The 69397-nt window shown below is 55.6% G+C and overlaps 2 protein-coding genes across 3 annotated transcripts in view; both read right to left on the minus strand.

The window, feature by feature from the left end:
* Positions 1-5466: 5466 nt before the first annotated feature.
* SLC29A3 (solute carrier family 29 member 3) lies at positions 5467-50498 on the minus strand. The gene is made up of 6 exons (XM_081824090.1): positions 50271-50498; positions 47502-47803; positions 27493-27575; positions 20375-20601; positions 16350-16512; positions 5467-12916 (listed from the first exon to the last, which is right to left on the minus strand). The coding sequence occupies exons 1-6, from the start codon at positions 50383-50385 to the stop codon at positions 12262-12264; spliced, it is 1545 nt and encodes a 514-aa protein (XP_081680216.1). The 5' UTR covers positions 50386-50498; the 3' UTR covers positions 5467-12261.
* Positions 50499-60255: 9757 nt separating this feature from the next.
* Positions 60256-69397, minus strand: part of UNC5B (unc-5 netrin receptor B) — a 79664-nt gene continuing 70522 nt past the window's right edge. For both annotated transcript variants that reach the window (XM_081824096.1, XM_006741118.2), the window contains 6 exons: positions 68976-69144; positions 68600-68833; positions 66507-66656; positions 65708-65872; positions 64724-64905; positions 60256-63899 (listed from right to left, as the gene is read on the minus strand). In XM_081824096.1, the coding sequence (XP_081680222.1) occupies positions 63734-63899; positions 64724-64905; positions 65708-65872; positions 66507-66656; positions 68600-68833; positions 68976-69144 (1066 nt within the window). In that variant the 3' untranslated portion in view covers positions 60256-63733. The remainder of the gene's footprint in view (positions 63900-64723; positions 64906-65707; positions 65873-66506; positions 66657-68599; positions 68834-68975; positions 69145-69397) is intronic.

The following is a 69397-nucleotide window of genomic DNA, read 5'->3' on the forward strand; positions in this document are numbered from 1 at the left end:
GGGCAAGGGACCCCCAGAAGCTTCTTTGCCTTCCTGGTACTGATGATATCGATAGTGATTAATGCTCAGTGACATTATTACTGATTGCTTATTTTTTACCCTTGATAAGCGTTCTATCATAGACGCTTTCTGATCCTAAGAGATAGGTATTTATATTATGCCCATTTTGGAGAGATGAGGAAGAAACAGGTTCAGGGAGGGATTTAATTTGCCTTAAGTCACACAGCTCCAAAGGGCCAGGTTTCCAGCCCCAGGTAGTGCAACTCCAGAGCCCAAGATTTTTAACTTAAAAGCTTCTTGTGAGGATTGATGAGAGGATGTCAAGTCTTAGCCAAGTGCCAGGCATCTGCTAAGTGCTCAGGCAAGGTTAGTGGGCAGATCATCAGATTCATAGTAACGAGTAATGACAGTCGTATCAGCACTGAAGAGTGACTGTGGCCAGAGCTTTGTCAGAGACATACTGCTTTGTCCACTTGGGACAGGGACAGTCTGGAAAACGAAACTGCCCTACCCCAGTTTCAAGTCCTTAAAAATGTTGAAGCCGCTGTGTCTTCTACTTCCTACTTACATTTCTCTCCACTTCTATTTTTACCCCTTCCTCTCCTTCTTACCAGTTACTGCTAGCTTCAGGGCTGAAGCCCTTTGCCTCTGAAAGTGGCCCCGTTTGTGCCCTGAGTTTAAAGGGAACAATGAATAACTTCAGAAGTTCTCACTTTTATGGGCTAATATGAAAACAGCCACAAGAGGAGAGTTAATGGGGCCTAAAGTTAAAAGGGGGCCTTACCTAGCCCTTGACCTCCAAGTAGAACACTGTGGTTCTCACGGCACACAGATGTCTGTATTCTTCTTAAATGTCCAAGACACTCATTGTGGAATCTAGGGACTCCTGCCTGGATGTCAGTTTACCTGCCTTGAAAATGATAAACTTGGGGCGCCTGGGTGGCTCAGTTGGTTAAGCGACTGCCTTTGGCTCAGGTCATGATCCTGGAGTCCCTGGATCGAGTCCCGCATCGGGCTCCCTGCTCGGCGGGAAGTCTGCTTCGCCCTCTGACCCTATCCCCTCTCATGTGTTCTCTCTCTCTCCTTCACTCTCTCTCAAATAAATAAATAAAATCTTTAAAAAAAAAAGAGATAAACTTGAATGATATTTGCCATGTGCGAATGTCACCTGTATCTTTTTAATTTAATATTCTTTAACTCAGTTTCTTTACTTACATTTACTTTAAAAAACAAACTATAGGGACACCTGGGTGGCTCAGTCGGTTAAGCATCTACCTTCGGCTCAGGTCATGATCTCAGGGTCCTGGGATCAAGTCCCGCATCAGGCTCCTTGCTCAGCGGGGAGTCTGCTTCTCCCTCTCCTGCTCCCCCTGCTTATGTTCCCTCTCTCGCTGTGTCTCTCTCTGTCAAAATAAATAAATAAATCTTTAAAAATAAATAAATAAAAAGGAAACTATAGGGGGCTCCTGGCTGGCTCAGTCAGTACAGCATGTCACTCTTGATCTTGGGGTCATGGGTGCAAGCCCCATTTTGGGTGTAGAGTTTACTTAAAAAATAAAAACAAGCAAAAAAGCAAACTATATTATCACTATTTAATAGAAAACCAGTATCCCCTGTCATAAATAGAAAAGGCAAGAAAGCATATAAGGAAGTACAAATAAAAACAAAACAATCCCAATACTAGCAGGCAAGACCTTGAGCTGAGGGCAGATCTCATTTTGTTAAAAAGGGAGAATGGCGAGTTTTAGCGAGGCGTTGAAGACTTTCAAGCACTAAACTGAAAGTGGCTCCTGCGGGTAATCAGGTTGAAAGAATTGAAAAGGGAAGAACCCCCACAGGCTGAGATGTTGCCTCTTGACCCCGCCAACCTCCTAGCAGAGTATCAGTAGCTCACTTTTGCCCTTGAAGACACAGTGGCCAGGACACTGTGTGGAGTTTAAACGTCACTAACATCCAGTCTTCGCTCTGATTCTCTTCGGGTGTGCGGGGCAGGTGGGGAGCAGGAGATACTCCACAATGAGGCGCTGTGAGGCTGTCCCCTCATGCCCTTCCTTCTCTGCGTCTCGCCCCCTCAGGCACAGGGGAGGTGAAGCCGTTCAGCAGAATTTGGTGTGCACCCAAGTCTTCACCCACCTGCTCCACCTTCGCAGGACCGCAGGAGGCAAGGGGGAGGGGCCGCTCTTCCTGTCTAACCTTCTGGGGGTGGGAACACGTAACTCACAGAGGCAAGCAACCCCACTTCGGATCAGGGTCCCTGCGCTGCCAAAGGGTATCTGAACAGGAAGGGGACGCTGAGAAAGGGTTTTCTGTGGAGCAGAATGTGGACAGTGACACCTTCGTCAGCAGGCAAGGGAGAGTTAGGGGAACCCAGAGGGGGCCTCAACTCCTGGTGGAGAGTCGTTGGCTGCCACCTCTCACCAACTGATGTACCCCCTCTACCAGCTGAGGGCCTGCACCCTCCAGGATGGAGGTGGGGGAGCACTGGGCAGGACCACTCTTCCTATAGTTGCCCCCTATACGAAAGTCTAGGCTTCTAGGGCCTCCTCCAGCCCCAGGATGGAGCCCATGGCTTTTCTTGGTATCAGCTAGTTCCTGTGGCCTCGGGGCTGCCATAGCACCAGCAGCATGGAGCTCTGTCTTCCCCTGAAGCAGCAGAGACGTCCACTGTCTGCAAACTGCTTAGGAGGCCGGGAGGCAGCCACCGACCAGGGAGGACCCAGGGATCCCTGTCCTGTGTGTCACTAGGGGGGTGAGCAGTGGTGTGAGGAAGAGAAGAGAGCCCCTGCAATCTCAATAAACATCTCCGAGTCCCGGCTACATTTCCAAATGAGGCAAGGCTTTGAATATTTAGGAAGACAGAGGAGAGGAAATAGGAGGCACAGAGAAAGAGGAAAATAAGAGGTCTGTCTGGCTCAAAGGAAGTGGAATTTAACCTTCTAATAATAAAAAGGAACATGTGTGGCCCTGGCGCAAGAGTACAAATCGAGGCCCGTATACCACGTGTCTCCATATATGAGTTAGAAGTCAAGTAGCAAACTTAAATATGTTCTTCCTTCTGGAAGCTCAGGTCTGCATCTGGAATTCTCTGACTTCTTAGAGTTCTGCTGTGGAATGGGATGGTTCACCCCCACCCGTAGAGGGGTCTCCTGTGCACAAACTGGATGCCGAACCCGTATGTCCCAATGCAGCACTGCTTGCACGCAGCCGTCCCCTGGGTCTAGAAGCACCTCGAGCCATCTGCCCGTGGGAGGACAGAGCAGGAAAGAGCCCACCCGGCCCTGTTGGCAAGTTTAAGCACATTTAGGCAAGGGATTTGGGAGTCCTGGGTACCTGGAGCATGGTTCAGAAGGGGGAGGGAGGTGTGAGCTCCCCCCTACCAAGTCCCCTTGAACCTACAGCCTCCTGGCCCCCGTGGGATGGGTTACAGGTGGGCCTGCAGTTAGTTTGGCAGTAATAACAAGAGCTACTGTTTGATACCTTCTGCAGTTTACAAGGCACCCCGAGCTGATCAGAACTCGAGGTACGCAAGATTAGTTCCCCATTATACAGGTGAGAACACGGAGGCCGACAGGGGTTAGGGACTTGCCCAGAGTCCCCTGATTGTAATTCCTGTCCCTGAGCTCTTCCCTATTTGAAGAATTCAGGTGGCTAGTCCTTACCCAACATGGCAGAAGCCGAATGTCTTAGGCAGCACAAAGCAAGGTAAAGGGACATTTCCTGATGGCGTCACAAGAGGCCAACTGGTATGGCGTCAGCAGGCCCCGCATTTTGGCATCTGACCCCTCCTGTTCCCACGGAGTTTTGTGGGCAGAAGGTAAGCCACAGACTGCTCTCTTCTGAAAGACAACTTAGATAAAGCAAGGCGAGACTTCTGCATTCTCAGCTCACAAAATGTTATAAGACAGTGCAGCCCCTTCAGTTTCTGTTGCAAAAAGCGTCGCTGTTTGGTAATGGCTCATTTCCCTTTTTGAGTCTCAGCAAAGACTCAGCAAAATTAAAAACAGTTAACACCACCTCAGCAGCTAATGAGCCCAGAGAACAGGTAGGAAGTGTGACCCTGCCCTTGGCAGGAGGCGGCTCTGCACCCCCACGCTGCTGCTCCCCAATTACAGAACACAGGGGAGGGAGGCCACAGCTCGTTCTGACTTGTCAACTCCAAGCTGTGGGCAGGACGCCTCGCCCATCAGGCTTCCCCCTTTCTCCCTCCTCCCTCCTGAATATTTATGGCGGAGGGAGCAGGTGGGAAAGAGGCAGTGAGGAGTAAAGTCTCGGGATGCCAACCCCCGGGCAGAGAGCGTGAGTTTGGCTCTTAACGGGCACAGGCTCTGCCCTGGATCTGTGATCACTTTTAAAGAACGATGATTGGGGGCACCTGGGTGGCTCAGTCGGTTAAGCGACTGCCTTCGGCTCAGGTCATGATCCTGGAGTCCCGGGATCGAGTCCCGCATCGGGCTCCCTGCTCGGCAGGGAGTCTGCTTCTCCCTCTGACCCTCCCCCCTCTCATGCTCTCTGTCTCTCATTCTCTCTGTCTCAAATAAATAAATAAAATCTTTAAAAAAAAAAAAAAAAAAGAACGATGATTGAGTGTCAACAATGCGTTCACTTCTCTAAAGGCTTTCCAGTCCTGAGCCCTCAACTGGAACAGGAGCAGACGGAGGCCTTGCTCTCTCTCCCTGGGCCAGGTGTGAGCTCCTGAAGAGCCCTCATTGGTGGTCTCGCAGAGTGGCTCCTGAAGTGGGATTCCCGGGCCAGCAACATCAGCACCACCTGGGGACTTGTTAAAAAATGCAAATTCTCATGGCCTACCCCAGACCCCGGGAATCAGAAACTCTGGGGGTGGGTACAGCAATCTGCATGTTGTTAAGCGATTCAGGTGAGTCTACTGGGGGACGTCACCTTCAGGCCCTGGTGTCCTGGAGTCAGACAGACCTGCCTTGAATCTCAGCTCTGCCCCTTAGCAGCTGTGTGTCTGAGTCTTAGTTTTGGCACCTATAAAATGGGCATACATGACTTCCTCAGGGTGAGCTGAACAGATTAAGATTATGCATCGACATGCTTGCTTATAGGGCTCCATGGGCGGTCGCTCTTCTGTTTCTCTGGAAGTCAGATGAGACAGGGTAACCCCAGGAAGGCCTCCTTGGTCATGCTTGCAGGCCACATGGCAGGCCCTTTCAGACGTGTGACTTCTGACTCATGCCTAAAGCCACCTCCAGCACCCTGTGATTCTGTGCCTGCTTCTTAGTACTGGACCAGGACTGACAATGTTGGTAGATTGCTTGATTTCCAACTTCTCTAAAGGAAACTCTCCCACCTTTGAGGGCAGCGCACAGACCTCCTCGGGGGACTGTAGGTGCTCTGTCAACCACTTTCCCAGATAAGGAAACTGAGACAGACAGGTTAAGAAACTTGCCCCCAGTCAGGATGCAGAATCGGGCAGGCCAGCTCCAGAGTCCCACCCTTCAGCACTGCGCTGTCTACAGGGACACCATCTAAACAGGGCAGGCCACTGGCATCCAGGGGATCCGAAACCTTAGGACACGGACTCCTCTGCTAACCTGACAGATGTATGTGGCCCCTCTGCCCAGGAGCACATGAACTTCTGCACACGCTCTCAGGCTCCCTGAGCCTCTCCCTGCACCCAGGGGCCTAAGCAACACCTGCATAGGGCTCTTGGAAGGAAATAGGAAGGACAGAAGAAGTCCAGGGTCACTAGCATGCTCTGCCCTCATTACGCTCCACAGGGTGGGCCTGGGGCTGGAGCAGCAGGGGTGGGGCTGTGGGGGGGAGACTGTGGCGGTGGCAGGGAGGTTTCAAGTCCTTCTGTCTGGAGGGTGAAGTGTGTGAGAAGTGGGCTGGGAACACGGGGCTGTTTGCAGAAGAGCAGGACTGAGATGCTCCATCTCCTTGGGCCTCTGGGAACTCAGTCTGGAAGAATCTGCTGATCAGCACAGGCCGGGTGCCTGACTGTCTAGAGCCACCCAAGTGTCATCCCGCCAAGAGGCAGGGGGACTTGGTGACCTCAAGACCCCTCCCAGCTCTAGGTGTGTTTAAGTCAGGGACAGGAGGTGTGGGCATCTGAGGACTTCACACTTCAGCCTGCTCAGTGTCCGGGAAGGTGGGCGCCCCCCCCCCCCCCCGGTTCCTTGGCACCCTGGAGAAGACTCACGCGAGGCATCTGCCATGTAAGGTGTAGGCAGCGAGGCTCCCTGCCCGGGAACCACACGCTCCGCAAACCTGGCCCTTGGCTCGGCGCGCTTTACGTTCAGGTGCCTATAAAGCCTGCTGCCCTGGTAACCAAGGGCCAGTGACTGCATCAGACACCACAGAGGCACTGAGGGCAGGCCGGGTGGCTGCTACACCTCGCCCAGGACAGGTCAGTCCGGCCGCAGGAAGGCCGGATGCTCCACAGCGTGCACCGCCCACCCAGCATGTGGCCCAGGGCGCCTCCCATCAGGAAGCCTTCTAGGCAGCGGGGTGGCCCCGAGGGAAGCCAGGCTTTGGAATCTCACAGCCCCAGGCTGAATTCCAATTTGACCTCTTGCTGACTTAACCTCTCTGAGTCTCAGTTTCCTCCTCTGTAAGATGGGGCCGCCCCACCTGGCAGGGCTGTCGTACGTGGGCACAGTGGCAGGGACTCAGCCATCGGCCCCTCCTTTACTGTGATGCCAGGAGCTGGGCCTGTGCCGAGGCTCCCAGCCCCGTCAGCCCTCGCAGAGCCCCGCTACAATTGTAATCTCTGCATCGCAGCCCAGCGTGGAAGCAGAGACACCCCTCGTCCACGAGTGTTCTTCCAAGGTTAAAGTCACCAAACCTTGCCTGCGCGTAACAAGGCAGAAGTGTCATCCTGTGTCAAGAAACACCTTTCCAGCTGCCTCCATCCCAAGGTGGGCAGGTGAGGAGGGGAGGGAAGGAAAGCAGCTGTGCCTTAAAGACAGGGCCAGTGGCCACGCTGGAATCTTTATAGGATATCCTCTCACTCCCGTTCACCGAACCACCTGCCTCCCGGAGCTGGGGGGAGACCCGACTCCCAGCCCACCCTCATCTCTCTTTTCGCTTCCTTCCTCCTTCCTCCCTTCCATACTTCCCCTCCTGTCTTTTCTCTTCTCCCCCCCACCCCGACTTGTAAAACAATCACCGGGTGAGCAGCACCATCAAGCCACATTCCCGGGGAAGCTCGTCCAAGCCGACTCCGTTGGCCCCGACTGTGGGCCGCACTGGGAGATGTGGCTTTGAGAGGTGGGCAGGGGAGGGGCTGAACAGCTGGTACAGAGGACAGGCCCAGAATCTAGTGAGGGAAAGAGACCAGGTCAACGAGTTCGTCCTGACACGTTAGGTAAATCGGGAAGGTGCGAAGACACAGCCTTCCAGAAGCCGGTGATGAGTGCTGATTACACCCGGCTCAATTCTCAAGGTTTTCTATGAGTTACCACCATGCCACTTACCACACGCAACAGCCAGCTGCACGGCTGGAACAACCACGGCCAGTCAGGTTGAACTTGCCCGTGGTGCAAGGGCAAGGAGGCGGTGAGACTCAAACCTGGGCTGGCGGCCTCCAGAGCTCAGAACCAGTTTGAGACATGACCAGTGTCTACAGGGCATCTGTGTAGCTGGCCACCTGTTGATGAGGGAGGCAAGATGGGTGCGGAGGTGGCCACTTTTCCAGCTGAGGCTTACCAACAAAGTGATGTGGCTAGCCCAGAAGTCAAAGTGAGGGGCAGAGTGTGGTCTGGGGCCTTGGATCCCCAGCTTTCCTCCTCACATATCCCGCCCCCAGGTCAGGCGTGTCTAGACTGGTCCCAGCAAGGCCATAAAGAGCTGGGATGGGGTACTGGGCGCGGGGTCTGCTGTGGGCAGCAGGGGAAAGTGGGAGGAAGCACGTTTGTTGAGGATCTGCTATCTGCTAGGTACTTCTACCTACAACCCGGGGGCTTATTTACCTCTCATAGCAGCCCTGAAAGGCTTCTCAGTTCAGATGTGAGAGGGTAACAGCAAAACTGGGCCAAAGCACCCAACTAGGAGGCAGCAGAACCAGAACTCCCACGTGGAGCTGGGTGCCCAAAGCCTCCCTCCCCTCACACACTGCAGGCCTAGAGGTCCCTCCCGCTGGCAGGCAAGGGCAGGAACTGTTCTCAGGGGGGTGCACAGGGCCAGTGCATTAGCTGGCTGGAGTCTGGTAAGCACAGAGAGTGTGACCGTCTCCGTCACTCTCCTTTGCATTCAAGCCTACGGCAGCCTGAAGTTGAGGTCATCTGTCAGGCTGAGGCTGGGCGCTGTGCCCTTCGGTCAGCCTGCCACACGCAGCATGAGGCCTGGTGCAGCTCAGCCTACGTGGGCTGGGTGTGTGGGGGGGACTGGGTGTGCCGGGTTGGCTCACTGGCACCCTGGACAGTCACATTACAGAACTTGTCATCCCCTTTAGAGATGAGGAAGTGAGGTTCTAAAGGCGATGTCACTCAGGGCCAGTGCCTGGTGGAGCTGGGGCCAAGGCTTCCTGATTCCCAAACCATGTGCTGCGCCCTACACCCTGTGTCCAAAGACGGGCCCAGCAGCACCCACGCTGGGATGACCTCAGCAGCAGGGGCTGGTGTGGCAGAGGAAGGGCTGAGGGGACCAGGAGGGCAGGGGCTGGGGATTGGACTGGACAGGGCAAGGCCTGGAAGCAGCCCAAGTCCTATGCCAGGGCCCATGAGGACCCAGTCCAGCGGGCACTGGTCAGCCGCACTGGTCTGATCAGTTAGGCCAGGGCCAGTGTTCTGGGCAATCCATCTAATTGGCACAACACTCCCACCAGGCCATGGAGTGAGGAGTCGGGGAGACAGGTGTCAAGAACCAAGGAGAAAGCCAAGGTTCAACCAGGGGAGCAAGCGGGCAGGGTGGGCAAGGACCTCTTGAGTTTAGGGAGAGCTAGATTTGACTCTTGTCTAGGCTACTTGGTAGCTAAGTGACCTTAGGTACGTTACTTAACCTTTCTGAGCCTCCTTGTGTTCATCTACAGATGGGGAAATAATTGGGGTGAAGACCTGGCGTAGGACAGCACCGGGCTGGGGTTCTGGGTGGCTGATGGAAAGGCTGGACCCTGGGTCTTGGCCCGCTGACTACTCCCAGCCTCCACCTGCTGTGGGGCCGAAATTCCTTCTGGGATCCTGCCAGGGTCCAAGCTGAACAGGGAAGTGGGCTAACCTCAGCCACTGGGTGGAGGGCTGCACTGACTCAGGCCCCGACAATGCTGCCACCAAGGAAGTGAGGATGGTAACAGATACTAGAGGCTTTGCTCAGAAAGCCCACAAAGGTAAGCCTGGGCTGTACACGTAACTGCCCATGGAATGAAATCTCTCAGCTGATTTTTGGCCCTCTCTCTTCTACTTGGAGTTCTCTATAAAAGCATTACATGGTCTCAGAAGCCGGGGTCCTGCAGTGACCTCCCCCCACATCATGTCCAAGCTGGTGCGGGGGCCCCGAATCTTCTCTAAGGAGCACTGGGCCGAAGATAGCAGAATGAGGAGTCTTCGGCTAATGACGGCCCCTCTTGTAGGAACAAGCATTTTCTTAGAAGGACCTGTCACCCGCTAGTTGAAGAGTCAGCTCCGGTGGCCGCCTCTGGCTTTCTTTGTTGAATAACAGGAGGAGAAGGAAGATGTGTGTGGTCTAGAAGATATACAAGGGCATGTACTGAAAACTGACCCTTGGGATTGAATCAGAGACTATGAGGCAAAGCCAGCTTCTTGGGGACTCCCCCACCCTCACACTGAAAAATATCCTTCTCTTCAGCAAGTTTTGTTCACTCCCCGAAGCACATGAGCTAGTTCCACAAGCCTGCCGGCGTCACGTGAGACAAACCCCATGAGTGAGTCCAGTGCGTGGGAACAGCCGTGTCTGAACCACTGTCTGTCCTTCTGCTGGAAGATGCGTTTTTACTTTCCTTCCTGCCTCCCCAGGAAGGAACGATCCTTTGTGAAATGCTCACGAAGGTGAGCAAAAGTCTGGATAACTCCCACCAGCCAAGCAGCCGACGTCTCCTCCTCCAGGAAGCTGGCCTGTTCCCCCTGCCCCCCACCCCCCAGGGCTGCATCCTCACGGCTGGCCACCCTCTTGCCCCTTCACTCCGCACTCATTTCAAATCATTTCACTCACAGGGACACCTCTTCTACTTCTGAACACTATCTCCCTTCAACCGAGTGTGTGAGGCCCCCTCTACTCTGCTCCGAGGTGGTCCCCATCTCTAAGTGCAGTGATGACTTTACTTTCAAACAGACATGCCCCCCGTTTGTAAAACACCTGAGGTTGGGATGAGTCACCACCCAGACCACTGCCACCAAATGATCACCAGCACTGGAGTTGGTGGAAAAACCAAGGGAGAGATTTCAGGCTCCTGCAAGGGGAGGGGAGACAGGAGAATTTATTTTTAGTTAAAAAAATTTTTTTTCTTCTAGATATCAAGTTTCAGAAAACCTTCAAGAGTGTCTTTTTTAATTCTGTGGCCGGAGAGAGGGAGTGTATCCTAGCCTGAAATGGTGGGGAATGTAAGCTGCTCCCACTGGGTGGATTACTTCCCTGGCTAATCGGATGTCTGCAGGATACCGGGGTGCCCGAGCTCTTCCGAGAAGGAGCGGGTAGATTTATGGCTCTTGGGGTTGCTGCTTCTTGGGGGGCAAGCTCTGTTCTTTCTGCATGACTCTCGAAAAAGAACTCCTGGGTCTGATCTAGCTCCTTTCTCTTGGATTCCCAAGCCAGCCTGTTCCCCCAAGGAACAGCGCTGCAGAAGCCTTCAAGGAACCTGAAGAAATGTAAATTACTACTCATGTCAGACCATTGTTGGGGGGAGCACACAATCTGAGGGTTGCCTGCTGCATCATCAGCTTCAAAATACACAGCTAATCCAGGACAAACCAGGACAGAACACCACCCGGTACTGCTGGTCAAAGCTTCAGAGCTATCCTAATGTGCATATGGGACCGGGAGGCTGGTGGCCCCTTTCGGGACACCTGCTGCCCCTCCAAGTCTCGGCTCCACCTCTCTGCCTGCTCCTTGGCTGTGGTTCAGTCCACAGGGGCTTCGAGGAGATGGGAGGGAGGGAAGGACGAAGGGGGTCTACCTCCTGTGGGTCACAGCAGGCTGGAGATGCCCCCTGCCCCTAGCCCTGGTTAGGGGTAGAAGGGCCTTACTATTTCTGGGAATATAAAGCACAACCCCATAGGATTCCTACACCCTGTCTTCAAATATCCTCATATTATCCAATTGGAGTATGCCATTTCCTGCCAAGACCCTGACTAATCCAGCCACCAATCAGGCTCTCATTAAATATCCAGGTATTCATTACGCCCTGGAACCAATGTGCTTGACATATTGTAAACATGGACATGAAAAGACTTCCACCCTGGCACAAGCCATAGACCACTTCGAGGATCCCTGTCTGAACACCCAGGCCTGACCCCCTCAGTCTCTAGGACAGGGGAATCTTCTGGAGCCCAAGTTTAGGGAATGGAGGATTCCTAGAAGGCCCGTCTTTCTGGGGTCCCCCGTCTGGTTGGCAGGTACTCTCTTACAACAGAAAGCAGGGGTCTGACACAGCCTTGGGTCTTGGGCCTGACAATTGGCCATTCCAGTGGATTTCCTTTTTTGGGGGGCGGGGGTTAAGTAGGCTCCACACACCCAGTGTGGAGTCTAATTGGGGCCTGAACTCACAAGAGGGCCCTGAGATCAAGACCTGAGCTGAAATCGAGAGTCCGACGCTTAACCGACTGAGCCGCCAGGTGTCCCTCCAGGGGATTTCCATTCTAGGGGAACCCCCTGGAGAGGGAGGGCTGGGAACTGTCACATCACGCTGTCCCCTGGAGGGAGCAAGACCGGGAGAGGCAAAGGGCCTGTGGTTGGGTTTTGGCACTGGCCTTGTAACAGCTTGGAGTCAACACTGGTGAAGAAGGTCTCAAGAGGCTATAAAACAAGGTAGGATGTAACCAGCAGCTAGAAAAGTGATAGGCACGCCCACTGTCCCCTGAGTAACTGTGGTCACTGTGCCCCATTCAGATGTCTTTTGGTCTCCTTCAAAGGTCTCAGGAGAGCTCTCGCACGTGGAATGTGTGCTTGGCACGGCTGCCTGCTCCCCGGGGAGAGGGGAGGCCCGGGTGTGCTCGGCTCTGCACCCGGCCCAGCTGCAGCTCCCTTCTGCACGTTGCCCCAGCCCTCCCGGCACTCGCTCCCCATCTCACCAGGGCTCGCAAGTGTCTGTCGCACGGCACCGAGGTTCTTGCCATCACCCCCCTTCTAGATGAGGTGCACGAGTAGGGCAGAGCAGGCCGAGCCCAGGACCAGGCCCAAGCACAGGTAGAAGGACATCACCACCCCCGTGGCCTCGGCCAGCTCGCGGGGCACGATCTTCGGCCCGTACATGAGGGCCAGGGTGCTGAGGTAGCCGTTGCTGAGTCCCAGCAGGCAGGTGAAGAGCACCGGGTAGAGGTCAGACTGGAAGAACACCGTGTGCAGGCGGCCGCGGGGCTGATAGTTGCAGAACATGAAGAGGGGGAGGAGACAGGTCCGGAGGAGCACGAGCCCAGGGAGCACCTTGCTCCTGGGCCCTGGCACCTGAATCCAGGCTGTGACCTGCCGGCCACACAGGTCGGCAAAGTTAAACAGGAGGAAGGTGGTGAGGGGGACGAAGAACTTGGTGGTCCACGGCGAGCCCGAGCCCTTGTCGAGGGACTCGATGTTGGTGGAGATGGCGGGGAAGACGAGGCTGGTGATGAAGAAGAGGTAGACGACACAGAAGCCCAGACCAGCTGTCCTCTTCAGGATGGGGCGGAGGGGTGGTATGGAGGGGTCATGGGACCCAGGGGCTGCCAAAGGGGCGCTGGGGGAGTCCTGGGGTGCCTGATCTTCCCCAGAAAACACGTGGGCTGGCCAAGCAGGCCTCAGGTAGAACCTGTGGGTGGAGAGGGCTGGTGGTCAGAGGGCCCCGGAAAGCAGGCTCACCTGGGATTTCCAGGGACATGGCAGGGGACCTACAGGCCTGGTGCATAAAGCCTCAGGAAGCCCTCAGACATGCGTGTCTCGGGGCGGCCACAGGGAGGCCCCCACGGTCCCTGGCCTGCCCATCCTGGTGCTGCCTGAAAGGCTGGCCACGAGCAGAGACAGAGGGAAGCAGCACTAACTGCCCCCTCTGTTCGGTCTCACTCCTTAGGGGTCCTGATGGTTAAAATCTGGTGGCTGTGGCTCTACAGATGTGCATACGCCCCCCTCCCCCACCACATGTCCTTCCTAGTTCTGTTTCTTAAGCAAAAGTGGGATCAAACTATACACATTGTAAAACTTTCTGCAACAGGACAATTCCTAAATACAGTATATAAATGCATTACCTAACAGCCCAAATAACATCCTTAACGATGGTATACACATGCATGCACCTAATCGCGTCTAGAACAGTATCTCGTGGCCAACCTTTAACGTGGAGACACATGACTCAATGCCCCTCTGTTGTGTAGCGTATTTCATTGTATGCATATGATTTAATATTCACTGCATGCATATGCAATTTAACCATTCCCTTACTGACGGACATTAAGGTTAGCTCCGATTTCTCTCTACTACAAATAATGGTGCGATGAGTAGTCCCACACATACAACCTTGCACCTGGATGTACTTCAGTAGAGCAGATTTTTAGAGGAGGAACTTCTGGAGCAAAACGTTTGTATCTTTAAAATTTTGATAGCTATCAAGTAAATTGCTCTCTAAATAGGTCAGACCAATTTGTCTCTGCTCTGTACCACTCACCTGCCCCATCTCCAGTCACCTGCCCTGTTAATCTCTACACGGTTGTTGGTTTCTTCAAAAACACTGACCACAAATTATAACCATTGAGTTAGTTTCTGGTTTATCATCTGGCTCCTTCAATAGAAGGACCATGTTTGCCTGTTTGCAGCTAAATCTCCAGGCACAGAGTAACCCTCCAAAACATAATTATAACTAATATGTCTATAAAGGTGTCTTTCCCCCCATATCCTCAACACTGAATATTATCAATATTTTCCATTTCTGCTACTCTGACCACAGTAGAAGACACTTGGGTCACTGGCCTCACCGTCTTGCTGTGTGACCTCGCCTGAGTCACTCAACCTCTCTGGGCCTCAGATGCTGAAAGCCAGGAGACACATAGGCTGACTGCATGACCACACCTCACACAGAAGGCTTGGTGTGGGGTTGGGCGAACAGTAGCTCGGTGATGGCTGGCTTCTGGTCTCAGCCCCCGTTCTGTCTCCCCATGTGACCTTAGGCCAGGGACGCCCTTCTCTGGGCTCAGTCTCCTCCTCTGTAAGATGGAGGGGTGCTGCAGCTGTGAGCTTCTGAGCCCCCTGCCAAGCCACCCATCCTAAGCGCCTATGGGTAATAAGTGAGTTGGTGGGACGGCTCCTCCTCCGAGCCACTTTTCCGTGTGATGCTGAGCTGGGCACTGCAGCCTTGAACTCTGTCTTGTTCCAAAACCACTATTTAGGGAAAGGAGTATTCTTACTTCCCCCACTACTCAGTGGCAGGTCCCAGTTTGTAAGTTAATAGACGTGCCCAGGCTGCTCCCCTGGTGAGTCACAGACCAGGGTTTGAACCTGGATTTGTTTCCACAGCTGTGCCCTTTGCACCATGTTTGAGACACCCAGCTCTGAGAGGGCTCCGCCCCAAGGGGCCCTGGTCAAAGCTCTTCCTCATCAAGCTCTTCCACATCTGTCTCATGTCGCCCTCCCCGAGCCAGCAGCCCCCCACACGGCCTGGGGCTCCATTCCTCCTGGGCGCAGCCCCCATGGGCTTCCCTTTTAACTACAATTCAGTCTGAGCAGCCCCAGGAGCACGGCTGTCTCCAAAGCTCCTTCCTCAGATGCGTTTCTGTAAACCCAGAAGTCTTGACCAAAGTGTTAATCAGCAAAGAAGGAGAAGCTTCCATGGGACAGCATAGCCCCTGGCTCAGTTGGGAAGGATTTTGTGAGGATTTCAGTTGGAAAGTGAGACTGGAAACTAAGGTGACCAACTGTCTCCATTGGCTGACACTGTCCTGGTTTTAGCACCAAAAGCCCCTCATCCTGGGAACCCCTTCAGTCCCAGGCGAACGGGGAAGGTTGGCCACACACTGGAGACAGACCCATGTGAAGCCCCATGAAACAGGACGCAGGGAAACAGCAGGAGAGCTGGGACCCCCCCCCCACCCCGCCTTCTGTCCGTTCCATGACTCAGACATGGTGTAAAGGGCACAGCTGTGGAAACGAATCCGGGTTCAAACCCCGGTCTGCGACTCACCAGGGGAGCAGCCTGGGCAAGTCTATTAACTTACAAAGCCTCGGTTTCCTCATCTGTAAAATGGGGAAGGACGGTAACAACTGCACACAGTTGTGAGAAGTGAAGAAAAGACACCCAGGCATAAACTGCTGAGCTCAGCGCCACCATACAACATGGGTCCCTGTGGGAAAGGGCAGAGCCAGGGCCTGGGCCTCCCCAGCTCAGCCGGCTTGCCCACTGGGCAGCCTTCTCTGGCTCCGCTTCTTCACCTGTAGGACAGGGCAAATAATTCCTCCCTCTCCTACATCAAATATGACGTGGATCGGAAAATGCCTTGTAAAGAATAAAATGCAAGACAAAGTTAGGGGCTATTGTTAAAAGAGAAGCAAGAAGCACGGAAGAAAGAGGGATGAGAGAGAGAAAGCATGAGAGAGGCTGAAGTGAGAGAAAAGGTCCCCTGGGGGAGGGAGGCCTGGGGAGACAGTGGGTACAACGCAGCTCCGGGGTCAGGGAGGCACTCAGGCACGTCGTTCGACCTCGCGGAGCCAAGCCGGGGTCCTCGTGTGTGCACGGGGCTGGCCGTGATGCACCTTAGTGCCGCACCCCACGAGGAACAGGTGCCTGAGCCCCGGATGAGAGATGGCCCATCAGGCTGGGCTGAGCACAGTGCAGAAGCGGCAGAGGCGCTCCGCGAATGGAGCTGTTCTTCATCACTATTATTCCTCAGTCCCACTTTGGGCGCCTGCCCCCCCGCCAACCTGTGCAAAACCTGGCATACTCCAGCTGCTGGGGGGCGTGCGGGGGCTGCAGCACAAAGCCGGCTTCTCGGATCTGCAGGCCCGGCCAATTCACGGAGCAGCTACACCGAGCCAGCTATAGCCCGAGGCTCTGGGGCCCGGCAGTGAACAAAATCCACACCACTTCTGCCCTGGTGGTGGGGGGGGGGGAGGGGGGGGAGCGGCTCTCTCCCCGGTGGGGAGATGCACAGTAAGCGAGAAAGCAACCTGGCCACCCAGTCAGATAAGGGAAGATCGCAAGCAGGTCCGGCCGGTGGGAGCAGAGCTGGGGGGCCGCCCGATGGCGAGGCGGGCCTCACCTGGCGTACTCCAGCCGCGACAGCAGCAGGTAGAGGCCGACGCAGAGCCCCAGGAAGACGTCCGCCGTCAGGAAGAAGGCCAGGGTGCTGTCCGTCACGTCGCTGGACGCCGCCAGGTCCACCAGCAGGGCCACGGCACTGATGGTGCCCCCCATGGCTCCTCCTGCCGAGAGCACAGGCCCGTCACCGAGATGCGCAGTGGGCCCACCTTCCTTCACCTCCGACCCTGGACCCTCCCTTTCTCTTGACTGCCCTTCTGGTGGAGTCAGCAGTTTCAGACTCAGGGCCGGGACTTCTCAGGGAGCTCCTCTCCCGGGCCCTCAGCCCAAAGCACGACCAACCGAGGCGGGCCAGACGTTCAGGGAATGTTCTAGCACGGGCCCTCCTGTGGCTCGGAGCAGCACCATCCCATCCCAGGAGTCCTCGTCACTTACAGAACCGTCATGTGGCCCACCGGCGAGCTCACGGAACTGACCTTGTACCCCACGGGAGGTGTGGCACATACACACGTGAACGCGGGTGTGTGCACAACACACACGCACTCACGCTTTCTCATATACACTCTCTCACACACACACACACACACACACCGCTGTGCTATCACAGTCCTACACACATACACACACACACATGCATGCAACCGCCCTCCCACATGGAATGTTCTCTCTCGCCAAGGGCTTTGCCACGTGATCCACGTGACTCCGTGCCACCACCATTCACTGCTACCAACAGAGGAGGCGGCACAACTTAGTGGATCCATGGCTCTGGGCGCCAAACAGATGTACATCTGACCCTTGACCCTGCAGCTCACTAGCTGCGACTTGGGGGCTAATGTGACTCCTTGGAGCCCCAGTTTGCTGGTCTACAAAATGGGGCTAACAAGCCCTGCCTTGCATAGCTGCTCTGAGGACTGAATGTCCGGAAAGGGCCCAACACACAGTCGCCTTTCAACAAGTACCGGTCCCCTTCTTTGCCACAATCACACCGTCACTTCTGGGAGGCGGGGGGGTGGGGGGTGGGGTGGGGATGTGCCTTACTTTTCTGTTGAACCCTCACACCCGTGGCTAGTCAACCTGTGCTGGGCAAGACTAAGGGGTCAGACATGTTGTGCATGCCCCCAGATCACTTACTCCTCTCCGCCTCTGTTTCTCTGCCTGGAAAATGGGGCTAATACTTGTCCTGTCCATCCCCCGAGGCCTGGTGAGTATGTTGTACTGCTGGGCTGAATGAATGCGTCTGCCCGCATTCGAGGACCAGGATACTGATTCTCAGGGAGACAAGGAGGTGGCTCACTGCAGACAGCAAACAGCAAACTGGTCTGTGTGGGCAGGGACGGCCCTGTCATTGTCATGCAGCTCTGACCAGGCGGCACCTTCTGCCTGGTGTCGCACGAGCAGTAGTGGAGAGCAACGGTTGAGGGCCTCGCCCACACTCTGCCCGACGGCGCTGTGGCTGAGCTTCATTTGCCTGGGCAGGGCCCGGCATCAGGATTTGAAAGGATGGCAGAGAGATCAAAGTTAACACAGTGATGACGAAGAGCACAGACTCTGGAACCAGAACATCTGAATCCAATCCTGGTTCGACCGCTTCCAGCTGTGCGGCCTTCAGCAAGTCACTGAACCTCTCTGTGCCTCCATGTCTTCATCTGTAAAGTGGGGATATTAGTAATACCCACATCAAAGGGCTCTTACAAAGATAAAAAGGATTCTGAGCCAGAAAGCATTCAGAAAGGTGCCCAGCACACAGAAGGGCCTATGAATCCTCTCAGATCCCCAATTAGGTGTTCGGCTATTTCTGTCCTTCCTACATCAAAGCAGCAATGACAGGGTAAACTCCTCGCCAAGAGGGTGCCAACTTCAGAGACGCTGTAATCCCACCTGGGTGTTTTGTAAGAACTGGAGCTCAACTTTAGAGTAAAGACACTTGCCGGCTACCCTGAGGAACAGATCTTAACATCACTGCCTATTGATTTCCCTCTCTCTCTCCTCAACTTGTAGGGAATTTACAATATTATCATCAACAACAAACCAGGCCTCCGGGAGCTCATCTTTCATGACTCCCTACTTTTATCTCATCAGTTATGGAAATACATGCAAATGAGGGGTTTAAAAAAACACCAGCACAAAACAAATGAATTGTTCCTCCCATGCCTACACGTGCAGAATTCACAGATGGGCTCCTCTGGACGAGAAATGACGGGGGCTGGGGAGGTGGCGGTGGGGCCTCTGGGAGCCGGGGCCACCTCGGATTTTCCAGGGTGAGGGGCGCCCAACCCTCCCCCCGGCCCCTGCAGAGTGAGGACACTGACTTAGGGCCCCGGGGTAATCAATACCGAAGTGCAAGAGCCGGACTTTTCAACTTTTTAAAAAATGGACTTTCTGAAACATTCACAGGAGAGTCCCCTTTTCGAGAAGATTCACAGGTGGCCAGATGAACCCGAAGGGCCCCCTGCCAGCACAAATGGTGTTTGGTCCCTGGCTCCTAGACACGTAGCCAGCAATGTGGTTGTAATGAAAAATACATCCTTTGGCAGGATGGAGGGAGTTGAGGGGACAAGAGCTTCTCTCAGACTCGGGTGACAGAAGAGATTACATCCAATGCTCGCGGGCCATTTCCCTCAGGCTAGGCATGTCCTTCTCAAAGCCCTGCTAGGGGCATATTGATTGTACTCAAGAAACTTAGCAATGGGTCCACTTTTATTTTACTTTAGACCCAAGGATTTCCCCGGGTAGAGCCAGAAGCCTAATCTTATGTCCAAAATGGCAGATTGAGCTCACATCTGAACTCTGATCTGCAGGTAGGAACAGCTCCACGGCTGAGTTGAGAAGGGGCAGGAGGCTCAGGAGGAAAGATACGGATCTAGTAGTGATGTCTGGCACTGGTGCGGGCATGGGGCGGGGATGCACACTTGTCCAGGTATTTGTCATCCCTGCCACATACGGCCTGGTGTTATTAATTCATGGACACAGAAGAGATTCCTAGTGAAATTCTTCTCAAGTGGACAAATGCTTACAGCACTCCTTCATGCAACAGCGATGTGCCCGGACGCCGAACACAGCAGCTGAGTCCCCAGTCTGGCGTTAAGGGATGGTGGTCTTCTGCAAAAGCACAGATTCTTACTGACCCACCTCCTTTTTATCTTGTTGGGACATCTGAGCGAGGGAACAGAGCTGCTAAAGGCCTGGACCACGGGCTCAGGATCAGCATCAAACTTCAGCCAAAGGGGTTGGCCCAAGTCGTACGCCTGTGTTTCCAGAGAATGCCAAAGTTCAGGGTCATGGAGGTGTTTATTTGCTAGGCTATCAGCTCCTGAGAGGCTGGGTCTTGTTCATCTTTGTATCCCTGGCACATAGTAGGACTTCTATAAAATGAGAAAGGGAAAAAGGGGGGGAGAGGCTAAGAGGAAGGAAAAGGAAAGAGAAGGGAGGGGACAGGAGAAGGTGTGGGGACGAGGAGAAAGGGAAGAAAGGAATGCTGCTTTAGGAGATGCACTTGGTAGACAGATGTGTGTGCTGAAAGTGGCCGCAACTGGCTTCCCTCCCGCCTGCTCTTCCTACAGGATGGTTTTCATGTTCTCCCGCTGATGCGTGTGGGTCTGTGTTCTCTCCCCTGGGTCTCCTGGGATGCTTGCTCTGGTGACCCAGGCACCATGCCTCAGGGAAGCCCACCAAGCCGTGCCGAGACCCCGGCAGAGTGGAGCGCCCCGGCCCCAGACCCGGCCTGGCTGAGTTTCTCGGGAGCGGGTCTCCAGCCCTGTTGAGCTCCATCGGCTGCTGCCGTGCGGAGCAGAGGAGAGCTGTCCCTGCCGACTCCTGCCCAGACTGCAGATCTGTGAGCCAAAGAACTGACTGCTATTGTTCGAAGCCACTAAGTTTTGGGGTGCTTTGTTACCCAATAATAGATAGTGGAAATATAGCTAACACTTGTTGCCTTTTCTGGAAGGGTCGCTGCATTCTCACCTCTGATTCCTCCGCATGACCCCCAGGTAGCCTGACCTGGTGGGCCGTCTGGAGTCCGGCTCTTACCTGATATCAGCGCCTGAGAATTCCTCATGGGGAAGGAGCCGGTCATGCCGAAGACACTGCTATTGAAGATGGTGGAGGTGCCGCTGAGGATCGCCATGCAGATAATGGTGACAGCAAAGAAGCCAGAGGTCCAGGAAGAGGTGTCCACCTTCACTAGCACAGTCATCACCAAGAAGATGGCCAGCATGACAGTCAGTGAGGCCAGCACACGGACACGAATCGGAACCCTGTGCGGGGAGGGAGGGACGCCAGAAGCGGTCAGAGATCCCCTTGGGCCTCCCACGCCGGGCCACGGGTGGTGAAGGTTCTTAAGGGACACTCTGCAGCCGGGAGGCCTGTGCCTGAATCCTGCCTTCCTAGCTCACTAGCTGTGTGACCCTGGGTCAGTGACTCAGTCTCTCTGGTTTCAGCTTCTGCATCTGTATAGCAGGGAGGAGAATGGATCCACCTGCAGGGTGGTTGTAAGGGTCTCTGCAGGGGAGTGTGCAGAGTGCAGGGGGCAATATCAGCTCAGGGCAAATGCTCGGCGGATATTGCTTCTTTTCATCTTGCTGTGAGGTTCAAGGACAGGACAGGAGGGCTCTCAAGCCCCTGCTCCCCCACCACAGGGCTGAGCTCCCACTGGCTTTGCCTAGTGTTTCAACGAAGCAACCACCCTCGGGGCTTCCTTCTCCCAAAACTTAGCAGTGGGGGGAGGAGGGAGACGAGCAGAAAATCATCATCATCATCATCTTCATCATCATCACGATATAGCAATTACCCAGATAGTACTTAATTTGTGCTAAGTACTCTTCGGAATGTTTCTACATGCTGACTTGTTGCATTCTCGCACCAGCCCTGTAAGACAGGCCCTCTTACCTGTCCCGCACATACAGGGAAGGAAACTGAGGTCAGAGATGCTAAAGAACTTGCTCAAGGTCACTCCCTGTGACCCCGAGAGGGCTGGCTCCAGTCTGTGTTCTCAGAAGGACACTCTGCTTCCTTGAGTGCCCTCCACCCTCTCCCAGCAGCTAGAGCTGCCCGATACCCCAAGGAAGGGGATATGGGTAGTCCAGAACAGGCCAGGGCAGAAGGATTCTCCTGTGATGGTCTCAGTCGCCACGGGCAGCCGCTGATGCTGGTGCGGCCCAGGGCCGGCCCCAGCCCCACACCAGCAGCACAAACCATACGTCCCTCCCAGCCCCCAACCGCCCAGACACTGCCCTGAAGGGAGGAGCGAGAAGGCTGGCTCTCCTGCAAACAGCACATTTTTATTCCAGGGAGAGAGAATATCATTGAAAGGGGCTGTTTAAATCATCAGATTAGACTAAGCTTTAAGCCGGATTGGATGTTTGGTTAATTTTCCTGCTAACCAGTGGGTGGGGGCTGGGAGAAAAGCCAGATTAGTTATAGACGCAAAAAAAAAAAATTTTTTTTTTGATAAAAAAGAAAGACCTGAAAGGCAAAAAAAAAAAGTATCTACATATATATGTACATAAATAGGTGTGAAATGATGAGCAGGAGAAGCAAGGATTTTCCAAAGTGCTTTTGTGGCTCCAGGCTACCTTGAGTTTTCTCTGATCTTCATTCTGATCCTTGCTGGAGGGAGAGCAGGGGTCAGCCTCTGCTGTGTGAGGGGCAGACGGAAGCCTGAGGATGTGAGGAGGCAGTTCAAGGTCGCAGCGTGAGTTCGTGGGGAGCAGGGAGGAGAACCCAGGTCTGCTGAACCTCCGCCCAGGGCTGTCTGCCAACATGCATTCTCTCCGGCGCCTGTTCCACAAGCGTGTGTTGGGCAACTCCTGTGTGTCAAGCACTGTGTGGGATGACCCAGCCCCCGGCCAGACGAGGGCCAGGCATTTTGCTTTAGTGTGCACAGTGCTGCAGTGGGAGGGCCTCAGGGCATCCGAGGGGGCACAGAACCCAGCCCGGGGGTCGCACAGTCTTTCTGGAGGTGGCACCTAAGCTGGAGTGTAAGGTGTGTTGGGATGTGAGTGCACGCGTCTGGTGAGAGGGAACGAGGCTAGCCTCGGGCTGCAGGTGAGATTGAGAGCAGAAGCTGGAGGGAATCGGAGCCCTACCCTGGAGGGCCTGGTCCACCTGCTAAGTGCCAAGGCTTGACCCTCAGAGTAGGGTCCAGGTTGGGCGTGTGGGCTTCGCCTGCCAGCATCCCTTCCCTGAGGAACACTCTTTCTTCCACGCCAAGTTGTTCTGGAGAGGTGACCGGCCACATTGTCCACCCCTGACCCAGCCACAGATGATGGACACATGATGACTGGGTCTGGGGTGACTGGAGTGTCCCATGCCATGCGGCGGGTCGCTGGATTAGGTCAGGGATTAGCATGTGAGCCAGGCAGGGCCAGGGAGGGCTCTCCAGGGCTGAAAGGTGGAGAGAAGTGCCCTCTCTGCCACGACCGTGTTGGGGGCTGCTGGTTGCCACCTGGCCGGGTGCATGGAGAGAGACCACATTTGGGATGAAGCCAGGCAGACACACACGGAGCCCAGGGACAGTGCAAGAGAAGGACAGCCCTGGGGACATATGTAATCCCTTAGATCCAGCAATGTGTGGAGGCAGCCCTGACTTTAATTTTCCACGTAAAGAATGAGAAAATCCTTTTTGTGTCTCTATTGTCTGTTACAAGAGTGCAAGTTAACACAAAGAGGCACATCAAGGTTTCTAGCTGGTGGGTGACCCGTCCATGCACCCTCCCTCTACCAGGAAGCAGGCTGCAAGTGACAGGTAATTAACACTCCCAAGAGCAGGCTTCAACCAGTGATAGGGGCGTGGGTGGATAAATACTCCAGCTCCCTCCCTCTCAGGTGTGTGTTCCACACTGGGTCCCAGAGACCCCAGGCAGGTCAAGCTGGGTCTCTCTCTGTGGGAGCTGGTTTGGTAAGCCATCCTTTATTGGCTGCCTTCCCCTCTCGTTTCCCCCTCTCCGTTCTCCTACCCTCACCTCCCAAATAAACTGCTCGCACTTAAAATCCCTGTTCCAGGGGCTGTTTCTGGGGAACCCCACACTACGATGCATCTTCCCAGGGTCTGCAGGGGCCTCATCCTGGGCAGGAGCTGGTGGGCAGCCAGGTAGAGCACCTGGACCCCTGGGGGCCCAGAGGATCCGGTGTAAATGCACACCAGGAGCCCTGGAGGCTGGTGGTCAGGCCTACCTCTGACGTTCTGGGTAGTTCTACACACTCAACCGTGTCACACAGTGCCCTCCACCCTCTCCCAGCAGCTGGAGCTGCCCGATACCCCAAAGATAAGAGCCAGCAAGGGCCCAGAGCCTGGGTCAACATAACGTTCCCATTTACAATTATAAATATTAAGACAATCAAGTGGAGAGAGAGGGTGGGGACCAAGGCCAAAAAGCTTTACCAGACCCCTGGGGCAAGAAGGCAGCCCAGGGCAGACTGGGAGACATGAGGAGTACTGCCCGGACAGTGCTCTCCTGTCTTGTTCTCCCCCCGCCCCAGGGCGGACACAGGGCCTGGGAGGGACCTGATGAGTATCCGCTGCATGCACAAACTGACAGGCAAGGGCTATTAGCGATGCAGGGAGACTCTCTGCTTCTTGACCCCCCCCAAGCATGGCAGGGAGACCACTGGGAACATTTGCTCTTTCCAGCCAGCCTTAGGAGTAGCCTCTGCCTCTAACCTTACCTCCTCTCAGCCCTGGTGAAGACGAAGTCCACGCCAGGAATGCTGATGGCATCCCAGGAGCTCTCTGGGGCCTGTCACAACAAGGTAATTAGTTGTCCCTACAGGAAGCTTGCTCTGGAGAGAGCTGGGGGACTTCTCGCCCAGCACCCCCAGGGTGGTGGGAGGTGAGGTAAGTGCCAAAGGCAGGACAGGAGCAACACAGGCCCCACAGGTCCCTTGCCTGCTCAGGCCTCCTCCTTGCCCGCAAATTACCTGCCACGTGACCCATTCTGCGCCTGAGCCTCATCTCTGGGCCCCAGGTCCTCAGGGATCTTGCGTGGGGCTCTCTTCAATGCCCACGAGGGTTTATGAAACATGCCACACGAGGCCCACCCCACACGCAGTAATGGGGGCATGCTGGCCTCACTCTGCTTCAGCCGCTGGGACCCTGGGGCAGGCCACACGAATGTGAGATTCTGGGAGAGGGCTGCCGGCTCCCCACCCCCTTGCTAGAGAGGGCTCAGGACCCCAGGGGGCTGATTTCTTCATAAGTCTCTCAAATGTAAATCCTCCTCATAAGTATTTATGATGCTACAGATTTAACATAATAAAACACTTGGAGATTATGGATGAGCCAGTCAGAGAAAGCCAGGGTTCTCCAGGAGGGGAAAAAAGGAGACATTTCAATCTCGCACATTAAATAAAAAACAGCTTAGCCCCAAACCATCTTCCCACAACCCAGAAACAGACGGAGGCCCACAAGCGTTCCCCACACTGCCTTCACCCCTCTCCTATAGGCAGGAGAGGGCAAGGGTAGGCCCTGGGGTGGGCTGAACCTTCTGGAAGATACCCTATAATGCTGAGCCTTTTCAGAGCCAGCAGCCTGCCTGACCTTGGGAGGGTGGCTGCCTGGGCGGTCCACAGACCTAGACCTCCTTAACTACCTCCTTCCTTCCAGCTGCCTGAAGACAGGGCAGAGGCCCTCACCAGAAGGCTCTGAGATGTGGCTCTGGACGCAGGGAGCAGCTGGGGGACCCAGAGTTTCCAAGTACAAGTGTGGGGTGAGAAGGGTCCCAGTTCCCATCTGGCTTCACCCTGTTAGTGGCCACGTGACCTCGGTGAGCCTATCTTCCCATCCGTAAAACAGGTACCGAGTCGCCTGCTCTCTCGCTGTTGGGAGGATTAAAGGAGACAAAGCTCTAAGGGGTACGAGCGCTCGGAAGCGCTACTCCAGTGTCCTGAGGGTCGACCTTCCCTGCCCCTGCTGACCACTGTCCCAGGCTGGCTTCTGAGCTGCAGGATCTCAGCACCACAGAGGAGGTACAACGTCGCCTGGGCCTCCCCTCACTGGTCCTGTGGTCTTGGGTGTAGTCCTTTCACGGCTTCCCTCTCAGGTTACTGTGTGTCACCAGGCGTCACCCCTTGTTATAGCTCAGACCATGACGCCAGATCTAGAAGGGGTGGGGGCTCTCACTTATACGAGGCTGGGCTGTCCTTGCTGGACAAACCCGTGTCCCCAGGGCCAGCCAAGTGAGTGGACAGAGAGGATCATGGGAGAGTCCTGGAAAGGAGGGGGTGGTGAGAGACCAAGGGGCCCTCCACCACCTCAGCTGTCACCGCCTCTTCCTCATCCTCCTCCCCTTGTGTCCCCTTCCCTTCTTCCTGCCTTCTTTCCTGCAGCTCTTCCCTCCAGGGACCGGCAGTGCTGAAAGAACACTTGGCCCTGCTCTGCGCCCCACCTTCAAGGACACTGAGGGTAGTCCTGTGTGCCAGAGGAAGGCACGAGGAGGCGGGTTTAGGGTCAGCTGGTTTATGATTGGGGTCACAAGGCCCTCAGGCCATCTGGGCCCCATTCTGCTCTTCATCCTTACGGCCTGCACTTTGGTTTTAAAATGGGTGCAAATTCTTTGCCTCTCCTTCCATTGATAGGTGGGTCTATGTCCCCTTGAAACCAAGTGGGCTTGGGGAGTGCTTGCCCAGCTGAGTCCGGCATAAGTGACGCCATGTGGCTGCAGAGATTAGGTTACAAAAACCACGTAGCTTCTGCCTTGCTCTCTTGAGCACGTGCTCTTCAGCCACAGGACGAAAAGTCCTACTACCTGAGACCAACGTACCAGAGACCACAGGGAGGGGAGGGGAGAGTAGAAGAGAAGAGAAGGAGATGGGTGCTGGATAAGGGCCAGCAGCTCCAGCCCAGCCCAGCTTTCTGCAACCACATCAGAGACAGCAAGTCAGAGCTTCCAACTGAGCCTGATGATGCCCAGAGCATGAGACATACTCATTACTGTTAGTGTTTTAACCCACGACCACGCTTGGGGATCACTGACTGCCATGACAGATAATTGCAATAGCCTCACAGCATAATGTTTGGAAGGACCGGTCTATCCAGGCTTAGCCCACATGCTGTCCTCTCTCCTCCTATGCTCAGAGCAGACACCACCATTCAATCGCAGCACACTCCCTGAGGCCAGACCTGCCTTGGAGTCCTGTTCCACCAGAGATCCAGGCCGGCACTGCGAAGTTAGTGGAGTTGAACTGATTTGCCATCAGGGATCTAAGGTTTCAGGCAGCTGTGCCCAGAGAAGGTTCCTGGCGGTAGCTTAGGGGAAATGTGGGCAAAGTAGCTAGGGCTGGTGCTCCTGCAAACCTAAATTGAGAATGGATGGCAAGAGTTCCCCGGTGGGTTCTAAGGGCCATGCCAACCTCCCCGGCTGTCTCCTACATCATTCCTTCTTCCACAGCACAGCCCTGGGGCTCTCTCCCAGCCCCTGCTCTAACACAGTGTCAGGAGGTCCCCACTGAGCCTCTGTGAGCAGTCAACACGAGCCATTCCATGGAGAGAGAGCCAGAATTGTGGGGTGCCAGGCTCTTAACTTCCCACACTCTCAGGAATGCTTGGAGGGGTGCCTGGGTGGCTCAGTCGGTTAAGTGTCTGACTATTGGTTTCAGCTCAGGTCATGATCTCAGGGTCGTGGGATCGAGTCCTGTGTCAGGCTCTGCACTCAGTACAGAATCTGCTTGTCCCTCTCCCTCTGCTCCTCCCTGCCCCACCGGCTCTCCCCATCTCTATCTCTAAAATAAATACACTTTAAAAATTAAAAAAAAAAATGCTTGGAAGACCAGCTTCCACAAGCCTTGCCCCCCCGGGCCTACCCCGCCATCCACATGCTGGCCTTGGGCCACCCCGTCTGCAGCCCAGGCAGCTGGTGACAGACAGGCACCCCAGATGGGAAAGGAGGAAGAGCCGGGTCCCCACATGCCTCCCGCTGGCTGCTGACCCAGTGTCCTAGTGCGTGGCTGGGAAGTGAAAGTCCAGCTCCCTGCCCCGGCTTCCCTCGGCAGGGCCCCAGGTCGCTGGGCTGACCTCTCAGTCTTCCCTGTAGGCCTCCTACTTGGGGGGCTGCCCCTGGAGCAGGCAGAAAAGCAGCAGCTGGGAGCAAGAGGCGCGTGGAGATGGCTGGAGGCGAAGGGCGGGGGCTGGCGGAGGAAGGAACGTGGCCTACCTGTTGACAAGCAGGAAGTTCGCCATGAGGCACAGCATGGAGGAGACGGTGGAGGCGATGGTCAGGTAGCTCTCAAAGTAGTTCTGCAAGCACAGAAGTGAGGGGGCTGCTGATGTCACCGGGGGTGGATGGGAAGGCCCCCCGGAGAGCGGAGACAGGGCTCCTCCTGGGGGGCTTCTCCCCACTGTCTTCAGAAACCAATGAGTGATGGACAGGTCTGCTCCAAGACGGCATGGTCCCACCCCATGGTGACCTACGACCACTTACAAGGTCACTCAACAGATACCAATATGAGCTGTGCGAACTGCTGGGGACGTAAGTTAGGATAAGACATTGTCCCTGCCCTCAGAGAGGCCCCGAATGCTCTGCAGCCCGTGCTCCCCCTGACTCTACCTGTCCCCACCCACAGATGAGCCAATGGGGACAGGACTCAACTGTGAGCGTGTGCACACAGAGAGACTGTGCCCTACCAGCCTGCTTTGCCTCCCGCCAAATTTCAATTATCCAAGTGCGCTTTGTTATAACCCAACCACATTCTCGTGTTCTTGCAACCAAGTGGGGCCTCTTAGAAATACACCAACCCTGATGACTGTGGGGAAACTTTGTTCTGACTCTGGATTTGCTTCCTCGGAGAGATGCTACCCAAGGTCAAGTCCACTTTGGGAAATGGCTCCTAGACTAGCCAAGAGGAGGGAAAAGGGTATTTTTCTGGAAGCAGTTGCAGGGGATTCTTGATGAAGCGTGCATGAGACCACACGAGGAAGAGCACCAGATTATAACATGCTGGAATTTACAGCTAAAGAAACTGTATGGCAATTGCACCTGGTTCTCCAAACTCAGAGAACTGTCCACTCGTTAGGATAGATTTTACTGCGTACCCGTTATTCCTCAATATACCTGTCTTAAAAAAAAAAAAATCAAAAAGGGCTGACATATCTTGGCTTTGGTCATTGTATGTCAAACCATGAACCCCAGGTTGGTAATGATTATGGGTGTTAAGCCGTGAGAATAGATCACACGTATGAAGCATTTCCTGTGTGCCTGATACAAGAGCTTTATATTAAGTATGTTGTTCAATCTGAAAAATAAAAGAGAAGCTGTGAGCATTCTACTCTGGAAAGCTCACAAAATTGGACTTAACTGAGGTGATATTTTGAGTTACAAATGTGCCAAGCGCAAGGCACAATGCGTGCAAAAACTTTGCCAATGTGAGAGCATGGTGGCAGTTGTGGGGATCACGACAGAGAACGAGACACGCTTCCTGCCCGCTAAGAAGGAAGCATCCCACTGGGAGTGTAATACAGAGTGTGAAGGTATTTTCATCTCAAAACACCACGGGAAGAGATGTCAGAATTCTGTGGGGTTTTTTTGTTTTTTATTTTTGCCAAATCAGAGGTAGGAGCGGTGAGTTCTAGAAGGGGTTCTGGGTGGGGGAGTGGGACCAGGGAGGAGGATCACATGAGAGAATGGGAGTGAATATGGGTTTGGGGAAAGGTCCCAGAGGAGGTGGGATCTGAGTCAGACCTTGACACAGAGGGTCAGAGCTGTTCTTTCTGGGACAGTCTGATTGCAACGTGGAGCCCAAAAGAGAAAGATATCATAATGTACTCCTTCTGGTCTGAAACCGATTGTTCCAGGGTCTCTTTTTAAAGCCTGCAGAGTGCTTTGTGGTCTTTGAAATCTGCACCCTGAATATAAGGTGGTGGTGGCCTTGCCATTAAAATGGTAATCACAGTGAGTGCGGTCCATCAACCATGAGCCTTAGAAATAGCCTTCCTCCTTTGAGGTGCCACCTCATTGTTCCTGCCCTGATGGGCTCAGTAGAGCCTGGACTGGTCCGAGGCACTCAGTCAATTACGTCTTGACACAGTGGCTGAGCCTACGTGAGGCCAGGCAGGCGGCAGGCAGGAGCCACGGAGAATGGCCCCGAGGAAGAGACAGCCGCAGGTGGGGGGCCAACCAAGACGGCCCCAAATCCGAGCCCCCTAACGGGGCTCCCTTCATTCAGTGGCTGCTCATTCCATGGCAAGCCTACAAACGACCATTGCATGGGATGCAGAATCTCTGCCTTTGTTTTTCAAGCAGGCTCAGGTTCCCTGAACATTTTAAGAGTGGGGATTTCCTAGGTAATTGCATGTTCTGGTTTGTTGATATTTAAGCAGAAAATTGTCCTTTTAATGTTGGAAAGCATTTTAAAATATTGACAACGGAGTAAGACTCTTTCTGTGGATGGAGCCCATTTTCTTGGCTTTTCAAAGAGCCTTTCTTTGTGGATGGAGCCCATTTTCTTGGCTTTTCAAAGAGCAGGCAGGAGGGGCGGAATGGACTGGACCCTGGACCATTTTCCTACTGATACATATTGGGGGCTGTAGAAGGTTGCGTAGGCTGACTCAGCACACCCCATGGAGTTTTTTTTGTTTTTTTTTTTTAACTTAGTTCCTGATATAAACATATTGATGGGGGGGGGGAGGGAGGTTACTTATTTGATGCTTTTGCCTGTAAGTAGAGTTCTAGCAAAACGTGGTGGGCAGACTCTCTAGGTGGCCCCCATAGTCCCAGCCTCCTGTGCTCACGCCCTTGTATGTGACACCCTCTGCTAAGTGTGGGTGGGACCTGTGACTTGCTTCTAACCAAGAGAATACGGCAAAGGGGCAGACATACAGGATAATGTGTATGGGATAATGTTACGTGAGATGGTAGCACCTGTCTTCCTGGACTCTTTTTTTTCCTCCCTTGATGGCTTAGAGGATGCAAGGGGCATCCTGGGGAACCCCAAGTGGCAAGAACTGCAGGTGACCCCTAGTTGCTCAGAGAGGTTTCTGGCCAACACCCAGCAAGAAACTGAAGCTCTCAGTCCTACGACTGCAAGGACCTGGATTCTGCCAACAACCCAAATAGCCTGCAAGTGATCCTTCTCCAGCCGAGCCTCCAGGGAGACCGCAGCCCTGGCTAAGCCCTTGACTGTGGCCGTGTAAGATCCAGAGCCGAGGACTCCGTCAAGCCATGCCCCGACTCCTGGCCCATGGGCACTGTGAGAAAATAAACGTGTGTCGTGTTAAGCCGCTAAAGCGTGCAGCTTTTTGTTACACAGCAATACATTCCTCATGAACAAGGGCTTTGGGCAGCTGAGTTCCTACTATCCAGGGTTTTTCTACATCTTGCTGCCTTCTTGTAGTTTACATTCGGTTTCTCGATGAAAACAGGGACAGCTGACCCTGATCTTGCTAGACATGAAGACCAGTGTATCTGCCCGTGAGGGAAACAAAGGTTATGCTTGCTGACATCAGTCCCCTTAGCCTTTCCTCATCAACTCCTTTGCTGAAATTAGGTTCATTTTGTGCCGATTCCAAGAAACAGGACTTAGCTTACATGCCACCCCAGTCTGCTTACCTTGCCCGCCCTGCGGGCCATTTGCCTTGCTACTCAGTCCCACGGACATAAAGCCACTGCCCCCAGAGAAGGAGCTGACTGCGAGGGACAGAGCCCTGTGCTGCACACTGCCGGACTGCACCCTCGAGGCTCTCGCTCCCTGGGTGACGGTGGGAGGGGTCAGGTGACACTCTCTGAAGTCGGGGAGAGGAAAAGCCCCATGACATAGGCTTTGACCAATGAGAGGCAGGAAGTGGGAAGGAGACAAGAGATAAACTTCTTGACTTTCTTCTCCCCCAACCACCTGGTCTAAAATGTGGTGGCCCCATGTGACTTCTCTGGATTCATGCTGGGTGCCTGAGCAGCCAGCAGCTGTGTTTGGTTGCAAAGCTGGGGCCAGCCTGCGTTTGCTCTCTCCCACCCCCGCCTCACTTCCCTTTTCCCCCACTCTTGCTTCCCTAGGACGGCGCACCCTGAGATGGGGTTCACACATAACGGGTGGCCTCGGGCTCCTTTCTAAGAAACATCCAGCAGTGAAGGCCCTACTGTCCACCCTGGATTACGCCCTTTGCAGACCTGCAGTGGGCATTTCCTTCCTGGGTTTGTCTCATTTGCCTGCAAGGGATGTTGGGGCCCCCTTCTCCCATTTTACTCCAGGCAATGTAAGAACATTTGAATATTGGTTCAAGCACATTGGCAACTGTCCTGCCCCCTCCAAAGCAATCCGTCCTCTCCATCCCATAGGGCGATCTTATGTCATGCAATGTGTGGGGATGATTCATGCCACAGTTCACCTGCACTTGGGTCTGGTTCCTAGGAGCTCCCTCAAGAGGCTCCGTTGTTATTTACCACACCAGGTGCCCCACAACATGATTGATGAACATGGCCTCCACCTCCAGAGGTGAACCCAAAGACCCCAAAGGCCAGCGCCGGCCAGGCAGGAGTGGAGGGAGGAGGAGAGCCCCCGGGCAGTGGCACTGGGCCACCTCGGGGGACAGCAGAGTCTGTGCTTTGCACACCCACAGGGAGCACCAATCCTGAAGCGACGAGATGAATGAAGCCCCTCACGGCTGTGCCACATGGCAGGCCTGCTTATACAGTCCGCGGAAAACCTACATCTTGGGGAGTCATTCCTGTAGGTAGGAGACTGTGTGACTCAGCAAGCAGGCAGGGCTGGAAGACGGCTGGGAGCAGCAGGGCAGGACATGATGGGATGACAGGGCCTCTCGGAACAGGGTTCTCTGCCTCAGAGGTCGGGAGCCCCAGAGGCTGGTAATCCCACGGCCCTCCGCCTGGCCGGCGGCCGCTGCCCATCCAACCAGCAACCCACTCCTTTGTTCCCTGAAGCTGTGGCCACCCCTGTGTGCCCTGCACTGTGCTGGTGGCTTGGTGTTTACCCTCTGGGAGCATGTAGCCTGGCACCGTCCTGCAGCTGGAGTACAGGGGACACAAGGCATGGTGGGAGGAGGGAAGGAGGGGCCCAGGGGGGCTTCTTGCAGGAGGCCCTCTTGGACTGCAGCCCGAAAGGCCAGGGGAAGTTTGCCAGAAGGATATGGGGAGGTGGCGGTGCTGGCAGGGAGAGAGACCACACTCCAGGAGGCAGGAACAGCACATGCAAAGGCCCGGGGGATGCTTCTTTGCCACTTATGGCTCGGACACAAGTCCCTTTGTTGGAACAGACTCCCTGAGGCCCTCCTCGGCATTGACAGGAATCAACTGCACTGTGCTGTGCATCCCGCCCAGACATCCCAGGAGAGGCGGTCATGGAGCCACGGCACCCACCCCTCTCTTTCAGGGTGCTGATGGGAGACAGTGGCCCCATCGGTCACCATTCTGAATTCGCCAACCCGATGGGTGGCGAGGCCCAGATGAGGAAGAAAGAGGAAAATTCTGTTCCTCGTGTTTCTCCTCTAAGCTCCCTGCCCTCAACCTTCTCCCTGCCTGCTGCAATCACTGGGGGCTCAGCACGCTGGAAGTGGTAACACCAGAGTCAATCTTGGCATGGGGCAGGTAAGCCACATGGGGGCACAGAAGCCCCGCCGAGTACCAGGTAACTGCCAGTGAGCAAAACCGCTCACATGTGGCTTGCACAGACCCCAGTCCCTTTGCTCTTAATGCAGCCCAAGGCAGAGCTGAGTTTGCTCCCATTTTATAGATAAGGAGCCTGAGGCTAACAGGTGGATGAGCTGCACAGAGGCGCCTACCTGGCACATGCTGGTGGCAGATCTTCTGATGTAGGACAGGGGTGGGGTGGGGTGGGGGGCCATTTAGCGGCTCTAGCTGAGGTGGCCTGCCTCACAGATGCACAGGCCCAAACGCTGTCCCTGGGATGGTACCATGTCACCAGGACGCCCCAGTGGCCAGCACTGGCAGTCCATGTGCTTTCCCAGCAGTGAGTAGGAATTGGCTTGCAGACTCCGAGGTCCCATCAGGGCAGCGTCTTCTCTCTGCCCCAGCCCTTACACATGGCTCAGCCCAAGCCAGCAAACAACAGGGTTTGATTTCTCTCCCCTTTGCAGTTAACTCTCTGCTCCTTAAAACCCACGGTCCATTCCCCAGGGCATTTCCACAGGGCAGTGATTCTGAGTAGAGTTAAAGGAAAAAGGATTTGGAGAAGAGCCCTCGTTTCTGTCAGCCACCCGAAATGGATGGACACGGCCCACTGACGAGCACAGAGCACGGTCCAGAGGACATGAGAATTGGGAAGAGCCGGGCAGGCTTCCAGCTTCCCCCCTGACCTGTGTGGACTCCCGCAGAGCCCCGCCTCCCAGGCCCAGTGGAGGCAGGGCTCAAAACCCAGATCCGGGGTGCCTGGCAGGTGTAGGGGAGCCCCGCTCTGGCCTGGGTGCGGGGCGCCTGATCCCCCGGTGATGGAGATGGGAAAGTCATGATCATCTGTTACACTCTGGCCCCGCTTGCGAACACCAGCAAAGGGGAGAGCTGCTCTTCAAACAAAATTTAAAAACCCACCAGAGCCAGCTGGCCAGATGTGAGGACCATTTTACGAGGGGGAACGTTTCCCCTCCTCCGCCACGCTGAGCGGCTCCGTGCTAAGCGTCTCTTCTGGAAGAATTTAATTCCAGGCTCAGCGTCCAGGTAAAGAGGTTTCTTTGGGCAGGGAGGCCCCGAAATGAGCCCATTTATCTCTGGCAGGCCCCGGGTAAGCTGCTTCTCCCCTGAATGCTATTTGGGCACTTTGAAATAAGTGCAGCCAATTAGCCACGAGCTGCGGCAGGCTAACCTGGAGCCCGGCCGGGAGGCTCGGCGGCAGCCTCGTGCAGCCCCCACCTCAAGAGCACAGCAGCAGAGGCAGCTGGCTCCTGTGGGGCGAGAAAAAGCGATTCAGGCCCCGGGGGTGGCAACTCGAGGCAGCAAAGCGTTACCTGGATCACAGGGGCATGAAATTAGCAGCAGCGAGCGGGCTGGAGCCAAGAATAGTCTGCTGCTGCAAACTTGCTGCCTTCTGATCGCCAAGCTCTTGAGCCTGGGATGTGGTGGAGAGGCGCCCTCGCCCTGGCATCGGCCAGGAAGGGACCAGAGGGCAGGTGGCCCCCAGGGGTGCAGCTGGCGTCCTGCCTGTGGGTTCCAAGGCCCCGTGTTCAGGGACACTGGCCCAGGAAAGCTAAGGGGGTCGTGGATGAGCTGGGAGGGCTAGCTGGACAATACCTGTTCCAGGGTCCAGACAGGTGAGGGACACAGGAGACCCGATCCACCCAGGTGTGATAGGTGGCCAGGGGCCCAAGGGCAGAGCAAAGCCGGGTCAGAGTCAGACACGTAAGGCCCTGAAGGATGCCGGCCAGATAGACCCAGCCACTCTAAGGACGGGCCCCCCTTCAGACCTGTGCGCACGGCTTCCAGGCTTTAACAGTAGCCCACTGATGCTCGGCCTCGTGGGCCATCTCCAGGCCCCCGCTCCTTGAGCCCACTAAAATCTTGCTCTTTAGTGGCCCAGAGGCCCTCCTTAGCCTGCAATCCTTTTTCACATCTCCCTGGAATCCCTGCCAGAAGATAAGCAGAGTTGCTGAGATTTTCTGGAATGAGCCTCCCTACCTTCCCCCGCCTCTGTGTAGAGCCCTCTGGAGCACACCTTGTCTCCCCCAGCCTATGCTGACTTCCAGGAGACTTGCAGCATGAATGCTCACCCTCCCTGCCTGCATTTTCTCTCTCCTTCACTGCTGGGCCTACCTTCTCGGAAAGGTAAGAAAAACCTCTCTGACTTCATGGCCTCCAGCCACAAGGCCCCTCCTTCCCTTTGCCCCTCCTTCCCTAGACAGGCAGCCCATGCCCTCAACGCTAACACCTTACCCCTCCCGGGTTGCTGTGGGAAAGACTCCTTCCAAGGGGCTTCTTTGCAGCCGTTACTAAGGCCTGGTCAGGCTCCTGACACCACTGCACCCCCGGCCGCCTGGTTATAGCGGGCTGAACAGTATTCCCCCAAATTCATGTCTCCCCAGAACCTCCGAATGTAACCTGATTTGGAAATAGAGTCCTGGCCGATATCACCAGTTAAGATGAGGTCATACCGGATCAGGGTGAGCCCCAAATGCAAGGACTAGCGTCCTCAGAAGCAGGAAAGGGCACGCAGATGGAGGCCGGGAGAGAGCCATGCGAACAGAGGCAGAGACCGGAATTACACCGCCAGGAGCCAAGGAATGCCAAGGACTGCTGGGAGCCCCGGGAACCTGGAAGAGGCAAGCAAGAGTCTTCCTAGAGTCTTCGGGGCAGGCATGGCCCTGCTTGCCTCTTTGTTTGTGGCTTCTGGCCGCCAGAACGTGCGAATAAAATGCTGTTGTTCTGAGCCACCCAGGTCTGGGCGCCTCAACACAGCAGCCACAGGAGCCGGCCACACCTGCCCTCCAGCGCTCCGCGCCTGAACTCCCACGCCACCCCTCCTCTTCCTCCCCCTCCCCCTTCTCCCCCTCCTCCTCCTCCAGGGCAGCTTGGTCCACCTCTGCACTCTGCCACCAGAGATGCCTCTGAGCCCCACCCTCAGTCTCCTCCGTTCCTGCACCATACTCCTGCCTTGGGAAGCTCATCTCCCCTGGCTTCCATGAGCCCCGTACCTGAATCCGTCCCTGCCTCCAGAACAATTTTCACTGCCTGCCACCCAGGTGGCCTGCTGAACCCCCGCTCCAAGGTCCCTAATCAAAGGCCTTCGAGAGTACCCCCAGCCACCTGTCCCCAGGCTCCATGGTCTGCCCTCCCTTTCCTCAGTGCTCCTGCTCCAAGTTTCTCTGCTTTCCTTCACCCTCATCCCAGGTCGGTCACTTGCCGGTCCCCACATCCCTAGGAAAGGAGAGTGGCTCGCGCTCCCACCCCCACTCCTGGGACTCCTCCCCTGCCCACCCCGGGCTCTAGCCCCTCCCCAGGTTCCCACCACTCAAGCGTCTCCTCGGGCCTGGCCACCCTCTGCCTCCCTGACCCCAAGCCATGCACACGGGTCTGGTCCTTGTCTGCCTCGCAGGGTCCCGCTGCATCCCCTGCTTCTCTATGCAGCCTCGCCCCTCGGCCCTCCTCAGTCTCCTCGGTGCATGGTCCCCCTTCTTTGGCCCCCTTCCGGGACACCCCAGGGGCTCCAGTTTGGTTAAATGAGGGCGCCTGTGAGGTAAGAGAGGCCCGGAGGGGAGATTACGGATGGTGTCAAGTAGCAGGCTGAAGAGGGGTGCTTGTCTCAGAAGGAACTGGGGATCCATGGAAGAAGGCTTCTGAACAGCACGGACATGCTCAGTGCTGGGCACAGAGGGGTCCCCTGGCCAGGGAGGGTGGAAGGAACCGAGGGGGAGGAGCAGGTAGTAGTGGCCACGGATGGATCCATTCATTTCTTCACTTTAAGACACAGTAAAGACAGCTGATCTGCTAGAGGCCACGCACTTATTCAACAGTCACAGCTGAGCACCTTGTAAGTGCCAACATGTGCTAGAGCCTGGGAGGCCATGGGGCTCTAGTGAGGGAGGCAGGAAAAGGAGTAAATAGCAAGTTCAGAAACAAAAAGACTGCATGTCACATTAAATGCAATGAACAGGAAAACCAAGTAAGGAGCTATAATATAGCCAGGGCAGTGGAGGGGGGGGGGGGCTGATGTTGGCAAGGGTGGTGAGCAACTGCCTCTTAAAGGAGCTGATGTTTGGACCCGAGGATAAGCTATGCAAGGGGTGAGGGGAAAAGCATTCTGGGCAGAGGGAACAGCATGTGGTTGGCCCCAAGGCAGGAGTGAGTTTGGTGTGTTTGAGCACCTGGCAAACCAGGCTGATCCTGGATTCAGGGAGTAAGGGAGAGAGTGGGGAGATCAGGCTGGAGGCAGGGGCAGGCTGGGGTGAACAGGCTGGGGTCAGAGTTTGGACCTTATTCTAAGTACAATGGGAAGCCACTGCTGGATCCCAAGTGGCTGGGAAACTTGGTGCTGGTGCACAGTCATGGAGCCCTCCCCACACTCTGCTGTTCTGAGTGCTTTTCATGTATTCACTCCGTTGATGCTTATAGCACCCCTCCCAGGGATGAGTCCTATTGCAGATGAGGAAACTGAGGCTCAGAGAGGTCAGGCACTCGCCCAAAGTCACACAGCTCAAACCCAGCTCTCTGTCTGCAGAGCTTGTCCCTTTCCCTGGCGCAGTAGACAGCCTCTTCATTTTACGTCTTAAAGGACCACCTCTGTAGCTAATGGAGAATGGTTTGCAGGGGGGGCCCTGGGAGCCAGCGGCCAGCAAGGCTGAGGCTGGGGTGCTGGCCGTGGAGAAGAGAACCAGAGGCACTTGAGACGTTTGCGGAGGTGGGGTTAACAAAACTTGCTGACAGACTGAGCGTGGGGGTGGAGGACAGCGCAACACAAAGGGGACCCCAAAGTTTCAGGCATGACCGACCTGTTAGCAGCAGCATGGATAGCTAACGGGGCAGTGGAGGGCGTCTGCTCCGGTGTCACCTAAGTGTGCCCAAACAACAACCCCACCAGGATTCCAAACCCCGGAGTGTGGCACCACGGCGTACCACCCCGGGAGCAGGGTCCTCCTCCTGTTCCCTCTCCTCGCCAGTCCAGCACCAGACAGGTCTTTCACAAACACTTACAGATTAATTCACCATTCCGCACGTATTTGCTGAACTCAATAGATAGTCTAGGCCCCAAGTTCCCGCTTTTATGGAATGGATGGTCTGGTCAAGGAGACCGTCGGCAAATGCATACGCAAATAAATGAACGACATGTCAGGCAGCGATCCGAGTTCCAAACAGAAATTCAGCACAGTAGGTCCCTCTATAACAGATCTCAGAACACTAGTGCTGAAAGACCTGAAAGAGTGTCTGGTCCAGGGGTGGGCAGCCGACTGCCCCTGGGGCCAAATCTGCCCGCCTCCATGTTTGTAAATACTAGAAACTGGTCAGGCCCATTTGCTGATGGATTATCTGTGGTGCAGAGCAGAGTACCTGTGAAAGAGATCATGTGCCATCTGGCCGTTTGCAGAAAAAGTCTGCCAACCTCCACCTAGTTTCTTAGATAAGGAAATAGAGCCCTCAGTCACCCAGCAAATTTGAAACACAGTAAGAAACAGAACCAGCTCTCCCGAACCTCAGGTTTTTCTACCACCGGAGGTGAGCACGGAAATTGGAAACATGACTCCTGCCAACCCTTCCGCCCCACCCCTCCACCAAACCCCTCCCCGACAAGGCAAGCTGCTCTTTGATTTTCAGCCTTTTTGTTCCCCTACCCACTCTTCAGGCCGAAACCTCAGCAGGCAGAGAAATGGCTCAGAACCAGTTCAAGGCAGGGGTCAGAGCAACAGGGAGCCTAGTCGGTCCACACGCAAGTGATCCCGACCTCTGAGGAGTGACTGCTGATTCGGGGCTTGGTCACTGCTGATGCTCAGGCCGGGCTGTCCTTCCTCTTCTGCAGCCCGACCATGTGGCCAGGGCGAGGAGGAAGAGGAGGCCTTCCAAGGAGACTCCCCGCTTACCCACACAGCCCTCGCCAGAAGGGGTGGCTTCTGCACCCCCCAGAGGGCCGACATGCTTCGGTGTCCCAGGGCTGAGAGCGGGGGACAGGGCCCAGGGATATGGCATGTGGGTAAAGAGGAGGTGGTCTGGGGGTGCTCCAGCTGGTCTCCATAGAAGGAAACCCAGGAGAACCACCAGGAAGAGGGAGAAGTCCCGAGAAGACCCAGACAGGACTTGCTTACCCAACATGCCTGCAGGGAGGCCAAAGCCCCAGGCTCACAGGCTGCTACAGGCCTTAGGTGAGTGCATGTGTGCACACAGAGGACCCCCAAGAGGCCTGCTAGGACCCCTCCCCAGCCCCCGCCACCACCACAGACCCCTCCCAGAGGATGATCCCGATAAGGAAGGCACCGGGCAAAGACTGATCTGGCTCTGCTCTATGGATACACTTGACGATCAATCACGTTAAGGAGACACTTGAGCACTTAAGGCCCAGGCCATGTTCTAATTTGTCGAGGAAATCGCCTCTGTATTCCAAGGACAAGTGTGGGAGGAAATAAAATCGAAGGCAGGGCGGGGGGGTGTGTGGTTGGGGAGCGATCGATAGCCTGGGGGGGCCAGGGAGCAAGGTGCAGGTAGGGAGCTGAGGCCGTGAGCATGCAGAGAGAAAATACAAAGAGAATTTGAGAAGTTGAGGCCACCGAAGGCATGACTGACAGCATTTCAAGTCGGGCTTTTTCTCTCCCTCTGCAGGACGCAGCAAGAGCTAAACACAGAAGAAAAAGTCATCACAGGTATATTTATTGGGAACAGCATGCTGGCTGGGTCTGCAGTTAGAATCAGAGGGTGGACAAGGGAATAAAAAAAATGACTCAGTTTTGGTTCTAATTTTTAAAAATGGTTTGAGAGCAGCCATCCCGCTAGCCCAAGCCACTGCGCAGCTGCGGGGGAGGGACCCACCCTCTCTGCCCCATGGTAGCACCCGTGCCCTGGGCAGGAAGCCTGGAGCCCTGGCCCCTCCTGCTGACCCCTGGACTGTCTCTGCCATCTCCTCTTCTGGGATGACAGGGCTCAGACCAAATCCTACCTTGATTTGGGTTTAGCACCATGCTTTGGAATTCTGCTCTTAAAAAGTGGATTGCCAAGTGGAGTCCACCGTGCATGTTTTTCCATTTGGAGGGACCTGAATGGCTCTAGGATTGGTCTGCAGGAGCATCACGTTCCACAATGGTGCAAGCTTCTCAAGGAACAGCAGGTAGAACGGAGAAGTGGTTCCCCGAAGGACCAGGAGCACCTGGCAACAGTAGCCCAGGCCCACCGTGGAGAGCAGGAGGCAGCACGGCGGGATCTGGGAATCTGGGCATCTGCCAAGTGTGCCAGGAAACATGATGCACACTCAGATACCCCTGGGTCACAGCCCCGCTCTCGGCTTCACAGCCCTGGGCCATCAGCAAGTTACTGATTGCTTCTGCTTGCCTCCCCTGTCAAATGCGGGCAAAAATGCATCCCCGTGGCCGGCTGGAGGCAAACAGGCAGAGCAGGGTTTTTCAAATTACAGTTGCAGCCCACTAAAGAATATGAAATCCACCTAATGGGTCATGACTACAGCTTTGTTTCCTTTTATCTTTGGCTGCCTTCTCTCCTGTTCCAAGGATGAATCACCTGCATTCTTTTTTTCTTTAAAGATTCTATTTATTTGAGAGAGAGTGAACGAGCACAAGTGGGGGGTTTGCAGAGGGAGAAGCAAACTCCCCGCCGATGCAGCGCTCCATCCCAAGGACCTGAGATCGGGACCTGAGCCGAAGGCAGACGCTTAACCGACTGAGCCACCCAGGCGCCCCTCACCTGCATTCTTTTCTGGGCCCCCCTCCCTGTGCCCCGGAGCCCATGCCCTCTGCTCACGGACCTCACTCGCCGAGCACACAAGCTGGCTGCCATTTCTCCTGAAGGAAAAAGAAAACCAAACCAGAAAATCCATCCCCTATCTTGACCACACTTCCCTGGAACTCCCGTCTTGTTCCTCTCACATGAGTTAGAAAGCTGCCTCCAGGTCCCTCCCCCATCCCCCATCCTCCAGCAAGGTCCAGCATCTGTCCCTCCCCCTCAGCACTGCTCCCCAGGGCCACCGCAGACCTACACAAGGTTAGAGGTTAAATCCAAAGGCAGCTCTCCATCCTCAGCCCAGCTGGCTTTAGCCACTTATAAGGTCATCACGGATGATCACTGGCTCCTCCTTGAAAACTCCAGCCAGAGACTGTTCTTGCATGCGGATGCTGCCATTTCTGTTACAGACGTGGAAGTCTTGCCGGTGAGGTATGCACGGGGCAAAACCAGTCTGGAAACATTCGAAAGCACTGGTCTGGAGCACAGGGTTGAGAGCATGTGACAGTCTGGGTTCAGACAGCCCAGTTTGAGTCCCAGCTATCACTTCCTTTCTGCTTGGGAACAAATTACATTTTTTGAGCCTTGGTTTCCTTCTCTGTAAAATGGGTATAATACCTATCCCTTGCGGCTATAGTAAGGAAAGGGATAATGAAAATAAAGCCTCTGGCACACGGCCGGTTGTTGAATAAATCCTGAACGAACCAGCGCCCTTAGCACATGGTGAGAGCTTCCCTCCCAGTGATATCTGGGTCTGGAGGGGAGCTTTGACAACCTGCCCTGGAGGAAGTTCTTCCAGAGAACTCTCATCATGTAAGTCCATAGGGTGGGTGCCTGGTGAGGGGCAGAGAACAGCTCCTCATTAGCCCCATGAGGTAACCTTTCCCTTGGATCACGTGGCTGCATGTTGGCCTCACCTGGGAACTTAAAAATGCTTGTGCCCAGGCCCCTCCTTCAACTGCACCAGAAGCAGGTGGGTGGTTGGGGCAGGCGGGTGGGCTTTAAAAGCTCCCCAGAGGATTCTAGTCTATTCCACCAGGGTAGCTGGAGAGGCCAGAGAGCATGCTGGTTAGCAACACAGGCTCTGCTCACCTCCAGACTGCTCCCGAGCCCAGTTCTGTCGCTTGCTAGCAAATGGCCATGGGTCAGTGAGCCTCAGTTTCTCCATCAGGAAACTGGGGAAGATAGTCCCTAACTCACCAGGTTATCCTGCAGATAAAGATGGTAGGTCCAAAGGCGGGTAGGCATGGGCTTCATGGCAGGGACTTTGTGAAGTCAGCAGGTCATTGCCAAGACCTCTGATAATCTTTCAGTTTCCTCTTCTCTGAACTAGTTCATCCTGGTTCCTCTTAACCCCACCTCTCTGAATTGGGATGTCTACCCTTGTTAGTAAGGATAGACTTCGTAACTCATGCTCTCCTGCCTTTTTGGGGGGTGCTGAGGGGTTGGGCGAGGACTAAGGTGCTATAATGAGGGGATGTCCTAGGACCCCCCCCCCAACGCCACGCTGAACCAGGCCAGCCTGGGTCCCTTCCCTATAGAAGAAATCTCACTTCAGGGAGGGGGGTAGAGGGATGGGGTAACCAGGGGATGGACATTAAGGAGGGCATGTGATGTAATGAGCACTGGGTGTTATACAAGACTGATGAATCACAGACCTGTACCTCTGAAACCAATAATACTTTATATGTCAATTAATTGAATTAAAATTAAAAATTAAAAAAAAAGAGATCTCACTTCATGTCTATGCCAACCCACATGAAAGTGGCCACTACGGTGGTGGCCACTATGACCCCCAGATCTTTTTCTGCTCCTTTGCAGACCCATGCCATCCCTATCTTGGATTGAGGTGATGGGGTTTCCTGCCCAGCCATACAGGAACTAATGCAACAGATTTTTCTTGTTGCTATTATGTGCTGGGCACGGTGTCAGCTGTACCCAGGGCACAGGGATGTACAGCAGGAGAGCTGCATTCTCTACTGCAAAGAGGTCACAGTTTAGTGGGGGAGGCAGGCCCATCTGGGAACTGGGTACTCTCATCACGGATATTAATACCCCTGCCTCACACAGGTGCCGTGCGGTTAAATGAGCTAAGGCCGGCAGAGTCCTGAGCAGTGGCCCCCTCACGACAGACACTCAATACCATGAATTGTGTGGCAAGTGCCAGAGGGGGAAGTGGGCTCTGGGGACCCAGACGAGGATCCCCCTAACTCAGAAGGGTGGCAGCAGGAGAGATTCCACTCCCTCAGACTGGGCTAGTGGGGCTCCCTCCGGTTGGCGGATGGATGGGGTGGCAGCAGATCTCCAGGCCTGGGTCCTGGCCCTGTTGATACCGAGTCAGACTGTAGGTCCCACCCATGACCTGGTCATGTCCTGCAGTCCCCTCAGAGAGGAGCCCTGGACAGGCCAAGGTGCATCAGAAGAATGTGTAAGGAGGGGGCCACGGAGGGCTCGTGGCAGGGAATGACTAAGAGAAGGCGTGCTCCCTCTCCTCTCAGAGGTAGAAAGAGGGGCGGGTCTGGCTTATACTCCCTGGCCCAGGGGCAGCCCAGACCGGCTTGCAGGAGAGGCCAAGTGGAGGGCAAGAAGTGCCCCATAGGATCAGGGACGGCTTACAGAGCCCAGAGCCAAAGGAGGACCTGGGGGCAGGGGTAGGGAAGGGATCAGGGACACTGACAGCTTGGAAGTTGGGTCCAGAATCCAGGGGTAGAGTGGAGGCACCTGTTCTCCCAGGGTGGAAAAGGAAGCCAGACCAAGGGCAGGCTCTCCATTTGGCGGAGACAGGGCGTGGGGCCGTCCCGTCTCCAGGGCAGTCCCCTCTATGCCACTCTCTGAGCTTGACCAATTTTGCAATCATCTGTCCATCTGAATTCTCTGTGACATTCTCTACCACCCTTGCTCACTATGTGACTGGAGGCAGGTTACTGAAAATCTCTGAGCGTGGCTTTTTGACTGAACAGTTAATGAGAGGCGAGTTTAACATCCCTGCCAGCATGGTGGGCCCAGAGTCAGGCTCAGAAGATGGTGGCCACCATGACGCCCCACGGCACCACCTCTTCAGAGAAATTCTTCCTTGTTTGTCCTCGAATTTTCTGGACTCTGGGCCCAAAGGCCTGTGGGGGAGCTATTCAAAGTTTTGATTCCAGGGACTAGAGACGAGGGGGCAGGTGAGCAGGATGCTTTCTAAACCATCCCCAAAACTGTCCTAGGCAGAAGGGAATGAGCCTGGGAAGGGAGGTGACCTTGAAAGTCACCTAAATTGGAGGGAAGGGGGTCTGTACCAACACTCCTACGCAGCCAAACTTCCCAGTCAATGGTATCCGTCCCTGGGAAATATTAAAAGGCAAGTACAGAAAAAAAACCCAACATCCAGAGCTAACTGAGCTGCAGGTGGTGGCTGGAGACAGACCCATTTGACTCTTCCCCCTCCTTTCCCCAAAGTGGCCCTCAGGTGACAGAGCAGACCAGCCACCTCTTGCAGGGAAATCAGGAAGAGAGTGGGAACGAACTGGGGAGGTGGGTGGCAGGAATGAGGAATTAGGCAAAGAAAAATGGCCTGCAAAATGCAGAGATGCCCCAGCATGCTTGCTTCCCAGACCCGGCCCATGAATCGAGGGGTGACAGGTCTCTCATCTCTGATGCCAAGAGCCAGGAGCTCCGGGCAGCCGCACCTGCCAGCACTTGGAAAGAGGCCATAAAGCATCCTAGCAGGGCCTGGAATGCTAAGTGCCTGCAGCTGGGAAGGGGCTGCCTTGCAGCAGACATCCACTGCTCGAGGCCCCGCTCCCAGGCACCAGCCGTGGCTTCCTCTCCGGCCCCGGGGGCCGAGGAAATGGACGGAGGAGGGGACAGGACAGGTGCACACTCAGTCTAGCCCTGGGGGCCGCCATGGCCGGGTGCTGGCCGAGACAGACAGAGATCTTCTGGAAGAAGCCCAAGTGGGCTGGGTAATTTACCGAGGCTGGCAGGAACTGGGATGCTTGAGTCACGGGTATATAAAAGTGGATCATGAAGCACCCCAGCTAAGCCAGACGTCTGGAAATACACCAGGGCCACATGCAGCTCGGCACTGGGTGCCCCATCCCCCCAAGCGATGATAATGATAATAATGTTCGCACAGCACTTAGGAGTGGGGGCGCCAGAGCCTGTGCTCAGTGCTTTGTGTGCATATTAATTTACCAAACCCTCACAACCTTACGGAGCTGAGCCGGTGGTTAGTAGCATCTTCCTGCTCCGGGCCAGGAAGCCGACGCAGCCCAGAGGCCAGAGAGCCAGGCACCAGAGCAAAGGCAGGGTTTGAGCCCGAGCGGTAGGCTTCTGGAAGCCACGCCCTAGGGAGTGTTTCTCAAACTGGAAGGGGCCGGTCAGTCACCTTGGGGGCTTGGTAGGCTGCAGCTCCTGACTCAGCTGGCCTGGGGTGGGGCCTGCATCATTAACAAGCTCCCAGGTGACGCCTGGTCCAGGGACCACAGCTTGAGTAGGAGGCTCTCAAGTCCCGGACCACCTTCCCAGGACACCTCTTCAGCTGTGGAAATGGGTTTACGCTGCGCTGCTCTGGCCCTGGGGGCGTCTATGAGTCCCTCAGTTGACACAAACAGGCCTTAGCAGGGTGTCAGAACCAAGGGGCTGAGGCCAGGGGAGGGGGTGTGAAGTCTTAGACTACCTCTGTCCCTTCCGCACCTCAGGCTAATTTAATCCCAGGCGCTGCGGTGGGGCTCAGACTGGGATTTTTTTAAACTCCCTGTGTGATTTCAATGTGTGGCCATATGCAGTCTCAGAGACAGACAACAGGGATGCTCCAGTCATTGTGTTAGATTTATCCCTACAGAACTGGGGAAAGTTCTTTGGGGTTAGGTCAGGGATTTCAAGGGGTGGTGAGCCACACGCCTGGCTATGGCTAGGGTCTGCTAGGGTTCCCTCTTCTTGTCCCCTAGAGGAGGGGGCAGCTGGCAACCCTCCAGCCTGGCATGCTTTCAGAGATGCGCACACTATCCCCATCCATGAGCTTCCAAGAGAGAGCAGACACCAGCCCAGATCAGCTGTGGACTCTGAGGCTCCTGATAGAGATTACCCAAACCTCTGAGCTCTCTTCTCCACTCGGCCTTGCCCTTGGCCTCCATCCTGTCTTCTACCTGCCCAGCCCAGTCCTAGCAAGAATCCTACTAAGTCCATTTATGGAGAAGCCCCCCACCCTTGATATGCAACCATCCTCGATATCTGAGCAAGCTCCTCATCCCCCACCCCTGGTGTGCAATGCCCTTGGCCTGCCTTTAGCAAGAATCCCCCTGCCCTTGATGGCTCCTCTTTTTTCCATCCACTAATTCCTCTAATTTTCCATCCACTGAGCTCTCACCCTGCTCCTTGGCTATAAATTCCCACATGTCTTGTGGTATCTGGAGTTGAGCCCGATCTCTCTTTCTTATTGCAACAATCTTGAGTTAAGCCTTCCTTACGTTTTAACAAGCGGCAGAGTAATTCCCGTCTTTAACACTGCCGCTGACCAAGGGAAAAGTCACGCCACAGAGTGAGCAGCCCCGGTGGCGGGAGGGGGCTTGTTGTCACTAAACACTAAAATGTCCACGCCTCACCTTGGCATTCAAGGCCCAAGCAATGACTTCAGGGCCCAGGCAATGATCTCAAGCCTTATTTTCCCCTTACGTGTACCCCCCATACAGGAAAACTCAGTGCCTTACTGCCCCTCACACACCTGAGCGTCCCCCCCCATCCTGCCTCTGCTCAGGCTTTCCCTCCCACCTGGAAGATCCCCTCCCTTCTAGTCCACATGCTCTGAGTCACAGTGATCCCTCCCCTGGTGACAAGACTACTGATCCCCCAGTCTTCATTTCCCCTGTCTCCCACAGCTGTACAACCTCCCATTTTAGCTGGGCACACAGTTCTCTGGGATAACGACTACATCTAAAGGCTACATTTTGGGCGCCTGGGTGGCTCAGTTTGTTGAGCGACTGCCTTCGGCTCGGGTCATGATCCTGGAGTCCCTAGATTGAGTGCCACATCGGGCTCCCTGCTCGGCAGGGAGTCTGCTTCTCCCTCTGACCCTCCCCCCTCTCATGTGCTCGCTCTCATTCTCTCTCTCTCAAATAAATAAATAAAATCTTTAAAAAAATAAATAAATAAAGGCTACATTTTGCAGCCTCCTTTGCAGCTCATGTGGTCATGTGACTGAGTTCTGCCCAATGGCATGGAAGCAGAAGCAATGTGTGTTACTTCCAGGAATGTTCTTATGCCTCTCCTTCTCCTCTTGCAGTGATCGTTGGAGCTCCAACAGCCATCTTGGACTGCAAAATGACCTTGACCATGGAAGCTCTACATGGTGGAGCAATGAGGTTCCTGACCACATAGGACATCATACCAGCGTTGGGCTGGCCCCTCCATACTTGAACAGGAGAGAAAAATTCGCTTCCATCTCGTTTTACCACTGCTTTTTTTTTGGAATTTTCTGTAATAGCTGAACTTACTGCTATCAGAGCCACCTTTTCAAATCCCTGGAGTCATGACCTCTGGGTTCTTGGGCTCACCACAGGACAGTGCAGAGAATCACCACTTGCATCTTCTGCCCAAGTTAGATAGTAAGCAGACTGGAGGCTGCAATCGTGTCTTCCCCACCACATGAAGCATGAGGCTTCACCCACCACACAAAGCATGTCTCAGGACTGAGGTCTTTCTACCGTGCTCCACACAACACACTGGTTTGCATCCATATTCTCAGCAGGCTGCAAACCTTCCTGGAACGGTACACCCAAGTATACTCGCCCCATCCAGGCTGCTTGCTCCCACGGCCCCCACCCGCTCCCCGGCTCCCAGGACGAACACTCCCTTACCAGGATGTCCGAACCCACGGGTTCCTCCCCCGAGGCTGGGTTGGAGCAGTTGCGGAGTTTGAATACCCAGTACTCCTTGGCAGTGATAAAGAAGTTCCATGGCAGTAGTCCGCCAATGCCCAAGCTGAAGAAGATGATGTAGGTCCCATGGAAGCGGTCCTCGGGCCTCTGCAGGCCAGGCAGTGGGTGGTCGAGCAGCTTCTCAAGCAGTGTTTCCCGGTCAGTGCGGAGGGAGCTGCTTGCTGTTCTGTAGGTGGAGTTTGAACTGTGATGAAAGTCATCCTCGGAGGCCATGGCCACGGCTGGAGCAGAGAGACACAGAGACAGGGCAGGAGATCAGAAGCTTAGGCTGAGTCCGGCTAGGGACTCACCCGTCCCGCAAAGCTGACTCTGCCCGGACCCTGGGTCACCACAGCATGGTTAGAGAGCTTCAGGTTTAAGGATCGGGGAGAACGACAAGATGCCAGAACTATAAGTGACCAAAGCATCACCGCCGTCCCCGTGCAGGACAACATAGGTAGCCAACAAGCTGTGGGCTGGCCGGGAGTAAGGCCATGTGATGCAGTGGGACCTACGGCAATCGATCCAGAAGGGCAAACCTGAGCTCAAGGCCTTCAACTGTCTTTGCAGCCATTTAAAAAAAGGGATTAGGACCCTTGATAGGCAAAGCATGTTCTCCAAACTCTTTTCAACTTTATGTGAGAAAAGTTAGGAGCAGGAAAGTGCATAGAATATGTTATTATTTGTGCAAAAAAGCAGACAGGGCTGGGCTGGGTGGGGAGGAGAATATCCTGTGGAAGGACCCACGGGAAATTTCAGAGTGGTTGCCCCTGGGGAGGGAGGGGTCTTCACTGCCTCCTCTTTTGTGCCTTTGGAATTCTGAACTATGTGAAGGGATTATGTATTCAGAAATAAAATTATAAATAAAAATAAAGGCATTCAAATAAAATAACATTTAAAACAAAAAACTAAAACCATGGTGTCTAGAGCTGCCTGGAGAAGCCAGTTTGAGAGATCTAATAGTCCACTCCCTCATTTAATTTTTGGGAAACCAAGGTCTGAAGAGCAGAAGGTCACAGACCAGGTCCATGGCCAAGCCTGGATTTGTAGCTCCTGCCCGGGTCCCCACCTCTGTCCCTCGCATCCCATCAGGAGACAGCCACTCCCAATCTGTGACAGCACCTAAAACTTAACTGAAATTCTGGGATGCCTACATGACCTTGGGCAAGTCACCATGCTTCTGAGCCTCAATTTCCCTATCTGTAAACCGAGGGAGGCCTTTTTTACTATGCTTATATAACTGCAACTGGCTACCAGTGCCTGGCCTGTGATAGCAGCTGCTGCAGGAACGTGAGCATCTTCCCCGCCATCCTGGGCTTGTCCGCTGGCTGGCCGGCTGCTGAATGGCTGCAAAGTAGTCTGCCTGCTTCCATGCTCTATATAGCACCTAGCATGGCGGCAGCTTGATAAATGGGCAGTACTTCCACAGAGCTGAGGATGGGACATTGTAGTAGTTCCTGCAGTAGTACCCCCCCCCCCCCAGTACATCAAGAAATGAACTCGGCTCAGCCCCCTCGGAGGCTGAACCTTAGACTCACAGCATCCAGCCGGGCCCTCCTGCCCTGGGGAGACGGGAATGCCCTGTCACATGGGCACACAGCCTTCTCTGGTATCTCAGGAGAGCCTCACAACATTCCTTGGAATTAAGCAGGACAGGAATTCGTGCCTCCCTTTTTTCAGAGGCAAAGAATGAAGCCTTGAAGGCAGTTGATTTGCCCCCCATTCAAATAGTAAGAATTCCCAGTAGCTAAAATGAAATCTGGTGCTCATGCAATGTCAAGGTCTGCACCTCGCACTTGAGCCTGACAACAGCACAACATGACAGGTACCACTCTAAGGCTCATTTCACAGATGCAGAGTGAGGCTCCAGAAGGTTCAGTCATTTGGCCACGGTCACACAGCTGCCAAATGGCAAGGACGAGGTTACATAGCCAAGCAGTCCGAGGCCCACCCGGGAGAGGAGGCTGGCTGGCAATGTGAACCCATGTCTGCTGGCTCCAAGCACAGACCTCCTTCTAGAAGGCCTCACGGACAGTGAGCTGTGAGCGGAGGTGAAGAGGATGCAGGGCACCCTCACCAGTGTTTGCTGAATGAATGGACTCTGTCTGGGTGGTCAGGATATTCCCTCCTACGGGGGCAGCATGTACCCTGGAGCGGGCAGGCAAGAGGCTGCCAGATGCCCGAGCATGCAAGCCAGCAAGTCTATTTTCCACTCCCCTGGCTGAGCAGCGCCCTTCCCTAGCCTTGTTCCACAGGAAGCCCAGCTCTGACAAACTAACCAGTGTGAGCACACATGCAGTGTGCGTGCCCAGGTGCAGACACACACGCATTTCTCAATTAGTGTTTAGAAATGTAAAAACTATGACCCATGTAGGACAACAGACGAAGGACAAGTGGTTCTTTCCAGATGCTCCAGCTACAGGGGTGGGGGCAGGGGCCCGCGGCCGGCTTACTCCGGCCCACTCTCATCTCCACCCATCTATTTGTCCAGGGCCATTCAGCCTTGACTGAGCTCCTGAAGAAGGAACCAGAAATTTTCTCTAACCTGGGTCACAGGCCAGGGCACTGAAGTGAGCAAAGTCTTATTACTCTTTATAAAACTAGCTGCTGGCTTTTGGATTAAAAAGAAAGAAAGGAAAAAGAAAGCTAAGAAAGAGCCCTGGTGTCCCCAGCGTGGGCTGGCTGTGGCCTGCCCTGTACTCAAGTCACCTGCAGGAGTTGGCCAGGCTTGGCGGGGCTCCTTTCCTGGGTGACTTGGGGGATGGGGCAGCACCCCCACAAAGAAGCAGAAGAGTGTGGTGCCCAGGCTGCTGCAGACCACCATCTGGAACTGGGGGCCTGGTTCCCAGGAGGTTTCTGACTCTGGCTCAGTCAATCTCCCCACTGTGCCTCGATTTCCTCATCTGTGAAATGAGGGTAGGGGAGCTGGTGATGCTAACCCATGGGAAAGCACTTCTGGGGAACACAGGGTGCCACCCAGACACCATGGCAGAATCGGCTTTGGGGTTGGAGGCACCCCCAGCCTCAGACTCCCCCAGTTTGAACTAAGAGTCAGCCACCTTCTGGATACTTTGGGCTGACTCGTCCATACCCAGGCCCCCCACAACCAGGCGGTGAGGTCCCGTGTCAGGAAATCCATGAGGAGGAGGAAGAGGAGGGGAGAGAATCCAGGGGAGAAAGAGCATAGCGACCCAGAAAGGGAAAAATTAGCAGGGCGTGGGGGGAGGGGGCAGGAGTCAGAGGGGGCGCGACGGGGAGGGATACAGCGAGAGGTGAGAGGCGCCGCAGCGGGGTGGCTGGGGCTGGGGCTGGGGCTGGGGCTGGGTGGGCCCCCCCCTCCCGAGGTTCCCGCGGAGCAGCCCCCAGGAGGGCTCCTCGGGGGAGGCCGCCGAAGCGCGAGCCCAGGGGGCGGCCGGGAGCCTGAAGAGCCGGCCGGGGGTCAGGTCCACGCCCGACCTCCGGCCCGCACTTACTGTCGCCGCCGCGCCGCCGCGCCGCCGCCGCCGCTGCCTCCCCGGCCGCCGCGGCCACTGCGAGTCGGGGCTCCGAGGGGCCGCAGGCCGAGCTCCGCCTCCCGGCCCCGCCCCGCCTCGGCCGGGCCGCGGACGCCCGCCCTTCCCGGTTTGCAAACCCTTCCCCGGCGCGGCGGCCCGGCGTCCCCGCGCCCATTGCACAGGCGGAGCGAGCGAGGCGCCGGCAGCCCCGTGCACCGCCCGCGCGGGCCCTGGAGCGCGCGCCGCTCGGCCTCCCGGCTGCTGCGCGCGCTCCTTCCCCCCGCTCCCCGGGAGCCGGCCCCTGCGGTCCCCAGAGCCTGCGTCCGGGACCCGGAAGAGCTCCCGCTCGCCCCCAGACTCCTGCAGAGAGCCCCCTCTAACTGCAGCGCCCATGCCCCTGCTGGCCCAGCCACCCAGCTTTGGCGCCTAGTGTCAGGCCTCCTGTGTGCCAGGCCAGCGCCATGACGCTTTTCCTTGTCACCGCCTTCCGGAGGCCCATTGTCTGGCTGAGGCGGAGGGGAAGCTGGGCCGGGGGCGCAGGGGGTGGGGGGGTGCGGCGGCTACCGGTCCTCAGGACCATCCCTCCAGGCCCTCCCACCAGCCCCCACACATTCGTGTTCGTGTCCCAATGGCAGGGCAAGGGGGCCACCTTTACCCGCCCCTCTTCCTCTCTCTCCCATGCCCTTTACCCCTCGCAAGCCTGAGGGCCAGGGGTGCAAGTATGCCCCTTTCACCGACAGGAGAAGGCTGGGCTTACGGGAAGCGGAGATGGAGATGGGGTTCTAAAACCCCCGCCCGCCTGTGATGGCCTCCGCCACAAGGGTGCGCCCAGTGCTGGGTGCTCTTGGGGCAAGGTGAGGCTCAGGACAGTTGCCTTCATTCGACAGACCTACTGCAATGAGGACCTGTGATACCGTGATATAAATATACATTTGGGGGGGGCGCCCGGGTGCCTGAGTTGGTTAAGCGTGGGACTCTTGGTTTCAGCTCATGTGTGATCTCAGGGTCCTGGGGCCCAGTCAGGCCCCAGCCTCTGCACACCGCGGGAAGTCTGCTTGAGATTCTTGTCCCCTCCCTCTCCCTCTACTCCTCCCCTGCTTCCCGCACGCTCTCTCTCTAAAATAAATAAAAATATTTAAAAGATATATATATATATATACACACATATATTTGGTGTTAAAGAAAGAAAACTGCAGGCCCCAAATGACTGAGTTCCCAAACCGGGGCTTAATACCCAAACTAAATGCAGTTTCAACCTCCCCCAGAAATGTGGCCTTAACTGGTCAGTCAGGAAATATTTCTTTCCAGCAGCACCAATGAATCTGTCACCTGGGGTCCTCTCTATCCCACCCCACCCCCAACGGAAGATAAGGCAATCCGCATGATAAGATATCTTGCTTTTCCCCTAGCAAACAACCTCCATGGGAGAGATCTTTTTTTTTTTCCTAAAAACTTTTTGCCCCCACCCTCCCTTTATAAAAACCTCCCATTTTGTACAATGCCTCGAGTGCCTTTCTGCTTGCTAGATGGGGTGCCGTCCGGTCCATGAGTCATTTAATAGTCAATTAGATCCTCAAATTCACTTGGTTGGATTTTGTTATTAACATCGGTCTATGTCCAGTTCTGGACATGAGAGCTTCTGAAACCCTTGGAATTTTCTGGGTAATAGAGTTGATAGTGATGTGGTTTTGGAATTCAGGTGAGGTTCGGTGGGGTGAGGTCTGGAGCCGACGACCAAGAAAGAATTCTTGAGACATCTTTGGTGCAAAGTGGTGGTTTATTAAAGCACAGGGACAGGACCCATGGGCAGAAAGAGCTGCTGCACCTGGGTCTTGAGGAGTGGCTGATTATATACTCCGGAGCTGGGGGACATAAGGAAAAGGGAGGTTTCAAAAGAACTTTCATATGCTAAAGAAGACCAACCTACAGGATACCTACAAGATACCAGAGGTCAGGCCACGGTCAAGTTAAGGTTGTTTTCCCTTCTAGTAAGGTATTAACATTAAGATAGTTGGGAGATCCCTGGAAGAATGTCACACGCATGGGTTGCAGGGTGTCAGCTTATGCTCTGTCTTCAGCTAGCCTTCTGCTCCCTCATCACTAGGAGAGTTTTCTTTGTTTGTTTATAATAAGCCCCTTTTGACCACGCCAGGGTTTATGCTAATCAGGTGACTCTTGCTGGGCCCCTAGATAGCTTCTGGATGGGGGAGGGTTGTGCCAGAGGAAGCAACCACAAATTTAGGGGTTGGGATTTTCTGCACCATACCACCCCCGACCCCAGGGGAGAAGAGGAGCTGGAGACTGATTTAATCACAATGACCATGGAGTTCATTAATCATGCCTATGTGCCTCCATAGAAACCCCTAAATGATGGGGTTCAGAGAGCTTCTGAGTTGGGGAACATATCCACTTGTTGGGAGGGTGGGGCTTGGCAACTCCATGGGGACAGAAGCTCCTTTGCTGGGGACCTTGGACCTTGTTCATCTGTATCCTTTATAATGAACCGAGGATAGTAAGTTAAGTGTTTTTCTGAGTTCTGTAAGCCCTTCTAGCAAACTATTGAAACTGAAGGTGGGGTGTTGTAGGAACCCCCGACTTCGTAGCCAAGTCGGACAGAAGTCTGGATACCCTGGGCAGCCCATATGTTCGACTGGTGTCTGAGGTGGTGACAGTCTTATGGGACTGATGCCAGCTCCCAGTGGTTGTGTCAGAATTGAATCGAATTGCAGGACACTGGAGAGAGGGAGGATTGGTTGCTGGTGGGGAAAAACCCCACATGTTTGGTGTCAGAAGTGTTGAGAGTGAAAACTGTGCAGAGGCCCAAAGGTAGGGAGGGCTGGGGTCTTGCTTTGGAGGAGCTTGCACCCTCCCCGGGGAGGCAGGCCAGCATTGGAAGCCCTGCAGGGGTGTGCACGGTGCGGTGGGGACATCGGTGGGCAGGTGCCGGGAGTCAGCAAGGACTGGGCACCCACCCTATTTCACAGGGCGCAAGTCCCAGGCTCGTAAAATTAAGTAGCTGGCCCAAGGTCACAGGACAGTGGAGCCTGTATTTGGCACCCCCCCCCCGGCAGGTGTGTCTGATTCTGAAGGGGGCACCTGTTTTCTGCTCTACCACGTGCCCCTCCTAAGGGCCTGGGGGTGGGTAGGGTAAGAAGTGGGATGGAGGGAAAAGGGTATGGGTCTTCCCGATCTGGTGGAGGCCAGCGGCATGGGTGGTAAAAGAACTCAGCAAGGCAGAACGAAGGAGGTAGAAGTTTATTGACTACACTGCCAGGAAGAAGCAGGCGGGACAGTAGAGAAGAGACTGTCTGCTAGGAGGCAGTGGTGAGGAGCTGCAGTTAAGGGGGCAAATGAGGAGGTGTGGGAACGTATGGAGTTTTCCCCTTTATGGTACCTGTGCCCGATTTTAAGTAGCCCATGGGTCAGCCAGGGCCTCTGGCTATTTTTTTTTTTTTTAAAGATTTTATTTATTTATTTGAGAGAGAGAATGAGATAGAGAGCATGAGAGGGGGGAGGGTCAGAGAGAGAGGCAGACTCCCTGCTGAGCAGGGAGCCCGATGCGGGACTCGATCCTGGGACTCCAGGATCATGACCTGAGCCGAAGGCAGTCGCTTAACCAACTGAGCCACCCAGGCGCCCTCCTCTGGCTATTTCCAGGTGGGTCGCCTAATGAGCCTGTTTGCAGTCCGCTGGGGGGGGGGTCACTGTGGGCCCTTTTATCCCACTCAGGTTTCCATTGTTTAAGCCTGTGACCTAGAAGTGGCCTCTACAAAGGGTCTCTGGGGAGAGGTGACCTTGGAGCTGAATCTTCAGCATGCTTGTGGCCCATGGAGGACAGCAGGGAGGACATTCCAGAAGGAGCAGAAGGCTAAAGTGAGGGCAGAGGGGAGAGCTGTGACATGTCGGTGGAGGGAGGGATACAAGGCTGTGGAAGTTCGGGACTGGGATGTCCCTGAGAGCCAGCCTGGGGGTGTGGTCGTCACCCTGCTGGCCACAGCATTCCATTCCATGGCACAGCATTCCATAAGGGTTTTGCAGGAGAGGAGAACAGGTGCCACCAGGGGTAGAGAGGTGACCGTGGTGATCGCTGATCACAGGCAGGGCAGTGGACTACAGGCTGGGGCCCCTTGGCTTCAGTATCTGACTGATTTATCCAGCCTAAAAAAACAGATCCATATTTGCAAGGTTTTAATAATTTGGCCTCTTACGCCTTCCAGGCCTTGAACCATCCTGGCTCCCATCCCTGCCTCCCTAACCCAAGTCAGTGCAGTTTGAAATATCCAGCCCAGGACACTTGGACCCTACCTGAAAGGTGGGGAAGGGGCGGGCAGGAAGAGGGAGCTGTGGGGGGCCCTGGGACACTGTTTTGGAGGATTGGGAGCCCCTGTGTGGTTACTGGGGGGAAGGCAGAAGACTTGTCTTGAATCTCTGTTTGCTCAGCAAGCTCTCTGTTCCATTTAGCTTGGGCGATGTGCAGATCGGGTCGAGCAGCCGGATTTCCCCTAGACGCTCCGATCCTGTACGCTTTAACTACAACCGACAAAATAGGCACTGTCCACGGCGAAATGACAAAAACCAGAAGGCTGAAGACCTTCCCAGATGCTGTCCCTGATGGGGAGGGGGGCGGTCGGGCGTCCCTCTTGCTGCACTTGGCCTCCCAGGGCTGGGCAGATGTTTTCAAGGGACCCAGAACTCGACGTGGAGCAATTCCAGCAGAGAGTAGGTGTCTATTAAGCAGGACTGCTGCCTGTCAAGGAAGGGGGGTCTTCAAAGAGCTCTGCGCTGGCTGCCCCCCACCTCTCTCCTGCAGGGACACCCACTGGAGTCCAACGTACAACTCCATGAGGTAGGTACGCTAGTTAGCTTCATTTTGCATATGAGGACCCTGGGGTTCAGAGAGGTTGGTATCTTGCTCAGAGTCACACAGCTACTAAGTGGCCAAGACTTAAATCGACACCTTTCTGCCTCCAGAGCCCAGCTGGGGACATTATCCAAGTCACACAAGCTCCTAACCCAAAGCCTGCTGACCTGTAGGCAATTCAGCAAGAGGCAGAACCTGCATATTCACACAGCTAGCTGCCGAAGAAGTCAGCCAGGCGGCTGCCGAGGCCTCCAAGGCACGGGGTTGGCAGGCCATCTTGCGACGACGCTCTGTCACTGCAGCGGGTGCGGGCTGGCTGGCTGGGTGAGGCTGCACTCCTGCCGTCTGGGGCTTCCCGGGCCCCCCAGCAGGGCACGTGGGTCTGGGGAGACAAGGACTCATTCATATCTGCTGAGCTAATTGTCTGCTCTCACATTACCAGTTCAAGTCCACCCTCCGACTCTAACCACCTCTCCTTCTGTGTCCCACAGCTCCCTTTGGGAAAGTTCTGTGCCTCCTGGAGATTCCAGCCCCTGACCCCTCTGTCCCCCCTCCATGCATCGGCCATCTTGCCCTCCACCCTGACTCAGCTTAGATCCCATGGCCCATTATTGCAGTAGCATCTTAGCAATGCCCCAAATTCCCATGCCCCTGTCTCCTAGTGGTCCCGCTGGCTGACCCTGGATGCACCCACCTACATCTGAGCAGACGAGCCTCGCTGGAGAAAGCCCCCAGCTGGCAAGCGACTCCACTCTGAATTCATGGTTACCAACCTGAGATGGGCCTCCAGACTCCAGCAGGCCTGCAGCATGTCTCCATCCTAGGAAGGGGATGGGATCTGGAGCCAGAGGGGATCAGACCTCCCAATTGTTGGTGGCTCTATGCCTCCCCCATCCTGTGAGGTCATCCCACCATAATTCCCCTGTGGGAGTCGAAGGGATGGAGGCAGGCCACCAGGAACCGGAGGGAGCACAAAAGGGCTTGTGGACGCTGAGCTGTGCCTCCTGAAGACCTGGCAGCATTTGGATGGAGAAGGAATGGCTCTAGGGTGGAACATGAGATCGGTTTCCAAATCTTTGAAAAGCTGTCAGAGAGTATGACTTAGACATATTCCTAGTGATTGCTGAGGGTAAAATTAGCCCCTACGGGGGCACCTGGGTGGCTCAGTAGGTTAAGCGTTTGCCTTCGGCTCAGGTCATGATCCCGGGGTCCTGGGATGGAGTCCCGCATTGGGCTCCCTGCTCAGCGGGGAGTCTGCTTTTCCCTCTCCCCCTGCCCTCCACCCCGCTTGTGCTCTCTCTCTCTCAAATAAATAAATAAAATCTTTAAAATACCACTATTCCAGAAAGCCTTTCTTGATGCTCAGCTCAGTTAATGGCCTCTCTGAGCTTCCATGGCCACTTTGTCCACTGGTGTCTCTGTCTCCCGGTTAGGCCACAGGCTCTGAGGGCAGTGTGTGCCTCCTGGACCCTGTGCCCGGGACTGACCGACAGACACGGTGTGCCGGATGAGCCGTGGAACCCCACCCTCCGTCCCACCAGCTTGTGTTTGGGGAAAAGTTGGGACTGGGGAGCTCCTCATCTCGAGCTCCTCCTATCCCTGGAAGGCTGAATCCAGGGCAGGGATTGTGGTAGAAACAGCTTCCTGTTGAGGACAGTCACCCAGTTCTCCAGGACCAAGGGCTAGGAAGGCTGGGCTCTTGGTGTGGGACGCCTGTGCCCAGTGCAGAGTGACGGGTTGGATGGCAGGTTTTCCCGTGTCGGGCGGAGGGAGGAGGCCGGGAGGGAGGATGGTGCCCTAGGCAGCGGAGAGAGGCTGGTGGAGGCGGTGAAGGAAGGGGCAGGGAGAGCAGGGGCCCACAGCCCCCAATGGCCTATATAGCAGGCCCTCTGAGGGCTCTAGTTAAACAGGACGCTGGAGTTCCAAGATCAATGGGCTGAGCCTTAGCAACCAAAATGAGATAGAGACCATCTTAATGACAGCGAGGGAGGGAAAAGTTAGGGAGCTCTATGGGGACATCATTAAGGGAGCCTGTTATCCTGTGGGAAACACAGTGTCGGTGAAATGAATTTCTGAGCAGTTATTGGAAAAATAAAACTATTTCATGTTTATACCTCAAGGGGTTGAGACTCTTGGATCAGATCCATTATATTTAAATATTTACATGTACAAATATATGTTTGTATTTGCAAAGATCTTCCTGAGAGGATATATAAAAAAAATAAACCAATTGCCTCTGGGTGGGGAAGACTGGGGACAGGGAGGGGAGTAGGGGGAGGGCGTGAGACAGGGCGTGAGACTATTCTTTTGTTCTTTAAACTTTTTTTTTTTTTTTTTTAGCCATAGGCTTGTATCCTATTTTGAATTAAAATGGGCAAGAGTTTTGACAGATTTGCTAAGCGGAACTGGATGAGGTCTTCCTGTGTGTGATCTCGAGCCCGAGGCTGGGGTTGGAATGGGTTTTCTTATGGCCCCCAGTGGCGGACGGGGGCAGCTGGTGGTCTGAAGCCTGAGGGCTGCACCAGCTTCGTGATATCCCTGCCCTGCTCTAGGGCACCTCCTCGGGCTGCCGCTTGGTTATAGGGTCGGAACCAGCCCATCTTCTGTCGGCTTCTGGTTTTTCCTCAACCACCCCTGGAAATGTGATGGAGGAGGGCCCACCAGGTGGGGCTGTCACACCCCAGCCTAGAAACAGGACCCCAAATTACAGAACTACACCAGCCAGAGGGAACTTACAGCCTGGCAGGTCTAAGGCCCACATTTCATGGATAGGGAAACTGAGGCCCAGGGAGGGACAGTGACCCGCACAGCCTCAGAACTAGAACCCAGGTCCCTCCTCCCCAGGCCAGAACTCTTTATACCTAGCAAGGGGCAGGTGGCAAGGAGAGGCCCTCCTGCTTAGGTAGTGGGCAGAGGGTGAGGGGTTTAAATGGGTACCCTTGATTTCTGGGGGGACCCTTGACAATCTGCCTCCTTATGGGGGCTACTCGGAAATTACCATCCCACACCTGACTCTGCCCACCCTTCCCTGCACTGCTGCCCCACCTCAGGCTGTACCCCCTTCTCTTCCTACCCCCCGCCCCCCCACAGATGAGTGTGAATGCTCCGGGTACCCTGGGTTCCAGGGGAATGATGACAGTCTGAGCGGTGTGTCTATGCGCATGCGTGTGAGTGCACGCTGACACTCGGGCCCGCCCCGCTGCACCATAAGCTCCCAGAGGACCTAGCCCACAGGTGCTCCCTACCCGTCGTGGGACAGCCAGGCGACACCTGGCACACACCCCAGAGACACAGCTCCCTGAAAGTCAGAACAGGCGGGGCCTCTCAGTACCTCATACCTCAGGGCATGGGAAGGTTAAAAAGGGGTCCATGGCCAAATACACCAGGGGCACTCCGTATTAATATGAAGAGACCAGCTTCTCGCGGGACTTCTCAGAGCCTTTCATGTGCTGATGGACACTGTGAGTCTCTCTCTATGAGACCAGAGGGTACTTTCACTCCAAACTTCGGAGATCACAGCATCCACCATGAAGCAGGCACTGCGAGCGGGAAAATGCTGGGACTAGACTCAGCTCGTAGGGAGGCCTGACGACCAGCTAACAGGGCCCCTGCCAGCCATAGGGCCCCTTTGTGCAAAGTAGAAAAAAACACCCCTTCAAGATACTTCCATCTGTGGGAAAATTAACACCAATAGGTTGATTTTATTAGAATAGGACCTTTACTGCCATCTGCTGGAAACATAGTAAATACACAAATCTACAATCTGTGAGAATGGCACCATTCTCCCTTTCAGGTATTTAGAAATGATACTCATGTCCAGTGTGTCACCTGCCCAACCATGCATAGTGGCCCTGAGTCCAAAGTCACGTGATACCAGCCCACCCACCAATCCCTTTCTACGTGCACCATTATGTTCCAGGTGAGTGCTCTAAACTGACCTCTCGGCCTCCGCCCTTCTGCGTTTCTTGTAGGCAGAAAGGGATGCTGGGGGCTTCATGTCCACTTATCACCTAGCTCACAGCTGGCTCAAATGACTGACCCCTGAACATATCCCATGAATGCTTTATGCACTGAGGGTGTCGACTGGGGAGCAGGGATTGGGATCCAGATCCAGCACGGGCTCTACCTTGCTATGTGACCACAGAGAAGTATTTCTCTCTCTCTGGGCCAGTTTTCCTTTCTGTAAAATGAAGCAGTTGAGCTTGATTGTTTCCAGGAGCTCAGAGAGCTGTGACAAGGACCATCCAATCCCAAACCCACAGAATTTTGAGAAAAGCAGGAAGGTCATCCCAGTTGCTGATAGAAAGACAGTCAAGAAGACAACAGAATACAACTGGAATTTTCTTATTAGACTAGGAAATATAATTTATTTTGTAAAAATTAATTTTGTTACAATAGGAATGCTAAACATTATGTACAGGTTGAAGTTTACAGAATAAACAGCGGTGGGATCGGGCCATCCCCGCAGCCCTACATCCCCGGGACACATAACCATGTCCACGGCCCAGGCAGGGGGTCCAGCCCTTTGCCCCTAGCAGAGCTGCTCCCTGCACCCAAACTCCTGGTCACCTTCCCTCTGAAGGTGTACTGAGGGACCTGGCCCAGCTGCCTGGTTGCTGGGAAAAGGGGACCAGAGGGTCCTGGGTCTTCCAGGAGATGGAGAGACCCCCACACCCTTAGGAGGACCCCTGGTCTCTGCGAGAGAAGGCAGAGGAGAGGCACGTAGAAGATATACCGACTGACCCTGTGGACTCAGGGAGGTCACACACGCACATCCGGGTGGGGACATGTTCCTGGGGTGGGGGGGGTGGGCAACCTGATGTGCCTGCAGACAAAAGCACGCACACCCAGGGCACGCACACACGCATGCACGTGCGAGCACATCCCAGCGATGAGAGAGACACAAACACCCACTCGAGGCTCCTGCAAGCCCCTCGGGGGCCCCTGATCTGCCTCCCATGGGGAACATGGGTTATGTGCGGCAGCCGCTTAGGCCTGAATAAGAGGAGAAATCCTGATACTAGCCTAAGGTGAGCGGTGTGGGGCTGCAGCCACAGAAGCCTCAGCAGAGGACTGATGGATGGAGCCAGCAAATCCTTTCCAGGCATTTCTTATAAAGCTGGACAGTTTGAACCCTCCCAGGAGGCTCCAGCCAATTGGTTCTGTGCTCCAGGCCCTGGTACACACTTTCTGGAAATCGACTGAGAAATGGCACGTGGGTGGCTGGCCTGTCCTCATCCAGCAGGAGCTCTCATCCTGGGTGCTGGGCATGGCAGACTGCGGCCAACCTCCCGCCACTAGGGTTCCTACTAGAACCCTAGAACGACCATGTGTCAGAACCCAAAGGGAGTCAGACAGCTGCAGGTATGAAAAGGAGATGGGGCCCAGAGAGGGCAGTCCTGTGCCTGAGGCCACACAGCAGTTTACCGGCACAGCTGGAGCTTGAGTGCTGGTGTTTGGACTCCAGGCTGCCCGGGGGCCTTTTAGAGACGGATGGGAAGGGCACCGGGAAAGCCCCTGTGGCACTGGTCAGGCTGCTGTCAAGGCCATGCTGTCACACAGGCCTGCATGGCTCAGGCTAGGAGGCATCGGGGATGCGGAGCCCACAGCGGATGGGCACCCTGGGCAGGGAAGGCTCGCTGCCTTTGAGAAAACACCACACAGGCACTGAGGTCAAGAGCTGTTGCTGCCCCACCCCGAATGCACGCCTGGCCCCTTCAGCAGCCCTCATAGAAGAAATCTTCTCTCAAACCGAGCAGGCCTCTGTCTGCCCGCAGCTAACCTACCCCCCAGGGGGGTCGGTAGGTGGTGAGAACCCCCATTAGCCCCAGAGTCCATGGCAGGGAAGGGTAAGCTGGGGACACCGCCTGGGACTGGAGCTCCCAAACCTGCTTTCCTTGCAGGAGACCAGGCTTTCAAAGGCCAGGATATGCCCAGGCTGGTCCCAGCAGCTGCTCATGGACCTGCTGGGGCAAGCCCTGGGGTCAGAGCCTGCCCAGAGCTGTCGGGGGTGGGGGGGCTGGCACTGGCTTTGCCCTGGGTGCCAAGGAGGAGAGAGAGGCCTCTGTGCCAGTTGTTAAGAGCCGGGTCCCAGCCCTTGTCAGCCAGTCAAAAAGGGACCTTGTTTTGATGGCTCCTTGGAGCGTCCCAGAGCAGGCTGGCAAGGAGGTGCTGGCCCCTCCACTCTGGCAGCCCTGCCTGTTCTAAGCTCGCTTCAAGACCTCCCAGACTGCAGAGAGAGGCTGAGAACCGGGCTGAGGGAGGTGCCGGTGGGGGTCAGAGCTGGGAAAACAGCCCTCCCCAGGTCCTCCTCTGCTGCGGGGCGGGGGGAGGCGTGTAGAGCCCAGCCGGGCACCCACCTCTCGGACTGCAAGGCTGACGGCTGACACGTTCTTCAAAGGCACACCGAGGCCCAGAAGCTCAGGCTTCTGCAGTTAGAGGCCCTCTTATCCATCCCTTCTGTTTTATAGAGGAACTGAGGCTGGGGAAGACCAGTTTCTGGATTCCTGGGCATTAACAGAATGCCAATATGCTGCAGCCCACCTAGTCTACGGGCTGCTAGGTGGAGGGATGACCTGGCTGGTCCCATCCTGGGGTGAAGGAGAGAAACGTCCATAGGAGACTCTATCTCCCTCCGCCCCACTTCTTTCTCTGCTTGGGCCCCACCCCCTTCTCCAAGAGCCACCAGACTGGGACACTGGAAACACTGTCCCTGGCTCACAGCTGGCCCGGCTTGCCCACACTTTCTACCCCAAGGCCTCTTAATCCGGACTCCCCAGGAGCCCAGGGAGCCTGTGGGGCATCTGCCTGGGGAGGCGGGTGGGTGGGAGGACCCCACCCCACTCCAGACCTCAGGGCTCCTTGGCTTTATAGATTCAGCATCTGCTTACGATTTTAGAAGGAAATACGGTACCATGGCTAAAACCCCATTTGACCCTGTACAACTGGGGAAACTGAGGCCTTATAGGAGTTAGTCTAAGACGGAATCCTTAGCAGCAAGGTGTTCTCTGTTCTGTCTCTCTCTCCCCCTGATAATCTCTCTCTCACACACGCACACACATGCACACACGCTCACTCCTGGCCAGAGCCATGAGCAAGCCCACACTCATCCACACTCAAGAAAAGAGTTTTCTATTTTTTTTCTGTTGTTTTTCATTTTCTTTTTTTTTTTTTTTCTTAAAAAGGACTTATCCAAATATCTGGATAATAAATCATGTGCGTTTCCTAAGAAACTGGGTTTTTCTTTTCCCTTGTGGTTTTGGTGTTGCTCTTTTTCTTCTCGGAGCCTGACTAGTGGTCTGAAGTTTCTTTCTTCCTTTCCTTTTCCTTTTTGCTTTGGACAGGAGAAAGCAGTTCGTGTGAATTGTACTTGACTCTTCAAAGAGGAAAATGGTGTGAAAGGAGAAGGGGGCTGGGGGGGAGGGAGAAACCAGGACCGAGGGAGAAACTGAAGGACGAAACTTAGACAAACGTAACCCAGAGCTCCCGGGGCCACGGTAGGTGGTGTGGAAGGAGTGGGGAGGGCCACCTCCTGGTCCCCCGGGCTGCCTCCAGAGACCTCATGGTGGTTCCCCACAGAGATCTGATGGCAGGAGGGACAGCAAGGGGCAGAGAAGGAGCACTGGGTCCTCTGGACAATGGAGTACATGGATTTGCTAAGGCTGGTCGTGGTCTGGAGTGGGGCGAGGGGAGGAGGAGAGGGCGACTCCGGCTGTGAGCTGGGGGACAGCAGAGGCTGCACCGCCTCTCATGAGGCTGCCCGGGCCTCCCTGTGCCCGCCTCCTGCCCACCCTCCCAGCCCACGGTTTCGGGGCTGCTCAGCAGTCCCCGTCAGTGGCCATGGCCACCAGCATCTCACTCTTGCCCATCTCCTCCAAGGCACTCGCCAGGCTGTTGAGGTCCCCGTCGTCCTGCTGCAGAGCTTCCCAGAGGTCCAGGATCACACCCGTGGGGCTCGCTTTGGTGGCAAAGTAGTTCAGGTACCTGGCAGAGGGAAGGAGAAGGCCATTGGGCTCCCCAAACATCCAGCACCTCCTGGGAGCTTGGAAATGCAGAGAGCACTGGGAGGTGAGAAGACTCTGCGGTCCCACAATCCTGGGTCTGAACCTTAGCCCCTCTGCTGGGGGGCTGTGTGGCCCCTGCTCCTCTCTGAGCCTTGGTCTCCGCCTCTCTAAAATGGAAACTGTCTTGCTCGTCATCATCCATCATCCCTGTTAGTACTACAATTGAAAGACACTGGCCCCAGGAGAGACTGTCCAAACCTAGCCTTTCATTCTCTCCTCCTCCCACATCCGTTCCCTGCTTGGCCTCAGCCCCCACGCTCCCCCGAGAGCAGGAACTAAGCCTTAGACACTCTGCAAAGCCCATCCGTTTCTAGTAAGGTGTCTTGTATGTGGCATCTGCTCAACACAGGTTTATTAAAGGGTTTCTCAGTAGGTATGTAATAATAAGGACTATTGTTGCCATTATATTTATCCAGAAGAGCTTTTTAAGTTCTCCAGAAGGGTTTTGACATGCAAATATACTCTGTCACCCCACAAACGTTTCCAGAACACCTGCTCTGTCCTGGGCATGGGGGTGCAGATGGTGATCACACCTGGTGTCCTGGCTTCCCCTCATTCTCACAGGCCAGCACCCTGAACACGGCGCTCCTCAAGGAATGGGCTTCTCGGATTTCGCATACCGGAGCCTGAGCTCCTGATCGACCACGGATGGAAGGACCTGCCTGGACTGTCGGGCTGCCTGCCCCACCTGCCCCTTGGGGACAAAGGGAGGCTGGGGTGGGACGGGCCCGGCCCAACACCCACCGGTCCATGGAGAGCTTCTGTGCCAAGAGCCGCCAGTCATTGCCCCGCGAGTTGGGGGCGTCCAGGCTGTTGCATATCTTTTGGCGGATGGACAGTGGAATCTTGAAGGCATAGGGCCCCAGCTGGGTGGTGACTGTGTTGCCAGGGGCAGAGCAGAAGGCGTCCAGGGAGCTGGCAGGCGTCTGGAAAAGCAGGGGCAAGGTGAGAGGGGAAAAGCGCCCCGCCCCTCCCGCCGCCCCCCCCCCCGCCCCGCCCCTGCACAGCACTGGCATCTGTCCCTCCAACCTTCCTGCCCGGGGACTGTGAGCTCACGGAGGTTCCGGTCACTCCCCACGCTCTGGGCAGGCTCCAGCTGCCCAGTCAAAAACCTCCTCGCCTGGAAGCTTCCAAGGGCCAGGGCTGCATGCCCAACCCCCAGCCCTCGGGGCGCACCATGCTCACGCACTGGCCCAGGCTAATGCTGATGCCCTCTTGTGATTACAAAGCCACAGGGAGCCTCAGCCACGGTCTAGTCCACACAGGACCACTTTTACACGTGTGGAAATGAAGTCAGAAAGGGGAGGTGACGTGCCCAGGGTCGCATGCCAAGGTCGGGGCAGAGGGGGGCCTAGGCCCATGGACAGTGTTCTTGACACCATGCTGCAAGGAGGTTCTAGCACTGTTGTCCTGCGTGGCCTGGGTGTCGTAAACCTCAGTCTGGATTCATAGTGGGGGAGAACCGCAGGCCTGGGCCAAGTGCTGACCGGATCCAAGGTTGATGGTCTCTGTCCTCCCTAAAACCCACTCTCTGACTTAGATGTTGCTACAGGCCAGGCACAGCAAGTGGTGGCTCTGAGCAGAACCACGCAGGTCCCAGCTCAGACTTGGGAGGTGAAGGGAACACATCTTTACAGGAGACAGCACTCCCCCCCAGCTGAGGGGGGAGCATGGGGGTCTGAACGCTGTCCCCCCCGGCCCCACAGAGGGTCTGGCCTCTGGCCTCACCTCTGCCAGCGTGGCGTGCAGCTGGAAGATCTGGCCTTCCCCTTCTACCTGCCGCACACAGATCTTGCAGGTGAGCTCTGTGGAGGCCAGGCTGTGCCTCTCCAGGGTGAAGGTGCAGTGCAGGGCCTTCTGGCTGCCACTCCAGATGTGACAGAAGGGGATCTCCTGAGGGAGGGGCGGCAGGGTCAAGGACCAGAGGCGAGCCTGCCCTGCCCTCAGAGGCTGGTGATGAGGCCAGCCTCGGGGAGCGCGGGGACCTCTCAGTGGGCAGTGCAGGCCTCTCCATCCGGACAGGCAGAGGAAGAGGAGCTGGTCAAGGGCCCTTCAGCTGAGAAAGGGAGCATATGGGGGAGAAGGCACAAGTCTGGATGCGTGAGTGTGTGTGCAAGGGTGTGCATGCGTGGACGCGTGTGTGTGCGCATGTATGTCTGGGCTGGAAGCCTTGCAGACTCAATGGTGTTGTGCGGATAGGTGCAGGCACAGGGACGTGACCACTGGAGAGTCCTCTGCACGGTCTGCCAGGCATGAACACTCTTAGAGATGGTAAGGCCTCTCTGAAGATGACGCGTGTAGACATTTGTGTGGGGGAGTGTGCCATGGGGTGGGCACGGAGCGTGGGGCTGTGCCTCAGGACGACTGGGAGCGTGAAGAGTGGGGTGGGAGGGAGACAGACTGGGGGCGGGGGCAAGCCTAGAGGAAGGAGGCAGGGCCGAGGCCTGGGCAGGGGCATTGGTCTTCCCTGGGCAGCCCCTCAAATGTTCCCCCCTCCCCAGCTTCATTCCCCTCCCCCAGCCTTCACCTGGTACTTGGCCAGCAGCTTGCTTCTCCAGTGGGCATGGGGGATGTCGTGCAGAGAGAGGCGCAGGTTGTGGTAACTGTCTTTAAACAGCAGGGGTTTGGGCTCCTCCACTAGATAGCCACCCAGCGTCCGCTCCAGCTCCAGCACGTCCTGAGGGCCAGGAGGCAATGGGGAGGGGGAGCCCATCACACTTGGCCAATGGGTTCTTCTTGCTGCAAGCTGGGGGTCTGGGGACACATGCGGGCAGTGGCAGCCAGGCTGTAGGACTGAGGGCAGGCATCCATCGGAGCACGGGGCCGGGCATTTGGTAAGTGCTCAGAGAAGACACACCATGTGAATAGATGGATGAATGGCCAGATAATGGGACAGATGGATAGATGACTGGATTTACAGATGACTGGACAGATAGATAGATAGAAAAATGGATGCATAAATATAGACAGACAGATGGACGTGCAGACAGATATACAAATGGATGGGTAATAAATAGAAAGACAGATGGAAGGAACGATGAATGAATGCTTGGTGATGGCTGGAAAGACAGATGGACTGCTGAGTGAATGAGTGTACAAATAGATGGGCAGCAAGCTGGATGGATGATGGATGGATGGACGAGCGGATGGACGGACAGATGGGGACTGAAGAGATAAGGAATGCCATCAAGCCAAAATGTGGCAGCTCCCCTCCTGACCTCCACTCCATTCTCTGACCAAAGCTGGACCCTGGCCAATGCACCAGTGCCGAGGGATGCAGGCCGCAAGAGCATTTCCCAGAGCCTCCAACGCATTCTGGGCCTTCTGGAATTTCAGGCCAGCTTAGCCCAGCAGAAGACACTCACTCTCCCATGAGGCCTTTCCACCTGTGCTGCCTCAGTCCGTGACTTGGAGTTTGGGACAAGTCACATGCTACTAGGAGACAGGAACTGGAGGAGACCACAGACCATGGGTGGGGAGAGGCCTAGAGCTACAGGAGAGGGACCAGAGGCTTCACAGGGGGATGGAAGGAAGGAAGAGGTTTACATGGGGCCAAGGGGCCATGCTCTTCCGGTGTTAGGATGAGCCTGAGGTCCTAGGAACGCAGTGGAGGGCTGGGGAGGCAATGGGTGGGACTTGGAGGCGGGGGTGGGGGGTGGGGGCGGGGGCGGGCAGGGTGCTAACTCAGGTCCACCCTGCCACCATCAGGCTCTACGTGCCCAAATCTGACACCTTCACCTTTCTGCCCTCCCTGCCCAAACCACTGGCACCTGCCACAACCCCTCCCTCATGCAGGGGCACCGTCTGTCCTTTTGCATATACTCAGAACCTGGCCGTTAGCCCCCACCCCCGCCTTCCCTCCCTGCCCCTCCCCTCCCCCTCCCATCGGGCACTGGGTTCTGTCCATTCTGCTAACACAGCGGCCAACCCCCCGTCCTCGCGGCTGTCCCTGCCTGGTGTCCAGGGCCCAGTTGCAGCTTTCAGCTGGCCTCTCTGCCTCTTGTCCAGCCATTCCCCAGCATAGCACAGGGGCTTTCCAAAAGAGCGCCTGTGAACAGGGGTCCACCGCGTCTTTGCTGCCGCCCACTGGATGGATCCCAAATTCCTGCTCATGGCTCCCAAGGCTGCTGGGAGCTGAGCCCTGCCCACCTCCCCAGCCCCATCTCTCTCCCTCTGTCACATACACACAGCCCCTGCAGGCTTCGTTCCCTGCAGGAACGACACACCCACCTCTGCGTTAGCGGCTCTGCCTACCGGAAGGCCCTTCGGCCTCCTCGGCCTGGCACCCCTACTTGGCTTTCGGAGCTAGGTCTAAGGCTAACTGTGCTGTGAAGCCTTCTCAGGCCCTCCCCCTCCCAGTCGGGTGCTCCTCACCCTCCGTCACGGAGCCCCCTATCTGTCTGCCCCTCCTCTAGTCTGGAGCTTGGTGAGGGCAGAACTGTGCCTGATTCCTCTCTGTATCTTGGGGGTCTGATGCCATTTCAGTGTTGGAGCAATGAATGACCGATTCATGAGGCTGATGGTGGAAGAGGGGTACCACAATTCTGGGGTGGGGGACACGGGAAGGCGCGGCAGCTGGTGCGCCGGGGGCGCTGCACGGAACCGACGGCGCGGCCTTACCTTCAGGGCCGCGGGCGTGTCCTCCAGGCAGTAGACCCTGAGGCTGTACTCCAGGGAGGTGCAGAGGGCGGGGACGAAGATGGCCAGCTGGAGCCGCTTGACAGCCGAGCGGGAGTAGGACTCACCCGTGAACACGTAGGTGCCCAGCTGGTCCAACAGGATGTGGCAGGACCTGGCCTCCAGCTGACAGTAGCAGGGGGTGTTCAGGGTCTCCTCGTCCAGAGTCACCACCTCCTGCAGGGTGAAGCACACAGGTCACGGCCGTGGAGAGGTCCACCCAGGCGGGGCCAAGAGAAAAGGGGCTTTCTCTCAGCTTTGGAGGCTTCCCAGAGCAGGTTCAGATAGCGGGCCCGGCCTCCCAGCCTCGGCTCCTCACCTCCCAGTGGCCCTGGTGGGCCTGGGTCTTGAGCTGGAAGATCCAGTCACCATTGCTGACTTCAGCACAGTGGGGTACCGTGAGGATGACGGGGCGGCACAGCAGGAGGCCCGTGGGCCCACAGGTCACCGAGGGGCTCAGTACTGTCTGGGTCCCTTCTGAAAGTGGGCTGGGGAGATGACAGAGGGCACGGGGCAGACAGTGAGGGGAGGCTGGAAGCTCAGCAAGGGCTGGGACTGGTGTGGGGCTCCCGCCTCTGCCCTGGCTCCTGGGTGGCCCAAGGCAGGTCTCCACCCCCCTCCCCCGGGGCTCCCAGAGGTTAGGGGTTAAGGAGAGGCAGAAGGATGGCACAGGCCTTAAGATTGTTCTCAGATTTCTGCTGTTCACGGCCAAGTTCTCACAGCCGTATTTTTGTTCGCGTT

The sequence above is a fragment of the Leptonychotes weddellii genome, chromosome 6, assembly GCF_054177405.1.
Source record: "Leptonychotes weddellii isolate Sample4059 chromosome 6, ASM5417740v2, whole genome shotgun sequence".
NCBI lineage: Eukaryota > Metazoa > Chordata > Mammalia > Carnivora > Phocidae > Leptonychotes > Leptonychotes weddellii.

What these genes read in the sequence shown, in the direction of transcription:
- SLC29A3 (XM_081824090.1), bottom strand. Translation starts at nt 50,385, where the DNA reads ATGGTGGTCTGCAGCAGCCTGGGCACCACACTCTTCTGCTTCTTTGTG. An exon ending in AACTTCCTGCTTGTCAACAG is followed by an intron (nt 20,602 to 27,492) that starts GTAGGCCACGTT and finishes CTCCCCGCACAG; the next exon opens with GGTTCCGATTCGTGTCCGTG. An exon ending in TCGCGGCTGGAGTACGCCAG is followed by an intron (nt 12,917 to 16,349) that starts GTGAGGCCCGCC and finishes CTCCACCCACAG; the next exon opens with GTTCTACCTGAGGCCTGCTT.